The 72,089-nt window shown below is 40.6% G+C and overlaps 1 protein-coding gene and 2 pseudogenes across 3 annotated transcripts; 1 reads left to right on the top strand and 2 right to left on the bottom strand.

The window, feature by feature from the left end:
- Nucleotides 1-39,802: 39,802 nt before the first annotated feature.
- LOC308415108 (mRNA decay activator protein ZFP36L1-like) lies at nucleotides 39,803-40,819 on the top strand (the record flags this gene model as incomplete). Its single annotated transcript, XM_080910179.1, has 1 exon — nucleotides 39,803-40,819. One exon carries the CDS (start codon nucleotides 39,803-39,805, stop codon nucleotides 40,817-40,819), a length of 1,017 nt encoding a protein of 338 aa, XP_080766305.1.
- An 11,370-nt stretch (nucleotides 40,820-52,189) lies between these two features.
- Nucleotides 52,190-53,472, bottom strand: LOC308415997 (eukaryotic translation initiation factor 5-like; annotated as a pseudogene). The gene has a single exon. The product of its transcript is annotated as a eukaryotic translation initiation factor 5-like (transcript).
- Nucleotides 53,473-64,672: 11,200 nt separating this feature from the next.
- On the bottom strand, nucleotides 64,673-65,419 carry LOC308415990 (thioredoxin-dependent peroxide reductase, mitochondrial-like; annotated as a pseudogene). The gene has a single exon. The product of its transcript is annotated as a thioredoxin-dependent peroxide reductase, mitochondrial-like (transcript).
- Between the last annotated feature and the right edge of the window lie 6,670 nt (nucleotides 65,420-72,089).

The following is a 72,089-nucleotide window of genomic DNA, read 5'->3' as shown; positions in this document are numbered from 1 at the left end:
GAGGTGTCTTCCAGCAACTGATAGAAACAGATCCACAGACAAACATTAGGTAGAGCTTGGTTAATGCTGCAGAAAGAGGGGATGAAGGATTAAAAGAACCAGAGAGATCAAAGACACCACAAGAAAACCTACAGAACCAACTAACCTGAGACCATAGGGGCCCATAGACTGAACCACCAACCAGACAGCATGCATGGTACGTCTATGCCTGTACACATATGTTATACAGTTGTACAGATGGGTTTTCATGTATAACAGTAGGAGCAGGTACTGGCTCTGACTCTGTTGTTCTTTGCCTTTGGATCCCTTTCCCTTAACTGAGCTGCCTTGTCTACCCTCAATTGAAGAAGGTGTGCCTAGTCTTTTTGCAACTTGAAATGGGAAGACATGTTGATATCCATGCAAAGCCTCTCCTTTTCTGAAAAGCAAGGGAAAACGAGTGGATGGGGCTGCGTGAGAAGGGAAATAATAGGAGAGGAGGGTGGAAAGACTGTGGTCAGGGTATGGATTAAATTAAGTAATTTTAAAAATTCTAGGAGTCTATCCTGATCTCCTTAGGGTAAACAAAAGTTTATAAAACAGGTAATAAAATATTTGAATTAAAGCAAAGTGTTTATTTGATATCTGTCAGAAATATATTAATCATAGCTGCACATGCATATTCGCATATCTTAGTTTCTTATCTATGGTTTACTTCCAGCCCAAAATAAAAATAGAAAGCTTTCTCTCAGATCTGGAATGATTTTACCATTACATATTAATTATATATCACATGGTACCTTTTATTTAAATTAATACTTTACATACAAGTTATTGATTTAGCAATACACAGGGTTGGAAGTATAGTTCAATAGTAAAGCACTCGCCTTGTGTGCTCGTGACCTTGCTTTGATTTTTAGCACCTTAAAAATATAGTCAAACATATAATCATACATTGGCTAAGTTATCTCTTGGTCATTTATATTTGTTACACAAATTAAATATATAGCATTGAAAAATAAAAGACCCACCTTGTAGACATTTATGCAAATTTGGACTATCATACAAATGTAAAAGAAGTAATTTTCACATTCAGAAGGTGTACTGTTTCTTTCTAAAAGTAACAAGAGAATGCAAAGAAATGTGGAGAAAATTATTAAGCCCACAATGTCAGCCATTGTAGAACAGAGACTGAAGACAAAACCAACTCTGTTACCTACTGTGTTAAAATGTTTTCTTTCCTCAGAAAATTTCTATTCCTCATTCAATTCTGAAAGATACAAAAGTGTCTTTTTCAAAAAAAATGTTTAAGCTATAACTTTCACATAAGGGTAAAAGGATCACATATTAAAAATTTGATTGAATCCATCGTTTTCTTTGTAAACCAGAGAAGGTTGTTCAAAACACAGAGCAAAAAGTTCAAGGAAGAATCAAGTCACAGCCATAGATTATAGAACATTGGGCTGAGTCAAATGGTTTTCATCACGGGATAGAAGAGGCAATCAAATCTTTTTTTTTTTTCCTTCTTATGTTTATTTTGTTTATGTGTATGAGTTTTTTACCTGCTTGTATGTTGGTACAACACATACATGTAGTACCCATGGATGCCAAAAGAGGTTAAGATTAGAATTCTGAAACTGGGGCAGGGGGAAGCTTTAAGAGGGCCCTTTCCCCCTATCCACTATGACAAGAAGGTACCATCTTCAACGAAGAGAGAATACCCACCAGGTACAAAATCAACTGGCACACTAAATTTAGATGTTCCAATCTCAAAATGTAAGCAATTTCTGTTACTTACAAATTATCCTGCAAATGTACTTTGTCATAGTATCCAGAATGGAAAAATAAACTTCAATCTTGTCGCCAAAGCAGTATCTTGCTTTATCAAATGTTACCACTAGAGGACAGCATGTGCCTTGATTATTGCAGATGCTTTAAAAATCTGTCTTACGGTTTTTAGAGCCTTGACTTCTGTAAAAACTAAAATAAATATTTATATTACAACAAAATCTTTTCTTTGACCCTCATTCTTTCTACATAGAGCAGTAATTTCCATGTTAATGTATAGAAAATCAGTGTAGACTTGAAGACAGAAATGAAAGGTTTTCTAACTACCCAGAGCAAAAGAAAGAAACTAAGTTCTCAATGGAAAGCACTCACTTTCCCTATAGATTTTTAAAGCCTCAAATCAAGAGTGACATCAACAAAATGACTGAAGGATAAATTACCAGTTGGTGTTAAGAACAAAGAGCCATGGTGGGCAGGTGGGCACAGTGCTTGCTTTTAATCCTAGTACTCAGGAGGCAGGTGGATTCATGTGAGTCCAAGGCCAGCCTGGTCTACAAAGCAAGCTCCAGGACAGCAAGGACCATAAAGTAAAGCCTTTTCTCAAACAAGAAGACAAACAAACAAAAAAAAGTCAAAGAAATTAATCCAAATACATTTGCTTCCCAGGCAAAAGAACCTTCCAAACTCTCAAAGCATGAATCATTATTTGGTACTAAGTTATTTCAAAAGGACAGACTCTGTTAGGGTTTTGTAAGGATGAAATACAGTGCCTATTTAGTAGACAAATGCATCACAACTTGAGGGGGGAAAGCCAAATTTTTATCCAGTGAACAGTTTCATCGGGGATGAACCCAGGTTTTGAACCCCTCACATATAAACCCATAGCTACAACTCACTGTGCATGCTTTGTTTTGCTTTCTTTTCCTTTGTTTTGTTTTGTTTTATATGAGACAAGATTTCTCTGGCTGTCCTGGAACTCTCTCTGTAGATCAGGCTGACCTCCCAAACTTGGAGATCTGCCTACCTCTACCTCCTAAGTGCTGGGATTAAAGGCGTGCACCACCACCAGCATCCTGCTGTATATACTTTTAAACACAGTCCTATTAAACAGGTGAAGGGCACTTCCTACAACATGTAAGTCATGGGTATCTCAATATATATCATGCTGGTCCTTCTCTACCCTATATTTTCTTGTGGGTGCACAACAAATACGGGTGTAGACTATCAGCATTCTTTATAAGTCTGTCTTCACGTTTCATTGTGCTAAAAAACTATCTGAACCTACAGTCTACCAAATGATGCTTTACTATGATTCACATTACAAACCACCTGAAAGAAATGGTGGAAACCCATGTCTGAACCCATACCCCGAAACTAAAATTTCCCATGCATTAAAAGTTGGCAGTGCCAACAAGAAAGATGACCCATCTGTTGAAAGTACTTCTCTTGGAAATGTCTCAGATTCCACATCCAGCATAGTGAGTCAAAACCATCAATAACTCCAGTTCCAGGGGCTCCAGCACCCTATTCAAACCTCCACAGACACTACTTGCACATGTAGTATATATACATACCAGTAAGATACTCAAATAAAGTAAATAAATAATTATATTTATTAAATATATTGATATTAAATAAATACATATATAAATAAATAAATAAGTCTAAAATAATTTTTGAGTTGGCAGGTAAATGGCTAGTCTTTGAATTCTAGATAAATCTTTACATAGAAAATTTTACAACTTCTTTTTTAAAAAGTGTAAGTTGTGTGTTGCAGTGGACAGGGTACTGTGTAAATGTACCTAGGTACACTTTCACATGTGAGTTCTGTTGAGAGTAGGGGATTTAGATAGGAGATACAATTTTCCTAGCTTCCCAACATTTATAAAATAGCAGCATAACTCAAACATGACCTATTGAAAGTGCATGTATGCCTCTCTTCTATGTGGAAGCTTGAAAAGTGGCATCATCCAAATCCAAAGAATACAGTGAAGATAGGTATTGAGGATGGTGTTCCAGACACATTAGGAGGAATACTTTCTAGTGTCATACTGTGCAACAGGGTAACTATTGTTAGCAATATATTACATATTACAAAGTAGCTAGAGCAGAGTTTTTGACAGTCTACACACACACACACACACACACACACACACAGTAGGTGTGATGAGAACTGGAAAGTTGGCTTAGCAGGAAGAAACACTTATGAACAGTCCTGACAACCCAAGTTTCAGCCCTCGGCCCACAAGGTGGCAGAAAGAAACAGACTCCCAAGAGTTATCCTCTGATCTCCAAATGCACATGGTGGCAGGGCGCATGTGCACAGATGCATACTAAATAAAGAAATAAATATTTGTGGGGGTGAATATGATGACTACCTTGATTTGACTTTGCTACTGTGTATGCATGTCTTTTATTTATTTATTCTATTTATATGAGTGCACTGCAGCTGTCTTTAGATAAACCAGAAGAGGGAGCCAAATCTCATTATAGATGGTTGTGAGCCACCATGTGGTTGCTGGGAATTAAACCCAGGACCTCTGGAAGAGCAGTCAGTGCCCTTAACTGCTGAGCCATTTCTCCAGCCCATGTATACAAGTCTTAAGCATCATGCTGTACCTCATAAATCTATGTATTATCACATGTTAATTGAAAAAGCTGACCAGAGTGTGGTGCTGCGTGCCTTTAATCTAAGCATTTGGGAGGCAAAGGCAAACAGATCTCTGAGATCAAAGCCAGCCTGGTCTATAGAGTAAGTTCTGGGACAGCCAGGACTACACAGTGAGACCCTGTTTTAAGAAACAAAAGGAAGGAGAACGGAAGGAAGGAAGAAAGGGAGGGGGAGGCAGGAAGGAAGGAAGGAAAGAAAGTATAGGAGGGAGGGAGGAAAACAAACTATAGAGTTTGGGATTCTTCAATAATAAATACTGAGTAAAATACTGAGTTAAGTGTAATACACAAGATTACCTCTAAGAAGCATTTGAACATCCTCTAGCAGGTCAATTCCCAGTTCCCAACGTACAACTGTTAACTCCAGTTCCAGGAGATCCAGCACCCTCATTCAGACATGCATGCAGGCAAAACACCAATATAAAATAAAATAAAATAAAACATAAAATAAAAATAAATAATATTAAACATAAAATAATAAAAATGAAAGCTCTGTTGGGAACAACTTAGGATTTTAAAGGTTGGAAGCCACTAGTTGAAACCTCAATTGTATCAGCTAGCATAAGTACTTGGATAATAGGAAACAAAAGAAAATGGTTGGAAACAAGGGAGTTAGTTCAGTGGTGGAATACTTGACTAGCATGTGTGAGACCATGAGTTCCCCCACCCAATACTGGGGGAAAGAAGGATGGAAATGATTGGTCTTCTAACTACAGCAATTAACATAGCCCAAACAACAAAATAAAAGTCCACGCTTTCTGGTACTATGTTTTAACCAATAGCAATAGCACGAAATAGTCACCATACTGCATTATTATTGGAAATATATAGGTTCTCTTTCTGAAACATTGGATTCCCATGAGAGGAAACAGTAGCTTTGGTTTTTTTCTACAAGCTTTGACAGGGGAGAAAAAGTATATCTTCCCATAGGGGAAATAAAGGGCTTACAGGATGACAACTACTGACAATTGCTTGATTTAAAAAATGGTTCTAACTGAGCTATGGAAAAGAACATGATCTTCCAGGTATGAGTCTTACTGTACACTGTATTAATTTTTTAATTTTGTTTAAGTATTTTTTAAACATAGGAATATTCTGTCTGTATATACACCTTCATGGCAGAAGAGAGCATCAGATCCCATTACAGATGGTTGTGAGCCACCATGTGGTTGCTGGGAATTGAACTCAGGACCTCTGGAAGAGCAGTCAGTGCTCTTAACCCCTGAGCCATATCACCAACCCTATTTTGTGTTTAAAAAAACAGTACAGTACCTGTGGCTGGTCTGAAACTTGCACTGTAGACCAGGTTGGTTCATAGAGATCTTCATGTCCCTGGTACCCAAGTACTGGGATTAAAACAATTTGCTCTCATGTTGAGCCTTCTTTTTCGAATTGTTTTGTTTTCTTTTAGCCAGTGTCTCACTATTGATCACAGACTACCTATTGCAGAACTTTGTGTTTATCTTAGGCTTTGTTTGAGCTCTTTATGGAGTCCAAGCTGGCCCTTAACTCATCATATTAACCTTGGCTTCTCAAGTGCTGGAACTACAGAACTGTGCCCCCACAGCTGTCTAAAGAGATCCTTTTTTAACTTACAGGGTAGGTGTGCACAGCAAAGATGAGTTCTAATATCTGAAGGGGCCCTAAATTGCTGGAGATTTTCAGCATCCTGATAAACAGTAAGTATAAAGAAAAACCACTATTCCCTGAGAGTAATAAATCTCTTAGGGAAATACGTGTTTCTAAATACAAGGAGATGAAAAATGTCAGTGTTATGAATTGGGAAAAGAATGATAGGGAGGAGAGAGTGTTTGTATTAACACTGATGTCTGCAGGGTTATTCAGAAAGCTTTGGGTTTCAAATAGGGCTCTTAGACAGGGGGAGGGGACAGAGCAGGGCAGCAGTACTGTAATAGAGTGCCAATGCCTTTGCACTGAGAAATCCCTCCACACAGACTCATAAAGGAAAAACTAATAGTAGTAGCTTACGTCTGGCTAACACTCAAAGAGGAGCCAACGATGAATTTTACTAACTTAAATTCACCTTAGGCCTCTGCACTCTACATATGCTGGTGTCCTTAAATCTCTTTTCCATCTGGGTCTCAAATCATGAACAATTTAAATGGAGACAGAAAACTCAACTGGGCCTACTTAAGCAGATAAGAGACTTACAGAGCAAAGATAATCAGAATCATCTCTCTCTCTCTCTCTCTCTCTCTCTCTCTCTCTCTCTCTCTCTCTCTCTCTCTCTCTCTCTCTCTCTCTCTCTCTCTCTCTCTCTCTCTCTCTCTCTCTCTCTCTCTCTCCCTACCTCCCCCCCAGTCTGTCTCCCCTTGTGTGTGTTTTCTTTTTATTTATTTTTTTTTCATACAATGCACCCTGACTGCAGCCTCTCCTTCCTCCACTCCTCCCAGCTCCCCACCACCTCCCCTCCCCCCCCCATCCACTCCTCCTCTGTTTCCCTTCAGAAAAGAGCAGGCCTCCAAGGAATAACCAGAGCATAACAAGAAACAGCAAGCACAGCAGTGCTGTTCTTTCCCTATTCTAGTTACTCAGCTTCGGCTTGCTCGCCTGACAGAATTGTGCTTTTCCTGATCAGAGTGCTGGGAACTTAGTGGCAGATAAGGGCTTGATGAAAGTTGTGACGTTGCCCTGCCCCTTTTCCTCTGACTGTCTGAAAGTAGATCCGAATCCTCTCCTTTTGTTACGGGGGATGGAGTGTGATTGGATGGATTAGAGGGCAATCTTGACTCACTCACAGAAAACTTCCTCAGCAAACCTAAGCTTCTGTTGTAGCAGAGCTTTTTCTTACAGCTTTTAACAAGCCTGGTTAGTACCCAAGTTATCATCCAGCCTATGGAGGCGAGGCACCTTCAGCTAAATTCTGTTATGGGTAAGTTAATGATTCCTAAGCAAGTTTCCTAGTAAATCTGTTTTACTGTCAGCTTTACTGTGTCCAGTTTCTCCTGAATATAGCCCCCTGAAAGAAAACATGACGGGGCTGAAAGCACTAACACTAGGCACACCCATCTGTTTGCAGCTAGAGGACATACTGGCCCTGCATGTTCTGGAGTGTTCCTTCTTGTGCAATCAGAGCATCCGGGTTTCTTGAATGTGACAACAGGAACTCCCTGAAACCCTCAGAAACTAATGTGGCTACATCTCCCTTTTGTGTGATGGACCGATTGTCAGATTTCTACAGACCCCAGACTGTTGTCATTGGTTTGGAAAGTCCTGCTGCACCCCCTATAAAAATTCTGTAACTAAATCAAGTTGTCCTCCAAGGGATAACCAAGGCAAGCACAACTTACAAAATGGATAAATGTGGTGCACAGAAATAGGCATGGTGGCAAATTGAGGTTCCAGGTCTGCGTGGCAGGCTAAGTCAGGAAGGAGGTTTGCTTGAGCCTAGGCAAGAGGTGAGGGACAGCCTGACTGACACAGCGAGATCCTATCTCTTTTTTAAAAGAAACAGAAAGAAGAAAAGCAAACAAAACAGACGTGCAAAGAAGATAGAATAGGGAACATCATTTTCAAGCCACACATGGTAGCATATGCCTGTGATATCAATACTAGGAAGACTGAAGTAAGATGAACAAGGTAGGAGGGCAATCCTCAGTTACAGTAGAGCAAAATTCTTCCTTGAGGAGACATGGGGAGGGAGGAGGGAAGGAAAAAGAAATGTAGTGCTAATTACAAGGAGACCCCTCTCTCATCACCTTTGCTTGTTAGCATTCATATGGCCTAGCATGTAGCCTACTAGAGTCTGTCTGTTCCACGGAGTCTTGAATGGAACAGCCTGTCCAGATAGGGTCCTTCTGTAGACACAAACTGACTATCAGCATGTTGGTCCTTCTATCTGGTGAACAGCTACAGCAGTAGAATCAGAAGCAGTCTAGATAGCAAGCATCTCAAGACTTCATGAAATGTTAGATGTGCTGGTGGTACTCACTTCAGAAATTCCATTTGGATGCAAGCTTAAGGATAGCATCCTCTAGTTTGACAGTTTATTTTTGTTGGTAGTGTTATGTGCTCAGTGTGGTGTCTGTGTGCATGTGGACACATATATGTAAGGGTGCATGTGCCTATGGGTGCCCATGTGGAGGCCAGAGGTTGGTATCAGGATTCTTTACGACTTTCCACCTTATGTTTTGCTACAGAGTCTCACATTGAACTTGGAGGAAACAGGGTGGCTAAACTGACTGGCCAGTGAACTCTGGGAATCTTTCTGGCTCTGCTCCTCAGCTGTGGAGCTACAGATGAATACCACCACACAATGAGTGATGGGAATCAAAGCCAGTTCCTAACACTTGCATGACAATCATCTTTACCCCGTGAACCATGTCCTCAGCACAAGATCCACCTTTTATGACATGAAGTTAAACAGTTTCAGTAGGTCCATAATCTTTATGAACATCACAGGTCTAATCTTTGGTAGTTTCCCCTTCCTAAATATTGTCTTCATTGACTTTTAATCCAGGTAAGCGGGAGCAACATCATGATCAAGTCTCTGAGTTAGAGACACTGGGCTCATTTGGTTTTTGGAAGAAGTTATTCTTACAATGGTAGCAACAGCCTTCACACAGTAAATATAGGTCTTGTTCTTAAAAGAGAGTTCTCAAGTCCAACAGTTCCGATGTTAACCTTTAATCCCAGCACATGGGAGGCAGAAGCAGGTGGCTCTCTGTGATTTCAAGGCTAGCCTGGTCTAAAGAGTGAGTATGGCACAAGAAAGAAATCCTGTCTTGAAAAACAAGACACACAGAGCAGCCCTGGCTTGAAAAACAAAACAAAAAGGAGGAGAGAAAGACGGTCCTTTACCTAAGATAGGACTAAAGATGTTGAGAACAGTGATTCCTATAGTGAGGGGAAGGAGGAAGGTTAAGATTTCTCATCACTGGAGAGAATTCTCAGTGGTGAAGAGCACTTGCAGAGAACCTAGATTCAGTTCCCTGAATCCACATCCGGTGGCTCCCAACTGCCTGTAACTTTCATTCCAGAACATGGAATATCCCCTGGCCGCTGGGCACTTAAAAAGCTCGTGCAAGGTTGTAAGGAATCTGGCATGACGAACTGTAAATGCTCCTCTGTTAAGCTACATTCCTTGTTTGAGGAGGATGCCCATCTTTGAAAAAAGTGTACGTGTACACACATACAAACACACACACACACACACACACACACAAAACCTGGCTCCTGAGCAAAGAGGGGCTAGGTTCCAGATGCACTGCATGCTCACAGTGAAAATTCAAAGAATTCAAAATACATGCTGGTTGGTGAGATGGCTCAGTGGGTCTAACTCCTCCAGAAATAGGATCTAAAGACTCAACTATAGAATAGACTATTCCTCTCAACTTCCCTCTAGAGACCTCCCACAAAGGTTCCCAAACAGTCAAAGATATGCAAAATGTCTAAGTTGAAGTAAATGGCTCTGAAATAAGCAGCCAGCTACTCATTAGCATATTAAAGCCCCAGTACAGTGCTCAGTTAGCAGGTAGGCAGAAGATTGTCTTCTTTGAACTAGTAGGGACTGATGCACATATAAAAAATGTCAACTGAGAAACTCTACAAAAAGAAGAGTGTGTACTGACTGGCAGAGTCAAAGACAAATAGAAGCTGTCACACACACACGCGCACACACACACACACACACACACACACACACACACACACACAAGATGGGGACTCACCAGGAAGATAAGGTACACAGCCAAAGAAAGAAATATAAGACAGTCAGTTTATAGGTTCATCATAAATAAAATTGCACTCCACATTGAGCACTTACAATCTCAGCTACCAGGAAATTGAAGTAAGGGGGGCACTGGAGTCCACTATAGGCATCAAAGCTGACAATCCTGAAAGGGAGGGTTTGGAAAAGGTTAAAGGTGCCCCTTTTCCTTTGTATCAACCTGAGACAGAATGTAGGGTTCAGACACCTAAAAGTTCACAACAAAGATTGTTGCTGTAAGTCACTGCAAATCCAGAGCAGGGAACAAGGAGGTATTTAAGTACCTCAACATATGTGACTTAGAACACAGTTGTAAGAAACCTAAAGCTTTTCCTGTATGCTGAAGACCAAGTCAGGGAAGCATCCTCCGAAATTCCCTTCAGTATACTACTGAAAGCCCTAGCCATAGAGACTGAGAAATTTTGCCATTTCCATTAGCCTTGGGGAACATTATGCCAAGTGAATTACACCAGGACATAGCAACAAGTACCACGTGTTTTCACTCTTTTTTTCGTTAATTTTGAGGTACTGACCCAAAGACAAGTCAGTATGAGCAGACTGTATTAGGGTGACTGGTATGTGTTCAGTGTGATTTCTGTGTGTATGTGGACACATATATGTAAGGGTGAATGTGTCTATGGGTGCCCATGTGGAGGGCAGAGGTTGGTATCAGGATTCTTTACCACTTTCCACCTTATGTTTTGTGACAGAGTCTCACAGAGCAGCCTCAAAAACCTTTTACAAGGAGCTTTTAAAGGCACAGGGAACAGAAAAACTACATTTTGGTTGGAAGTTGCAAAGGGAAGGAAAACAAGCAAGCAGTATAGCAAAAGCCCAAAACATGGCAGTTAGCTGGGGCATTTCGACCTCAGGTTTCTAGAAAAGGTTTCGATTTCAGGTTAAACCAAAAATAGCTCCAACTGAAACAAGATGGAGAAATGTTTGCCCTGTCACAGTTTATAGACTGTAACACAGCTAAAATAGTCATTGAAGCACGTATTTTTATGTGCATTGGGAAGTATGTACATGAAGTTATGTAGGGGGAGCAGTGAACAGGTTTTGGGAGTCAGTTCTCTCCTTCAACCCTGAGAGTACCAGAAATGAAACTCCCAGTCACTGGGCATGGCAGCGGCGAGCACCTTTACCTGCTGAGTCAACTCACCCACCAAAAAAGTAAATTCTAGATGTCTGCATCACCAAAGTTAGAAGAAATTGATATGATAGATATGCTAATTACCTTAATTTTGTCATCCCACATTTATACATATATGTAACATTACTTTGTGCCCCCCCCAAAGATAATATAATTACAATTTGTTGATTTATAACTTAAAATTTCTAGCTATGGGGAAAAATTACTAAATCCTAAATACATTATATATGTTTGTAATATTGAATATAAAATTTTAATATTTATATATGCAAGTGTATAATCAAAACTAAATTAGGACAAAGTTCTATAATTTCATTCAATCAGAATTCCAAAGATTATATACTAAATTCATGAAAAATTTATGTTCAAAATAGGTAGTAAGGGTACTAGTGACATTTGTGATCTACAACACAGTTTGGAAGTCAGAGGTCAATGGCAGGTTATTTCCTTGATCACTTGATTATTGAGGGAGGGTCTCTCACTTGAACCCAGAGGTTACCCATTCAGTTGGCTAGGCTAGATAGGCAGCTTCCTCTAGGGGACTCCTATTTCTGCTTCCAGGGTGTTGGGGTTATAGGCAGGCTGCTATATAATCAATCACTTGCCCAGTAATTATGGGGGACTCTAGAGGTCTGAACCCCCACCTTTATGCTTGTCCACCAAGCACTGTATATAGTGAACCATTTCCCCAGCTCAATATACAATTCTTAACACACATACTAAAATATCTAAATGCCATGTATATTATCTTTCTTAGACAACTGTTCTAGTTGACTTTGCATCTTCAAACTTGGAGATAAGATTCCTACAAGGATACAGCAAGTTCTATTGTCTTCAAATGTTACTACATCACTACTTAAGTCTGCCAAATTATGCTTTATGTCATATATACTAATAAACAAATTCGGATCTTTCACAACATATTAATAGAATTATTAGAGAAACTGAACTGTCATGAACAAGGATGTGAGAGAACACACAGCTGTGACTGAGTACCAGTCAAAAACACGATTCTATGGTAAAAGTATGGGAACAAAAATACTTTTAAATCGGTGGTCCAGAGAGGTAGCTCAGGGGTTAAAAGTGTTTCTTCACTCGTAGGATCTGGGTTTGGTTCCCAATCTCCATACAGTAGCTCAAAAACATCTGGAACTCCCATTGTAGGGAATATTAAGCATTTTTTAAAATCTCCATTGGCACAAAGTATGCACATAGTGCACAGAAATACATTGGTAAAACATATATATATATATATATATATATATATTCAAAAAAATTAAAAAATTATGGCATTTTTAAATGCACAATTGTCACTACAAATCGTCATTTAACGTGCTTTGTATTGTAAGTTGTAAAACAATCCCCCCACCTATGGAATGTTAACTTTACACTCAAGAGAGTCAAGGCCTCCTATAGCTCATTATTATCCCACCATTATGTAGTTGTGCATAATTAAGTGTCAAATCACCCATTTTTACCCATCCATGTATGCAGGCACATCCATGTATGCAGGTATGTAAGTGTGTGCAGCTGGAAGACAACCTTGGATGTCATTTACAGGAACCCTGAATACTCTGTTCTCTCACTGAACATGGATTGCACTGATTTGGACAGAATTCTCCTGTCTCAGTCTGGCCCCATGCTAGGATAACACCGCTGTATCCAGCTTTTCCATGGGTACTGAAAACAAATTTTAGTCTTTATGCATGTGAGGCAGGCATGTTCCTGACAGAGCTGTTTCCCTAGTCCCACGATTTCGCGTCAGGAATCTTTCTGGAGTAAGCACCCAATACCACTGAGAGGAAAAGAAAGGAAATGTATTCATTAGTGGATCCAAGCCAGGACAGGTCCTGAAAGGCCTCCACCTCAGACCCAGTTTGCACTCTTGTTTTTATAATCTAGACCTACCAGGTGAATTGGCTAGGCAAGAAATTTTATGGAAGTGGGCATGGCAATAAGAAGGTCGTTTTAAACATGTCCACTTGGCAGGCATCAGTTTGTGTGGTTAGGTAATAAAAGGGCAATGACTCATTGTTTCTGCTGTTCCTCCTTGTCATTGTGTTTCAAGTAGCAAATGATGTCATGCTTAAAAATGGGAAATTACTAGCAGTGTTTTAAGGAAGGGAACAACTAATCAGTCCACCAGTCAATCAGTCAGTATCTGTCTTCAATATCGAGATGGCTCAGGCATTTAGAGCACTGTGCTCTAATGCTAACACTTAGGAAAACATCAGTTCCGTTCCTAGCACCCAAGTAGGGAAACTCATAACCTCCTGTAGCTCCATCTCCAGATGGTGATCTTCTGTAGCCTTCTGGCTTCTGTGGGCATCTGCACATGCATAGAGTCTACTCACAAATACATAAATAAAAAGAAATCTTAAAAACTCATTTGCACTTTAAAAATAATGGAATAGGTGGGTGGAATCCTTTCATTGTAAATTAATAACTATTACACTCTGGGAAGCAAGTAAAGTAGTTTTGGGATGGAGACTGTCAAGGGCCAAAGTTTCAGCACCATGGGAGTGGCAAAGCTTTCCTCGGACAAGGTTCTGAGGGATGGCAAAACCTTCCTTGAATCTAAATGCAAATATTGCTAACATACAGAGAATTTCACAGTAGCTTACTTACCTCACATTTGCAGACTGAATACTGTGCCTGTACACAGCCTGCTCCTACCAAGATTGATTAACCCTGCTTCCTTATTCAGCTGTATGAAATAACCCTGCCTGCTTTTTCTTCTGTAGGGAATAACCTTGCCTCCTTATTCAGCTGAATGCAATAACCACACCTACTTGTTAACTGTATATAACAAATACACTGCGCTTCTGGGGTGCTATGAGTTCTCCATCAGAATCCAGACTATGTGATCCGAGATTTACTGTGTCCATGTATTTGTCAATTCCTGAGGTCATACGAGGATGTAGCATTCATTTATGTTTTATACCTGTTCTCAGCCTGTGTCAGTGAAGTTTCTTTTTGTAAGTTAATGCAAAATCTCATAGCAGGACAATGTACTGATGTGGAATTCAAATCCACTGTGAAAGATCAATGATTTTTTTTTTTACCCAATTCAAACTTAGATTCGATGATTTTATTTTTACTGTTAGCAGAGGGCAGCAACCTTAGAGCCAAGAAAGTACATTTTGCAGAAGAGGAGGCTTACATTGCTTACAACCATCCATGGAATCCGTAGCTGGGCAGGAAAATTGTTTTACTTCTCTCAGGTGTTTCTTACTTTCCTCCTGTATAGTAATGAAAAGACCATTTTATCCGTTTCCCATAGCGACAAGCAAGTTTTACAGAAGCAAAGGCAGCTGTTGATACCTCACAGTCTATTGTCCTACTCTTACCTCACCTACAGTGTCCTAGGTCCTTCCAGGCAATACAGAGCAAAGAATCAGTAGCCCTAATGGGATGCCCGGCTCCCTACTAAGTTCCTTTAGTCATCATAGGGAACATGTGTGAATTATCCCTCAGATCTGAGCACTCTAAGGTCTGGGATAGAGCAGTTCACTTCTGAGCGGGGTGGGCGGGGGGAGGGGAGCCATCAGTTTACGGATGGATGTCATATCCGTACACTGAGAATGATTGTTGATGCTCTGCTCTAAATGAGGTATCTATATCATCCCATTCGAGGCCCAGGGAACATCATGGGATAGAGGACGGGGAACTTCCTAAGAGCCAGAGGATGGGGATAAACACTGTGAAATGCTGGCTTGTGGATATGGTCTGGCTATGCAGTCACAAAAACACAGAAATTGGAGCTACTGGGTGAGACTTAACATACATATTCATACACACATGCACATACACAAGACATGGGTTCACCAGTGACTAGACAGGAAATAGCAAGGCTGAGTTAGAGACTTGAGTAAGGATCACAATACATATATGTATGAATTATCAAAAATAATTAAGAATAAAAAATTAACTTTAGAGTGACTAAAACTCTCCATTATAAAACAGCTGACAAACTATTCTGAGTTGTAGAAGGGAGATGGTGTAAAGACCCTTTAGGGTTTGGGTGGTAGATGGTATCATCCTCCTGGTACTAAACACTAATAAGGAGCTGCTGGTTTCCTCCTTTTAAACAGGTAGACCTTACAATGTCGATATCAACTCATAAGTATGTACAACTCCAGCAGAGCCAGTGCCCTCTTCAGGCCTGTTCACTGGCTTGTTTGCCATGGCAAGCTCATCCTGCTTTCTTACAGAACACACCCCCACCAGCCCAGGAATAGCATCACCTAGACAGGGTTGGACTCACTCACATCAATCACTAATTGAGAAAATGCCTAACTGCTGCATCTCATAGAAACATTTCCTCAACTGGGGCTCTTTCCTGTCTGACTCCAGCTTGTGTCAAGTAGACATGGACCCAGCTAGAACGGCGCCTCAGTTAATAACACCGGGCATGCCAAGCTTAAACTATGTGAATTACTCTTTGCAAAAGGATGAGGACATGGGCTCCCCTTTCTTTTCTTTCCTATAGTTGAACCTACAGATTCTTTTGCTCACTTTTGCTTTGCTAATACATTCCCATTTTGAGCAGAAAGGAAATTGTACAGAACCAAAATGGGGCTCTTGTGCAACTAGCAAGGCTAAGCACCTGGTTATCCCGAGCAGGAAATCCTTCCTTTACCTAGCATCAATAAAATAGACCTCTAGGTCTGTCCACCCGATCACCAGGGCGGAGAACTGATCTCTGCAGAAGAGACTTGCATAAACCTCCATCATCCACAGGTTTCATCTTGCAATGCTCCCCAACCTCAGAAAACTGGAACAGGAACTGGACAAGGAAGTAATGCCAATTTCCACTGGGGTCTTGGAGGCTCACCACTAGGGGCAGAGTGGGTTGTAGTCCCCCATGTTACAGCCCCGCCCACGTAGCCTTTCTCTTGAGAGCTCGCAGCAGCCATAATATTCAGCAATCAAGGTCTTCAAGGTAAGGTTCTCCAGGTATATTCTTCCTACAGAGTTGGCAAACACGGGGGCTGTGAGTCCAGTCCCTGGGCATTTTCAGTCCGCGAGACTACCTGCCGGCTGCGACTGAGGTGTACCACAAGGAAGCTGCACTCAGAAAAGGGGTAGATCCAGCAGCATGGCAGGCGCTACAGACTCGCTATGCTCTTGGAGAGCTGCCCAAAACGGGACCTGAGGGTGAGCCTGATGAGGACATTAAGGTTTACATTGGATAAAAGGGGTAGGGATTCAGGGAGAGTAGCGTTCACTTGAGGTTATTCAAAGAGTTGCCCCAGGACAGAGGACCTGGTTTTGGGGGAGGGGATGTGGCAAGTTTGCAGTGTTGCAGGGTCTCAAAATGTCGAGTCCTGGAGAGTCAACCCTGCAGATATTTGTGCTCAGTGCGCGCTGAATCGGCTGTGCAGTAAATCTGTCCACAGTTCGGGCTCCCGGAACACTGACGATTAATTTGGACCTAAAACGGCATATTTAGGAAGTTGTTAGATAGGAAGCTACTAGGTGAAAACTCAGCCCTGAAGCCCTGTTCTGCTTGCCGGAGGAATTATCCCCAGAGAGGCTCAGTGACAAAGGCAAGCAGCTATCACAGGACATCCATGCTGATCAACTAGAAAACGTGTTTGCTGCCCAAGCCTTCCAAAAGCCAAACAGGTAGTTTTGTGCAACCTGCAGTGATGTGGTCCACTTGGACATCCAAAGTTTAAACTCTGAACCTTGTTAGGAAGGAAGGAAACCAACATCTCCCAGAGTTCCCTGATTGGGAACACACCAGTAATTGGATTCCCATCTTGAGTTCCTCCTTCTCACCCAGGTAAGATTCTCAATCAATTACCTCCTTAGTGCATTCAGAGCTTGATGAGGTTCTTTTAATTGCGGGGCATCTTCATGTCCCTCAGATCACCGCTAATTGTGTAGCACTTTCGGGGCAGTCATATCTTTGCCACGAAAGAGATACAAAGTGGCAGTGTGGCTTCCTGCCACGGCAAATAAGATTCTGATTCCCTGTGCTCTTGGGACCTTCTCTTCTAAAGGGGACTTCCTGGGTGCACGACGGTCTTCATCTGCTGGCACCGAGGTTTATGACAGGAATATGGGGCAGTTTGGCTACTGGGGCAGCACAGATTCTGACTAGGTGTGCTCTTGGCGATCTTCCCTTCTAAAGGGGACTTCCGGGTCCCACAGAGGCTTCATCTGCAGGCGCAAAGGTTTGAACTTTATGATCTAGACCAAAAGATTAGAAAATCTAGAGACTGGATTTTCACTTGGGACCACTAGCAGATTTGCTGGTGGCCACGGAAGAGTGCGGGGGACAACTGGATTTCAGGAATGTGGAAGGTTTGGCGATTTGGGGAGTGTCACAGCAGGCTGCAGCACTCTCTACTCCTGCAGATTTCTCACAGTCACTTGTTGGTGTTGCACTCCTGCTAAACCTATGGGAGGTGATTGTGTCCAGTGTTCAGAATGCTGGTACTGAGTATCTTGGTAACTCAGACCTAAATTGCCATTTTTTAATTAATAAGATATGAACTTTTCAAGTTAAAATCGCTGGGACTTATTGAAGTTAAAATCACCATGGCAGCAGCTGTGGAAAGTGCCAGCCTGGATCTGTATTTCCTGCTTCCTCTGTGAGTCTTCAGTAGGAATCAGACCAAGAGGAGCTGAGTGACCAAGAACACTGAGATACTTACACCAGAAAACCTGATTATTGCCCAGGAACTGCTGCTTCAGTGTGTAGTTTTGTATTTCTTAAATAAGTACCTTTCTAATCGGTTTCTATCTAGTTCAGGCAAAACCAAGAACAAAAGAAGGAGAAAATGATTTTGCCTCTTCAAAAAGTGAACTAAAATTTAGCAAAGATGACTGAGGGTTGCCACATTTGTATGTATTTATATTTATATAGAGATAGAGAGATATAGATTCTAGCTCAAGGAAACAAAATTATTTACAAAACAATTTTAGGAAAAATGTTCATTGGATTTTCAACTGGAAGCGTTTTTTTGAGGGGGTTCCCAAAGGCCAACATTAGCATTGGTGATGTGAAATGCTTTTTTTTAGAATTATTTATTTTAATGGGAAAAGAGCCCTATTGCATACTGTTGGCATTTATCTTTGTCTCAAAAAAAAATTGTTGACATCTGCAAAGGACTATATGGGGTTTTGGGAGGGATTGGGGTATGGCATAGTACAGGTGTGCAGGTCATAGGAAAAGTTGTGGAGGACCTCTTTTTCATTAGATACTGAAATAGAAGACAAGTGCCAGGCTTTGTCCTTCCAGTCCTTGATATCTTTTCTGCACTGATACAACAGTCCCCTGATGGATGCTGTTTTACAGGAAGTCTTACATCCACCTGTAATAAATTCTTTTTTTTTTTTTTTACCGCTTTATTTTTTTTAAGTGGGATACATTTACAGATTTTTAAAGGCATTTTGGCATGACATTATATGAATATTTTTGTCAGTACTTAATTCTTTCAGAGGTGTGAGAGCATACATAGAAATCCCACTAGTTACCATAAGCATAAAGTACATGTAGGACAGAATGTAACATAAAAAGAGTTTCTTGTTGATTATAGATAGATTAAGCATAATGATCTGTGAATACCAAAAATTGCCACAGGCTATATTCTTAGCACTTGGATTATTAATGATTTGAAGTCCAGGTGTACCACACTCTGAGAGGGTGCTATACACTTATTTTTTTTTTTCTAAGCAGGAATGAGGCTTTTTTTTTTTTTTTTTTTTTTTTTTTTTTTTTTTTTTTTTGCCTTTGGTTTTTTTGAGCTTCATATAGTCTGTGAGTTGTTTATGGGATATTCAGAGCTTTCTGGGGTTAGTATCCACATATCAGGGACTACATATTATATATGTTCTTTTGTGGCTGGGTTACCTCACTCAGGATGATATTCTCTAGATGTATCCCTTTTCCTAGGAATTTCATAAAGTCATTGTTTCTAGTAGCTGAGTAATACTCCATTTTGAAAATGTACCACAATTTTTGTATCCATTCATTTACTGATATACATGTTGGTTTTTTGAAGCTTCTGGATATTATAAATAGGTCTGCTATAAACAATATGCCCTAATTGTATGTTGGAACAACTTTGGGGTATATGCCCAGAAGTAGAATAACTGGCACTTCAGGTAGGACAATATCCAATTTTGGAGGGAACCTCAAAACTGATTTCCAGAGTGATTGTATTAGTTTACAACCCCACCAACAATGGAGAAGTATTTCTCTTTCTCTGCATCCTCACCAGCATCTGCTGTCATCTGAGTTTTTGATCTTAGCCATTCTGACTGGTGTGAGGTGGAATCTCAGGGTTGCTTTGATTTGCATTTCCTTGATGACTAGGGATGTGGAGCACTTAGATGATTTTTAGCCTTTCCATATGCGTCAAGTGAGAATTTTCTTTAGCTCTGTACCCCATTTTTTATAGGATTGATTGATTCTCTGGCACTTATCTTCTTGAGTTTTTTGTATACATTAGATATTAGACCTTTATCACATGTGGGGTTGGTAGATATCTTTTCCCAATCTGATGGCTGCCATTTGTTCTGTTTTGTTTTGTTTTGTGTTTTTGACAGTGTCCTTGACCTTACAGAAACTTTGCGATCTCATTAGGTCCCATTTCTCTAATTTGACCTTAGAGCACAATCCATTGGTCTTCTGTTCAGGATATTTTCCTCTGTGCCAATGTGTTCTAAGGTTTTCCCTATTTACTCTTCTAAAAATTTCAGTTTACCTGGTTTAATGTGGAGATCTTTGATTCACTTGCACTTGAGCTTTGTACAAGGAGATAAGAAAGGGTCTATTTTCATTCTTCAGCATGCTGAAGAAGCATTGAACCAACACCATTTATTGAAGAGGCTGTCCAATTTCCATTGAATATTTATAGCTTCTTTGTCAAAAATGAAGGGACCATATTGTGAGGGTTCAATTTTGGATCTTCTATTCTGTTCCATTGATGCACATGCCTAACTTTGTACCAGTACCATGCAGTTTTTAACACAATTGTCTTGTGATATAGCTTGAGGTCAGGGATGGTGATTCCTACAGATGTTTTTTTTTTTTTGTTTTTGAGGATATTCGGGATTTTGTTATTCCAGATGAATTTACACATTGCTCTTATCAACTCTATGAAGAATTGTGTTGGTATTTTGATGGAGATTGCATTGAATCTGTAGATTGCTTTTGGTAAGATGGCCATTTTTACAATGTTGATCCTTCCAATCCATGATATGGGAGATCTTTCCAGCTTCTGAGACTGGATTTCCACTGGGGACCTCTAGCAGATTTTCTGGTGGCCACAGCAGGGAAAGCCCCTTGAGGTCAGGAGTGGGAAGGTTGGTGACTTGGGGAGTGTCTCAGCAGGCTGCAGCAGTCTCTACTCCTGCAGATTTCTCATGGGCACTTGGTGGTGCTTCATTCCTGCTAATAGTATTAGACATGATGGTGCACAAGGATCTGACTCCTGATACTTTTACTAAAAACTCATGCAGAAGAAGACATATTTTTAAATTATAAGATATGAAGTTATGGAAGTTAAAATCGTTCTGTGGCAGCAGTTGTGAAAAGTGCTAGCCCAGGCACTCCTGCTTCTATGTGCAGTTTTTCATTCTGTAAATACCTGCTTTACTACTTGGTTTCTAGTTCAGGAAAAAGGAAGAAAAATATTTTTTTCTCTTCATAAACTAAACTAAAATTTAGCAAAGATGAGGGAAGGCTGCCAAATGTGTGTATGCATATGTATGTATAGAGAGAAGTAGAGAAATAAATTTTTTTCTTACAACTTTATTTTAAAAAGAGAGATAGATACATGTATAGATTTTTAAAAAGCATTTTGACATAAAACTATAATAATATATTTTTGTCAGTTCTTAATTCTTTTAGAGGTTTGATAATAAAGTATGCCCTGAAATCTTACTAGTTACAATGAGCATAAAGTACATGTAGAACATAACGTAACATGGAAATACTCAAAGTTTTCTTGGTGTCTAAACATTAAATATAATATTTTTGAAATACCAAAAATTGCCACAAGATTATATTTTTAGCTCTTGAATAATTTACGATTAAAGGTCTACCTGTGCCCCACCCTGAGAGGGTACTGTAATTTTTTTTTCCCTGAGATGAACTGAGGCTTCCACTTTTTGCACTTTTTTCTTTTTTTCAGCTTCATATGGTCTGTGAGTTGTTTCTTTGCTATTCAGAGCTTTCAGAGACTAGTATCCACTTATTACTAAAGGCAAATTATGTCTGGTCTTTGTTGACTGGGTACCTCACACAGCCCAATGTGGAATTCGGGAGGTTTTTTTTTTTTTTTTTTTTCTTTTCCCAATCTGTACATTGCTTATTTGATCTCTGACAGTCCTAAATTATGAATTGGATAGGAAACCTGAAACTTCATGGAAAGGTGCTTTCACTTGGGGTTCTTCAACGAATTGCCCCACAGACAGAGAATCTGGTTTTAGGGTAGGGGATGTGGCAATGTTGTAGTGTTTCAAGTTCTCAAAATGTGAGGTCCTGGAGAGTCAACCCTGCAGATATTTGTGCTCAGTGCCCGCTGAATTGGCTGTGCAGCAAATCTGTCCACAGTTCGGGCTCCCAGAACACTAACGATTAATTTTACCTAAAATGGCATATTTAGGAAGTTGTTAGATAGGAAGCTATTAAGTGAAAACTCAGCCCTGAATCCTTGTCCTGCATTCTGGAGAAATGAGAGGCTCAGTGACAAAGGCAAGAAGCTATCACAGGACATCCATGCTGATCAACTAGAAAACGTGATTGCTGCCCAAGCCTACCAGAAGACAAACAGGTAGTTTTGTGCAACCGGCAGTGATGTTGTCCACTTGGACATCCAAAGTTTAAACTCTGAACCTTGTTAGGAAGGAAGGAAACCACCATCTCCCAGTGTTACCTGATTGGGAACACACCAGTAAATGGATTCCCATCTTGAGATTCTCCTTCTCGCCAGGGTAAGATTCTCAGTCATTTTCTTCTTCATGTATTCAGAACTTGATGAGATGCTTTTAATTGCGGGGCATCTTTAATGTCCCTCAGATCGCCTCTAATTGTGTAGCACATTCAGGGCAGTCAGATCATTGCAGTGAAAGAGATACAAAGTGGCAATGTGGCTTCCTGCTGAGCCAAGGTAGATTCTGATTCCTTGTGCTCTTGGGAACTTCTCTTCTAAAGGGGATTTCCTGGGTGTATGAGGGTCTTCATCTGCTAGCACCAAGGTTTATGACAGGAATATGGGGCAGTTCGGCTACTGAGGCAGAGCAGATTCTGACTAGGTGTGCTCTTGGCAAAATTGCCTTCTAAAGGGGACTTTCAGGTCCCACTGAGGCTTTATTTTTATGTGCCAAGGTTTGAAGTTTATGATCTAGACCAAAAGACTAGAAACTCTAGAGACTGGATTTCCACTTGGGACCACTATCAGATTTTCTGGTGGACATGGCAGAGTGGGGCGGGGCCTCTTGATACAGGAATCTGGAAAGTTTGGTGATTTGGGGAGTGTCACAGCAGGCTGCAGCACTCTCTGCACCTAAAGATTTCTCACAGTCACTTGTTGGTGTTGCACTCCTGCTAAACCTATGGAAGGTGATTGTGTCCAGTGTTCAGAATGCTGCTCTGAGTATCTTGGTAACTCAGACCTAAAATGCCATTTTTTTTAATTCATAAGATATGAACTTTTCAAGTTAAAATCGCTGGGACTTATTGAAGTTAAAATCGCCATGGCAGCAGCTGTGGAAAGTGCCAGCCTGGATCTGTATTTCCTGCTTCCTCTGTGAGTCTTCAGTAGGAATCAGACCAAGAGGAGCTGAGTGACCAAGAACACTGAGATACTTACACCAGAAAACCTGATTATTGCCCAGGAACTGCTGCTTCTGTGTGTAGTTTTGTATTTCTTAAATAAGTACCTTTCTAATCGGTTTCTATCTAGTTCAGGCAAAACCAAGAACAAAAGAAGGAGAAAATGATTTTGCCTCTTCAAAAAGTGAACTAAAATTTAGCAAAGATGAGTGAGGGTTGCCACATTTGTGTGTATGTATATTTATATAGAGATAGAGAGATATAGATTCTAGCTCAAGGAAAGAAATTTATTTACAAAACAATTTTAGAGGAAATATCCATTGATTTTAAACTGGAAGGGTTTTTTTGAGCGTGTTCACAAAGGCCAACAGAAGCATTGCTGATGTGAAATGCATTTGTATGGGGTTAGTTTATTTTCACGTCCTAAAGATGATATAACATCCATTTTCCTGCAGTTTTTGTTGCTTTTAGCCAACAGAAAGGTAAAACAATGAAGTTGGCTCCCACATGGTTGGGCTGGAAGGTGTGATGATAGATGAGGAAGAACCATCTGCAAAATGAACTGGACCCCAGCCCTTCTGTGTGATCTAGTCAACAGTGTGAGTTTGCAAGGAAAAACATGGGGGGCAGGATAGGAGAGAATGGGGGAATGTTCCTGATAATAGTTTGTGAGAAAGACTAAATACAAGTGACAGAAGAGCACTGTGACAGAGACAATAAAGTAGATGATTTTTCTAGTCTTAAGTCTTTCTGTCATGGATTTTTCTTTTTCTTTTTCTTTTTTTTTTTTTCTGTAAGAATTGTTTAAGAAAAATATTCAGCTGGGAAAATTTGGAATTCAAAATGACATTCCGCAGCTTCCGGGTGACCAGCCTAACGAAGAGTTTTATATGTTTGTGAAGGTTAAATTATTGGAGTGTTGTTTAATTTATTTTAGTTTTTTAATCATAAATGATTTTAAAAAACGGAAGTAAGTTCATCAAGGCATGCACCATGAATGAAAATTTAAAGAGAACAAGGCTAAACTAATCCTGGTATTTGATATAAATAATTCTTTCCACTTGGATTCAGAGACAGGAAATGTGTTCTTCAGCTCAGCCAGGGCCTCATAGTGTAAACTGATCCAATAGAAGTCGCACACAAGCCCTAAGACAAACTCCATGGCCCGTAATCATGGTCTAACACAAAACACACTGCATGGGCATTTTGTTTGTTTGCTGGCTTGCTTTTTGCTAGCTTGCTTTGCTTTGCTTTTCCACTTAATAAGTTCTCATATTTTTCATTTTTTGGTAAGAGAGGGGAACAGTCTAACGGTGAGAAGATAGAGAAGATAAAATGTGGGAGGTATTTGGCAAAGGAAAATATGAGTGAAAATGTTTTAAGATGAAGTTCAAAGCATAGTTTCCCCTTAAAAGGCAGGAGACCACTCCCTGTACCAGGTGCCTTCAAGTTGATCTCTCTCAGAACATAACCTTCAGTTCCTAATCCTCACGGTCCCACCTCACATTGACTGGGACTACAACCATGCACAAACATTTCCAGTGACAAAAATCCTTTTGTTATCTATGCTCTAGTAGCCAAATAGTGAAATAAACATGGACAGGTGGTAAGCATCTTAAAGATGCTCTTTGTACCTAGATACCTCCCTGCACAAGTCCTCAAGAGAAATGGATTGGGACCAAGGAGTAGAGAACTGTGCTCATCTCAGAGGTGGGTCCACTGGTTATTTTCCTATTCTTGTATAAGATGTCGGTGACCCCATTCACCTGTTGATGGATTCCTTGTTAGAAGAGTTGTACTCTGTTTCACAAAAAAATGGAGCATTACGTTGTAGCCTGGGTATATGCAAGGAGAACTTTGGGGTCCCTGGATCTGTCTAAAATCTCTCAAATCCCCAGGTCACCTAGTGGATATGGGGTGGCCTGGGAAAGTGCACTGTGTTCCTTAGAGTCACAGAACTTGAAGTTCAGCTAAATCTGATGAGCGACCAATCTTTTCATTGCCCAGGCCACTGAAATCTAAAGGAAAATTGGGGCCAAAAATTAAATACTATTTCTTCTGACCAGCATTTATGTTTTGCCTGCACATGTGTCTGTGTGGAGGGGGTGTCAGATCCCCTGGGACTAGAAATGCAGATAGGTTTGAACTGTCATGTGTGTGTTGGTAACAGAGCACAGGACTTTTGGAAAAGCAGCCACTGTTCTGCACTACTGAACCGCTTTTAAGGGCTGTTAAAAGTGCTACCCTGGCTTCTGCATGTTCTTCTTTACCTGTTGTGCCTTCAGTAGGAATTTTCCTAGAGATGCCAGGTGCCTAGAAGGCATACCTGAAAGCACAGTGAGAAAGCTCTGCCTTGCTTTCTGCCCAAGCCCACATGAGAGCCAAAGTGGTTCTCTTAAGGAGCAGGGTAGGATGGGCTTTGTGTATCTATTCATCCCAAGCTTAAATTCCATGCCTATTCTAAGAGCGAGGTTAGTCCTGGACTATCCAAACCCTCTCCTTTCAGAGAAGGGACAGATATTCAATGCCACCATGTCCCACAAGCTCTCCGCTTTTAAAGTTCCTCATACTGTGGAAACTGGGGACATGAAGTTGTTGTGGGGAGATGACTCATAGTGGTTTACACTCTGGGCTTGCAGGCTCACTACTAGGATCAGAGTGGGTGACATCAGAAGTGTGAAACTCTGTTCTGGGCATCCATCCCCTTGAGAGCTCAAAGCAGCAATAACTCTCAGCCTTCAAAATCTTCTTGGTGAGGTTCTCTGGGTCTCCTTTTCTTTTGTTTCTTTTATTTCCTTTTTTAAAATTCATCATTCTATTTGTTTTTTTTTAAACATGGAAACAGTCAGTTTTATTGATGTGCATAGAATAAACATTATGATTTTTGAATAGCAAAAATTACCACAAGGCTATATTCTTAGCTCTTGGATTATTAATGATTAAAATTCCAGGTGTACCACACTCTGAGAAGGTGCTAAACACTTTTTATTCCTAAGAAGGACTGAGGCTTTCACTCCCCCCCCCCCCTTTTTGAGCTTCATATGGCCTGTGAGAAGTTTCTGGGGGTGTTCAGAGCTATCTGGGGCTAGTATCCAATTATCAGTGACTGCATATTATGCCTGTGCTTTTGTGACTGGGTTACCTCACTCAGGATGATATTCTCTAGATGCAACCATTTTCCTAGGAATTTCATGAAGTCATTGTTTCTAATAGCTGAGTGGTATTCTATTGTGTAAATATGCTAAGTGACAAAGGTAAGCAGTTATCACAGAATATCCACGCTGATCAACTAGAAAATGTGATTGCTGCCCAAGCCTTCCAAAAGCCAAACAGGTAGTTTTGTACAACCTGCAGTGATGTGGTCCACTTGGACATCCAAAGTTTAAACTCTGAACCTTGTTAGGAAGGAAGGAAACCAACATATCCCAGAGTTCCCTGATTGGGAACACACCAATAAATGGATTCCCATCTTGAGATTCTCCTTCTCACCCAGGTAAGATTCTCAGTCATTTTCCTCTTTACAGTATTCAGAACTTGATGAGATTCTTTTAATTGCGGGGCATCTTCATGTCCCTCAGATCGCCGCTAATTGTGTAGCACATTCAGGGCAGTCATATCCTTGCCGCGAAAGAGATACAAAGTGGCAGTGTGGCTTTCTGCCGCGGCACGGAAGATTCTGATTCAATTTGCTCTTGGAGAACTTCTCTTCTGAAGGGGACTTGCTGGGTGCACGAGGGTCTTCATCTGCTGGCACCAAGGTTTATGACAGGAATATGGGGCAGTTTGGCTACTGGGGCAGCACAGATTCTGACTAGATGTGCTCTTGGCGATCTTCCCTTCTAAAGGGGACTTCTGGGTCCCACAGAGGCTTCATCTGCAGGCGCCAAGGTTTGAAGTTTATGATATAGACCGCAAGACTAGAAAATCTAGAGACTGAATTTTCAGTTAGGACCACTAGCAGATTTGCTGGTGGCCACGGAAGAGTGCGGGAAACAACTGGATTTCAGGAATGTGGAAGGTTTGGCGATTTGGGGAGTGTCACAGCAGGCTGCAGCACTCTCTGCTCCTACACATTTCTCACAATCACCTGTTGGTGTTGCACTCCCACCAGACCTCTTGGAGATGATTGTGTCCAGTGTTCAAAATGCTGCTCTGAGTATCTTGGAAATTCAGACCTAAAATGCCATTTTTTTCATTAATAAGATATGAACTTTTCAAGTTAAAATCGCTGGGACTTATTGACGTTTAAATCACCATGGCAGCAGCTGTGGAAAGTGCCAGCCTGGATCTGTATTTCCTGCTTCCTCTGTGAGTCTTCAGTAGGAATCAGACCAAGAGGAGCTGAGTGACCAAGAACACTGAGATACTTACACCAGAAAACCTGATTATTGCCCAGGAACTGCTGCTTCAGTGTGTAGTTTTGTATTTCTTAAATAAGTACCTTTCTAATCGGTTTCTATCTAGTTCAGGCAAAACCAAGAAAAAAAGAAAGAGAAAATGATTTTGCCTCTTCAAAAAGTGAACTAAAATTTAGCAAAGATGAGTGAGGGTTGCCTCATTTGTGTGTATGTATATTTATATAGAGATAGAGAGATATAGATTCTAGCTCAAGGAAACAAAATTATTTACAAAACAATTTTAGGAAAAATGTTCATTGGATTTTCAACTGGAAGCGTTTTTTGAGGGGGTTCCCAAAGGCCAACATTAGCATTGGTGATGTGAAATGCTTTTTTTTAGAATTATTTATTTTAATGGGAAAAGAGCCCTATTGCATACTGTTGGAATTTCTCTTTGTCTCAAAAAAAAAAAAATCATTGACATCTGCAAAGGACTACATGGGGTTTTGGGAGGGATTGGGGTATGGCATAGTACAGGTGTGCAGGTCATAGGAAAAGTTGTGGAGGACCTCTTTTTCATTAGATACTGAAATAGAAGACAAGTGCCAGGCTTTGTCCTTCCAGTCCTTGGTATCTTTTATGCACTGATACAACAGTCCCCTGATGGATGCTGTTTTACAGGAAGTCTTACATCCACCTGTAATAAATTCTTTTTTTTTTACCGCTTTATTTTTTTTAAAGTGGGATGCATTTACAGATTTTTAAAGGCATTTTGGCATGACATTATATGAATATTTTTATCAGTACTTAATTTTTTCAGAGGTGTGCGAGCATACATAGAAATCCCACTAGTTACCATAAGCAAAAAGTACATGTAGGACAGAATATAACATGGAATGAGTTTCTTGTTGGATATAGATAGATTAAGCATAATGATCTGTGAATACCAAAAAATGCCACAGGCTATATTCTTAGCACTTGGATTATTAATGATTTGAAGTCCAGGTGTACCACACTCTGAGAGGGTGCTATACACTTTTTTTTTTCTAAGCAGGAATGAGGCTTTTTTTTTTTTTTGCCTTTGGTTTTTTTGAGCTTTATATAGTCTGTGAGTTGTTTATGGGATATTCAGAGCTTTCTGGGGTTAGTATCCACATATCAGGGACTACATATTATATATGTTCTTTTGTGGCTGGGTTACCTCACTCAGGATGATATTCTCTAGATGTATCCCTTTTCCTAGGAATTTCATAAAGTCATTGTTTCTAGTAGCTGAGTAATACTCCATTTTGAAAATGTACCACAATTTTTGTATCCATTCATTTACTGATATACATGTTGGTTTTTTGAAGCTTCTGGATATTATAAATAGGTCTGCTATAAACAATATGCCCTAATTGTATGTTGGAGCAACTTTGGGGTATATGCCCAGAAGTAGAATAACTGGCACTTCAGGTAGGACAAAAATCCAATTTTGGAGGGAACCTCAAAACTGATTTCCAGAGTGATTGTATTAGTTTACAACCCCACCAACAATGGAGAAGTATTTCTCTTTCTCTGCATCCTCACCAGCATCTGCTGTCATCTGAGTTTTTGATCTTAGCCATTCTGACTGGTGTGAGGTGGAATCTCAGGGTTGCTTTGATTTGCATTTCCTTGATGACTAGGGATGTGGAGCACTTAGATGATTTTTAGCCTTTCCATATGCGTCAAGAGAGAATTTTCTTTAGCTCTGTACCCCTTTTTTATAGGATTGATTGATTCTCTGGCACTTATCTTCTTGAGTTTTTTGTATACATTAGATATTAGACCTTTATCACATGTGGGGTTGGTAGATATCTTTCCCAATCTGATGGCTGCCATTCTTTTTGGTTTTTTTTTTTTGTTGTTTTGTTTTTTTTTTTTGTGTGTGTGTGTGTGTGTGTGTGTGTGTTTGACAGTGTCCTTGACCTTACAGAAACTTTGCGATCTCATTAGGTCCCATTTCTCTAATTTGACCTTAGAGCACAATCCATTGGTCTTCTGTTCAGGATATTTTCCTCTGTGCCAATGTGTTCTAAGGTTTTCCCTATTTACTCTTCTAAAAATTTCAGTTTACCTGGTTTAATGTGGAGATCTTTGATTCACTTGCACTTGAGCTTTGTACAAGGAGATAAGAAAGGGTCTATTTTCATTCTTCAGCATGCTGAAGAAGCATTGAACCAACACCATTTATTGAAGAGGCTGTCCAATTTCCATTGAATATTTATAGCTTCTTTGTCAAAAATGAAGGGACCATATTGTGAGGGTTCAATTTTGGATCTTCTATTCTGTTCCATTGATGCACATGCCTAACTTTGTACCAGTACCATGCAGTTTTTAACACAATTGTCTTGTGATATAGCTTGAGGTCAGGGATGGTGATTCCTACAGATGTTTTTTTTTTTTTGTTTTTGAGGATATTCGGGATTTTGTTATTCCAGATGAATTTACACATTGCTCTTATCAACTCTATGAAGAATTGTGTTGGTATTTTGATGGAGATTGCATTGAATCTGTAGATTGCTTTTGGTAAGATGGCCATTTTTACAATGTTGATCCTTCCAATCCATGATATGGGAGATCTTTCCAGCTTCTGAGACTGGATTTCCACTGGGGACCTCTAGCAGATTTTCTGGTGGCCACAGCAGGGAAAGCCCCTTGAGGTCAGGAGTGGGAAGGTTGGTGACTTGGGGAGTGTCTCAGCAGGCTGCAGCAGTCTCTACTCCTGCAGATTTCTCATGGGCACTTGGTGGTGCTTCATTCCTGCTAATAGTATTAGACATGATGGTGCACAAGGATCTGACTCCTGATACTTTTACTAAAAACTCATGCAGAAGAAGACATATTTTTAAATTATAAGATATGAAGTTATGGAAGTTAAAATCGTTCTGTGGCAGCAGTTGTGAAAAGTGCTAGCCCAGGCACTCCTGCTTCTATGTGCAGTTTTTCATTCTGTAAATACCTGCTTTACTACTTGGTTTCTAGTTCAGGAAAAAGGAAGAAAAATATTTTTTTCTCTTCATAAACTAAACTAAAATTTAGCAAAGATGAGGGAAGGCTGCCAAATGTGTGTATGCATATGTATGTATAGAGAGAAGTAGAGAAATAAATTTTTTTCTTACAACTTTATTTTAAAAAGAGAGATAGATACATGTATAGATTTTTAAAAAGCATTTTGACATAAAACTATAATAATATATTTTTGTCAGTTCTTAATTCTTTTAGAGGTTTGATAATAAAGTATGCCCTGAAATCTTACTAGTTACAATGAGCATAAAGTACATGTAGAACATAACGTAACATGGAAATACTCAAAGTTTTCTTGGTGTCTAAACATTAAATATAATATTTTTGAAATACCAAAAATTGCCACAAGATTATATTTTTAGCTCTTGAATAATTTACGATTAAAGGTCTACCTGTGCCCCACCCTGAGAGGGTACTGTAATTTTTTTTTCCCTGAGATGAACTGAGGCTTCCACTTTTTGCACTTTTTTCTTTTTTTCAGCTTCATATGGTCTGTGAGTTGTTTCTTTGCTATTCAGAGCTTTCAGAGACTAGTATCCACTTATTACTAAAGGCAAATTATGTCTGGTCTTTGTTGACTGGGTACCTCACACAGCCCAATGTGGAATTCGGGAGTTTTTTTTTTTTTTTTTTTTTTTTTTTTTTTTCCCAATCTTTACATTGCTTATTTGATCTCTGACAGTCCTAAATTAAGAATTGGATAGGAAACCTGAAACTTCATGGAAAGGTGCTTTCACTTGGGGTTCTTCAACGAATTGCCCCACAGACAGAGAATCTGGTTTTAGGGTAGGGGATGTGGCAATGTTGTAGTGTTGCAAGGTCTCAAAATGTGAGGTCCTGGAGAGTCAACCCTGCAGATATTTGTGCTCAGTGCCGGCTTAATCGGCTGTGCAGCAAATCTGTCCACAGTTCGGGCTCCCAGAACACTAACGATTAATTTTACCTAAAATGGCATATTTAGGAAGTTGTTAGATAGGAAGCTATTAAGTGAAAACTCAGCCCTGAATCCTTGTCCTGCATTCTGGAGGAATGAGAGGCTCAGTGACAAAGGCAAGAAGCTATCACAGGACATTCATGCTGATCAACTAGAAAATGTGATTTCTGCCCAAGCCTTCCAAATGCCAAACAGGTAGTTTTGTGCAACCTGCAATTATGTGGTCCACATGGACTCTCCAAGGTTAAACTCTTGAGGCTTGTTAGGAAGGAAACCAACATCTCCCAGAGTTCCCTGATGTTGGAACACACCAGTAAATAGATTCCCCACTTGAAAATCTCCTTCTCCCCGGTTAAGATTCTTAGTCATTTTCCTCTTTACTGTATTCAGAACTTGATGAGATGCTTTTAATTGCGGGGCATCTTCATGTCCCTCAGATCGCCGCTAATTGTGTAGCACTTTCGGGGCAGTCATATCTTTGCCGCGAAAGAGATACAAAGTGGCATTTTGGATTCCTGCCGCGGCAAGGAAGATTCTGATTCCGTGTGCTCTCAGGAACTTCTCTTCTAAAGGGGACTTCCTGGGTGCATGAGGGTCTTCGTCTGCTGGCACCAAGGTTTGGCTACTGGGGCAGCACAGATTCTGACTAGGTGTGCTCTTGGCGATCTTCCCTTCTAATGGGGACTTCCCGGTCCCACAGAGGCTTCATCTGCTGGCGCCAAGGTTTGAAATTTATGATCTAGACCGCAAGAGTAGAAAATCTAGAGACTGGATTTTCAGTTGGGACCACTAGCAGATTTGCTGGTGGCCACGGAAGAGTGCGGGGACAACTGGATTTCAGGAATGTGGAAGGTTTGGCGATTTGGGGAGTGTCACAGCAGGCTGCAGCACTCTCTGCTCCTACAGATTTCTCACAGTCACTTGTTGGTGTTGCACTCCTGCTAAACCTATGGGAGGTGATTGTGTCCAGTGTTCAAAATGCTGCTCTGAGTATCTTGGAAATTTAGACCTAAAAGGCCATTTTTTTCATTAATAAGATATGAACTTTTCAAGTTTAAATCGCTGGGACTTATTGAAGTTAAAATCGCCATGGCAGCAGCTGTGGAAAGTGCCAGCCTGGATCTGTATTTCCTGCTTCCTCTGTGAGTCTTCAGTAGATATCAGACCAAGAGGAACTCAGTGACCAAGAACACTGAGATACTTACACCAGAAAACCTGATTATTGCAAGGGAACTGCTGCTTCTGTGTGTAGTTTTGTATTTCTTAAATAAGTACCTTTCTAATCAGTTTCTATCTAGTTCAGGCAAAACTAAGAACAAAAGAAGGAGAAAATGATTTTGCCTCTTCAAAAAGTGAACTAAAATTTAGCAAAGATGAGTGAGGGTTGCCTCATTTGTGTGTATGTATATTTATATAGAGATAGAGAGATATAGATTCTAGCTCAAGGAAACAAAATTATTTACAAAACAATTTTAGGAAAAATGTTCATTGGATTTTCAACTGGAAGCATTTTTTTTGTGGGGGGGGGTTCCCAAAGGCCAACATTAGCATTGGTGATGTGAAATGCTTTTTTTTAGAATTATTTATTTTAATGGGAAAAGAGCCCTATTGCATACTGTTGGCATTTTTCTTTGTCTCAAAAAAAAAAAATCGTTGACATCTTCAAAGGACTACATGGGGTTTTGGGAGGGACTGGGGTATGGCATAGTACAGGTGTGCAGGTCATAGGAAAAGTTGTGGAGGACTTCTTTTTCATTAGATACTGAAATAGAAGACAATGCCTGGCTTTGTTCTTCCAGTCCTTGATATCTTTTATGCACTGATACAACAGTCCTCTGATGGATGCTGTTTTACAGGAAGTCTTACATCCACCTGTAATAAATTCTTTTTTTTTACTGCTTTATTCTTTTTAAGTGGGATACATTTACAGATTTTTAAAGGCATTTTGGCATGACATTATATGAATATTTTTGTCAGTACTTAATTCTTTCAGAGGATTGATAGCATGCATAGAAATCCTACCATTTACCATAAGCATAAAGTGCATGTAGTACAGAACATAACATGGAAATTCATTTCTTGTTGGGTATAGATTAAGCATAATGATCTGTGAACACCAAAAATTGCCACAGGCTATATTCTTAGCTCTTGGATTAGTATTGATTTGAGGTCTAGGTGTACCACACTCTGAGTGTGTGCTATACATTTATTTTTTCCCTAAGAAGAACTGAGGCTTTCTCTCTCTCTTTTTTTTTTTTTTTGGCCTTTGTCCTTCTTGAGCTTCATTAGTATGTGATTTGTTTATGGGGTATTCAGAGCTTTCTGGGGTTAGTATCCAATTATCAGGTACTACATATTATATCTGTTCATTTGTGACTGGGTTACCTCACTCTGGATGATATTCTCTAGATGCATCCATTTTCCTAGAAGTTTCATAAAGTCATTGTTTCTAATAGAAGAGAATTACTCCATTGTCTAATTATGCAATTTTTGTATTCATTCATCTACTGAAGGGCATCTGGGTTCTTTCCATTTTCTGGCTATTATAAATAGAGCTGCAATGAACATTGTGGTTTTATGTGTCCCTGTGGTGTATGCCCAGAATTGGAATAACTGTGTCTTCAGGTAGTACTATGTTTAAATTTCTGAGGAACTGCCAGAATGATTTCCAGAGTGGTTGTATTAGTTTATAACCTTACCAACAGTGAAGAATGTTCCTCTTTCTCCACATCGTTGCCAGCATCTGCTGTCATCTGAGTTTTGGATCTTGGCCAATCTGACTGGTGTGAGGTGGAATCTCAGGGTTGTTTTGATTTACATTTCCCTGATGACTAAGAATGTAGAGCACTTCCATAGATGCTTCTCAGCCATTTTATATTCCTCAAGTTTGAAATTTTGTTTAGCTTTGTATGGCATTTTTTAATAGGGTTATTTGATTCTCTGTTGTCTAATGTCTTGAGTTCTTTGTATACCTTGGATATTAGGCCTCTATCAGATGTGGGGTTGGTAAAGATCTTTTCCCACTCTGTTGTCACCCATTTTTTTTTCTTGACAGTGTCCTTAGCCTTACAGAAACTTTGCAATCTCATTAAGTCCCATTTGTCGATCTTTGACCTTAGTGAAATGCATTTGTATTGGGAAAGTTTATTTTCCTGTCCTAAAGATAATATAACATCTTTTTTCCTGCACCTTTTGTTGCTTTTAGGTCGCAGAAAGCTAAAACGATGAAGTTGGCTCCCACATGGATGGGCTGGAAGGTGTGATGATAGCTGAGAAGGAACCATCTGCAAAAGAGTACTGGACCCCAGCCATTCTGTGTGAGATCTAGACAATACTGTAAATTTTCAATCAAACAAATGTGGGGTGGGGGTAGCATAGACAAGAATGGAGGGTTCTTGATCCAAGTGGGAGAGAAAGTCTAAATGCCGGATTCACAGGCATTGTGACAGAGGTCAAGTTTCATCTAAGACAGTTTAGTGTCTAGTGTCTAAGTTGATCTTTTTCAGTTTTTTTTTTTTTTTCCTAAGCGAAGGGCGGAGGGAGTGAACCTGCTAGAGGAGTGTCTGGTATTCTTGATACTATACTGCCATCCTGTGGATTTGCTTTGCTGTTCTTGCCAACACCCCCATGTGTTTGTTCTGAGCAGATTGGGAGTTGCTGAGGAGTACTTGGGGGTTCTGGTTCAAATACCGAATCAGTGAACAACCAGTCAAGAGTGAAGGTAGCTCCAGACAACAGACCGGTTCTGGGGTTAGCCAGGCTTTGGTTTCTGAGTAATAAAATGGACTTGCGATCTCATAGGCAGCCATGTTTTGCACAAGGATGAGGAATACTGGGGAGTATTCATCAACTGGGGTGCACATATGTGGGTAACATGTTTATCAGTGATGCCTGAAGCTAGACTCCATGATGTACTGACTACAATGGGCAAAACCAGGCATTGCAGAAAGGACATACTTAGAAAGCAATTATTGACAATGAATGTGCCCAGAAATAGGTGGGGTTGATTAGTGATGCTTCCTCTATCAGGTAAAAATCTATTCTGCTTCTTGTCCCCTTGTGAGTAGATGACTAAGCTTCCCTTCTGGCAGATGCCCACTTTGTTCTCAGTTCTATGACTTTCTGTCAAGGGAGTACTGAGTGAGTGGGAGGAGAAGAGGTCAGCTGACCTTGAACCTGAAGCTTAGTGTCTCACAGTCATGGGGTATCTGCACAAGCATGGAAGACCTGGTCATTGCATTGCCCCCAGAGTCATGATGGTAGTTGAGGCTTCATTGCACATGTGCCACCTAGTATGTTTGCCTGAGCTATGGGGGAGGGGAGTGAGTTCACTGTGAGTCCAGTGTCTCCCTTAACTTTTTTCTCTGTGGCTTCTAACAACTCGTGAATCCAGTGGTGGATTTTTCAATTTAGTTTTTATAAATGGTGTTCATACCTTTGTGGTAAAAAGTGGCCCCTATGGTGGAATGACTGAAGATAGTTTGTCTGGGTACATGGGGTACATACACACACACACACACACACACACACACACACACAATTTTTAAAAAGTAGGATCCCTTCAGAAAGATTGCTGTGCCCACACTTGGTCAGAAAATATCCAGAACTGAACTCAGCTTCATCATAGTCTATTGGCAAATTGTTGGCCTTTCCTCCTTCCCCCAATGATGAGTGGAGGAGAGATGCTGGAATTAGGGTACCTTGGCATTCATGGAGCAATACTGCCATCAAGCGGAATTGTTTTCCTGTTTCTGGGAACACCTAAGTGTGCTGTTTCAGAAGGTTTGGGGAAGAGGAATATAGGCAAGGCGGATCTCTGGTCCGACCACTGAACTGAAGGAGGTTCAACCGTGGTCTTTCAGGGTCTAGATTACCTGTTGGGATACTCTTGCCATTGCCTGACACCTGCCATGTCTCAGGGCAAAAACAGCAGCTACATAGGAAATGCAAGCTTAGAGTTCCTGTGTCAGCCATGTTTCCCAGAGTACAGAAGAGTTCTCTGACAAGGAGTCAGCTGCCTTGAATGACTTGTGGAAAACCTACTTTTGTCTCCTTCACATTCTCCTACCACCATCTAGAAGCAGAGACAGCTCAATTAGCTATGAGCACAACAAGGTCCCTGACTTCATGGTTAACTTTTTAACCCTCATCTATACCTAGCCCCCATTTCCTGGAACAGACACTGCCTTTGGTATTTGGAGCTCTCTTCAGGGGTTCGGAGATGCTCAGAAATTTGAGAAAGGGTTTATATATTCCTGCATTTCTTCTTTCCCCTTTTCCTCTGTTATCTCCTTCTTCCTCCATGTCCTCCTTCTGAGGTGTTGGGATTTTTCACTTCTTCCCTCCACCCCACGCTCCTATCCCCATCCTGTGCTTACAGTTTCTCCTCTGCCAGGTAAGATTCTCAATCACTCTTCTCTTTGCTGTATTCTGTCCTAGCTTTATTAGATGCTTTTAATTGTGAGGCATCTTTATGTCCCTCGGATCGCGGCTAATTATCCAGCAAATCTAGGGCAGTCGGATCTTTGCCGCAAAAGAGATACAAAGTGGCAGTGTGGCTTCCTGCCGCGCCAATGAAAATTCTGGTTCCGTGTGCTCTTGGGACCTACTCTTCTAAAGGGGACTTCCTGGGTGCACGACGGTCTTCATCTGCTGGCACCAAGGTTTATGACAGGAATATGGGGCAGTTTGGCTACTGGGGCAGTGCAGATTCTTACTAGGTGTGCTCTTGGCGATCTTCCCTTCTAAAGGGGACTTCTGGGTCCCACAGAGGCTTCATCTGCAGGCGCCAAGGTTTGAAGTTTATGATCTAGACCAAAAGACTAGAAACTTTAGAGACTTGATTTTCACTTGGGACCACTAGCAGATTTGCTGGTGGCCACGGAAGAGTGCGGGGGAAAACTGGATTTCAGGAATGTGGAAGGTTTGGCGATTTGGGGAGTCTCTCAGCGGGCTGCAACACTCTCTGCTCCTGCAGATTTCTCACAGGCACTTGTTGGTGTTGCACTCCCACCAGACCTCTTGGAGATGATTGTGTCCAGTGTTCAGAATGCTAGAACTGAGTATCTGATAACTCAGACCTAAAATGATATATTTTTAAATTAACAAGATATGACCTTAAAAATCACCATGGCAGCAGCTGTGGAAATGCCAGCCTGGATCTATATTTCCTGCTTCCTCTGTGAGTCTTCAGTAGGAATCAGCCCAAGAGGAGCTCAGTGACCAAGAACACTGAGATACTTACACCAGAAAACCTGATTATTGCCCAGGAACTGCTGCTTCTGTGTGTGTAGTTTTTCATTCCTTAAATAACTTCTTTTCAAAGTGGTTTCTAGTTCAGGAAAAACAAATTAAAATCAAGCAAAAAAAAAAAAAAAAAAAAAAAAAAAAAAAAAAGAGAGAGAGATTTTACCTATTTAAAAAATGCATTGCATTTTAGCATACATGAAGACACATTTTCATATTTATGTATATATGTATTTATATGTGTATATGTATATCTCTATCTATGTAGATAGATAGATAGATTCCTGGAACAAACAACAAAATTTATTTACAAACCAATTTTATACAGAAATGTCTGGTGTATTTTTCCTAGACCGTTTATTTTTAATGGTTCCCAAATGGGAGCATCTGCATTGTTTAAATGCAAATGCATTTGTATTTGAAAAGTTTATTTTTTTGCCTTAAATGTGATAATTCACCATCCATTTTCCTGCAATTTTCTTATTGTTTTTAGCCCGCTGAAACGTAAAATGATGAAGCTGGCTTCTATGTGGATGGGCTGGAACAAGCTGAACTGTGCCCCAACCCTTCTATGTGTGATCTAGTCAATAGTGTAAAATTACAGGAAAACAGAGGCATGCGTTGTGGGGTTGTTCGGAGAGAACATTGAGGGTTCCTGATACTTGTGGGATGAGAAAGACTAAATGCAGTGATTTACAGGCATTTTGACAGAGGTCAAGTTTCATCTATGACAATTTGTAGTCTAGTATCTAAGTTGATCTTTTTCAGTTTTTTTTTTTTTTTTTTTAGTTTTTTTCCTAAGCGAAGGGCGGAGGGAGTGAACCTGCTAGAAGAGTGTCTGGTATTCTTGATACTATACTGCCATCCAGTGGATTTGCTTTGCTGTTCCTGCCAACACCCCCATGTGTTCTGAGCAGATTGGGAGTCGGTCAGAGCACTTGGGGGTTCTGGTTCAAATACCGAATCAGTGAACAACCAGTCAAGAGGTGAAGGTAGCTCCAGACAACAGACCAGTTCTGGGGTTATCCCAGGGTTCGGTTTCTGAGTAATATAATCGGCTATTCAGGAATAATGAGCTTTTTCATCTCGTGGCAGCCATGTTTTGCACGGGGATGAGGAATACCATCCTGGATTCATCAACTGGTCTGCAGATATGTGGTTAATGTGTTTATCAAGGTTAGGAATCTCCCCAATTGCCTCACCTGCTTTTAGGCACCTACCCGCATATATACCTCATTTTTTGAAATCAGCCATTGCCTATGGGGTTCAGGACTCTGTTCATGAGCATCAGAGACTTCAAAAATGCCACCTAGAGGTCAAAAATATATCAGGTTTCATCATACTGTCTACTCTCCCTTCCTCCCCCCTCCTTCCTTTCTTCCTTCCCTCCCTTCCTTCCCCCTCCTTCCTTTCTTCCTTCCATTGTTTTCATTCCCTCTCTGCCTTCCATGCTTAGATCTCTGTCTGTTGTCTGTGCTTGATTTTCTCCCCTGTGCCTTCTACATTTCCCATCTTTTTTTTATTCCCTTTATTCTTCTGCTGTCCACTAGGAGTTCTGATGGCAGTTGACATGAGGGATAAAAGACACCCAAACTTGTTTGAGGACTTAGAATCAAATCATGCCTGGAGCTAGACTCCATGATGCCCAGGGGATAATGGGCACACCAGACATGCCATAAAGGATATACTGGGAAAACGATGATTGACAATGAATATGGAGGGGGTAGCTGGTGGGATTTTTACTGCCTTCCTTCTTTGTCCTTTGAACTTTTTCTGTCTAGACCCTGGTATGTATGGAGGTGCGCCGGGGCAGGGTTTCAGGTGTGTCTGGTAGCCTTGAACTAGAAGCTTGTTGGTGGGATGGCTTATAAAATGTCTGCCTATCCATGACAGAACTAGACACTCTGGGTTACCATGACACTTGTTGTCATGGTTCCATTTGAGTGTCAGAGAATTCCTAGCAGGGTTAAGAGTGGGTTGTACGGGGAGAGTCAGAAAGGCGAGGGGCAACGGGAGCAGGTGTGCGGAACTCCTGACCCGAGAGCTGGAGGCTGGGCCTTCCCCACTCCGGGACCTTCGTGACACAACAGATACTAGTCCTAGCCCCGTGCGAAAGCCCATGATGACCACCACCCTCGCGTCTTCCACCATTTTCGACTTGAGTGAAGATTTATGCAAGGGTAACAAGATGCTTAACTACAGCACTCCCAGTGCTGGGGGCTGCCTGCTGGACAGGAAGGCAGTGGGCACCCCTGCTGGTGGGGGCTTCCCTCAGAGGCACTCAGTCACTCTGCCCAGCTCCCAATCCCATCAGAACCAGCTACACAGCCACCTTAAGGGTGAGCCGACCTCGACCCTGAGCTCACAGGACAGCCGACTTCCAGACCGCTCTTTCTTTGAAGGGGGCGAGAGGATGCTGCCCACTCAGAAGCAGCCTGGGAGCGTCCAGGTCAACTCCAGCCGCTACAAGACGGAGCTGTGCCGCCACTTCGAAGAAAATGGTGCTTGTTTGTATGGAGACAAGTGTCAGTTCGCGCATGGGATCCACGAGCTCCGCAGCCTGACGCGCCACCCCAAGTACAAGACGGAGCTGTGCCGCACCTTTCACACCATCGGCTTTTGCCCATATGGGCCTCGCTGCCACTTCATTCACAACGCGGAGGAGCGACGGGTCCTGCCGGGTGGCCCGGACCTCTCCACTGACCGTCCCCGCCTCCAGCAGAGCTTTAGCTTTGCTGGGTTTCCCAGTGCCGCTGCCACCACTGCTGCCAGGGGGCTGCTGGACAGTCCCACGTCCATCACCCCACCCCCCATCCTGAGCACCAATGACCTCTTGGGCTCACCCACCCCGCCCAATGGCACCAATAACCCCTTGGCCTTTTCCAGCCAGGAGCTGGCGAGCCTCTTTGCTCCTAGCATGGGGCTCCCTTGGGGAGGCTCCCCCACCACCTCCCTCTTCCAGCCCATGCCCAAATCCCCTCAGGTGTTTGACTGTCCCCGAAGCCCTCAGGATTCACTCTCGGACCAGGAGGGCTACCTGAGCAGCTCCAGCAGCAGCCACAGTGGCTCAGACTCCCCTACATGGAACAACTCAAGACGCCTGCCCATTTTCAGCAGACTCTCCATCTCAGATCACTAAGCCAGGGTAGGGAGGGACCCCCTGCCTCCTTCACCTCTCCCCTCTGCACCCCATCCCATACCTTCACCTCCCCACCTCCTAACTTTCCTTCAAACCCTACATTGATAAATTTAAGCTCAACCCATTTCCCAGAACCTTCGTATGTTACCCCTCCCACATAAGGACAAGTCAATTTGTGGTAGCTTTTGGCTTGAAAACCCCCTCCCTCCATTTCATAGCCCACTTAACCACGCATAACAGAGTCCCATCTTTGTCAGTAGATGTCTTTTTTTTTTTTTTTTTTTTTTTTTTTTTTTTGGCTTAAGCCTTAAGTGCCAAATCACAAAAGAAAAAAGGAGTAACTGTTTACAGAAGCAACTTAGTGCCTTGTAATCTAACTTTGTCACTGTGACTATATTACCTCTTCAAGGCCAGGGGGCACCCGTGAGCACCTCTTCAAGGCCTCCCAGAGCCTCTGCCTGTAGGGTTGGGGGGAAGGGCGGTGACCCGCAACCAGCAGCTCCCCCAGCTGGCCACACAAGGGCACCTTCCTTTCAGTCTCCTGCACACTCTTCCTGTAGACACTAGCCTCCTTCAGAGAATTGTTGCAGGATTTGGGGGGGGGGAGTTGGGGGGGAACTATTTTGACATTCAAAATTTTTTTCTTCCCAGCCTGAACCCCTGTTGACTAATCTTGCCTGGGTTTGTGTAGGTCTACGGGGACAATGATTGAACAAGTTGGACGAAGATTTTAACATAAATGGGACCATGTGATTTAATTTCTTTTTCTTTTTTTCAAGTGGGGAGGAAGAAGAAACTAGATGGACTATAAGAGTCTTGATTTTGGTGCTAAAGTTCCCCAATTCATATGTGACATCTTAAAAATGACAACAAATGAGAGAAAACCTTAAAAAATAAAAATCTTTTAAGGGGTGAGCAGTTAATGGTATTCATTCCACATACAATATCTGTGTAAAACGATTTTCTGTAGAAGTTGCTTTAATGGATTTTGCTCTAGAATACCTTAGGTCTACCTTAGAGCCCTCACACCATGCTTTTTTCCCTGGGTTTAAACTTCATCTAACTTTCAGAAATTGGAGAGCATAAATGTTGCTTATCACTGCACATCAATATAAAAAAGCTTATTTAACTTATCAAAACGTATTTAATACCAAACTATGCTTTTTTGGTTAATTTTGTTTATATTTGGGATGACAAATCCATAGAATATTTTCTTTTATGTTAAATTACGATCTTCATATTAATCTTAAAATTTTGTGACATGTCTTTCCTTTTTTTCCCCACAGTTTTAATATATTATTCTTCAACAACATTTTTGTATCTTTATACTTTTTGGTTATTTTCTTTTTAAAAAATGAAAAAATAATTTAAAAATGCATAAAACTGTTGGATTATTTATTTTAGAAATTCTCCCCTTTGTGTTGGACTGCAAATTGAGTTTCTTTGTCCTTAGGCCTTTTACAGGTAGAACTGAGAATGTATGTGTAAGTCCTATGACAGTACAGAAGGAACAGCATTTATATATAGCTTCTAAAAGGGAAAACAAAAAGGAGAAAAACCCTTTGAATTCCATGTGCCCATCTCAAGACATTTCCGCTCGAAGATTTGAGGTTCTGGATTCCAGGTTGGAGTTTTCCAATGTTAACATAAACAACCAGCACACACACACACACACACACACACACACACACACACACACACACACATAAAGATTAATGTAATTATTCTTCTTCTTGCTGGTCACTACCACCGCTTTCTATTTCTCTTTCTTTGTGTGAATTTATATAAAAGAAAAAAAGAACTTTTTGTAACAACTATTTGCAGTTTAAAAATGAATAAACCCCGTTTTTCAAAAAAAAGAAAAAGTGAGCTGTACTCATCTGATGATCTACTTTCTACGCAAAGTTTTCTTTCTATTGTTTCTTCTGATATTTGATTCTCCTTTTGATGTTTTTGGTTTGGTTTCCCTATTATGTCCTTCAGCCTTTTGAGAATATCATGTTCTTGTGATGAGGTGGGTTTGAGGAGTTGGTGGGTTCTGTGACCTCCAAGATATCCATACTGAAAGACTCTCAGGGTTTTCTGGACAGAAACAGCCAAAATTGAATTCAGCCATTTTGGCGTCTGGTGTGAAATTGTACTTTATTTTTATTTTTTTAAACAACTTTATTTTACAAAACAAAGATAAATGTACAGATTTTAAACATTTTTTGCTTAAAATTATACATTTTTGTCAGTACTTTTTTTCAGATTTTAAAATAATTTTTACATAAAAATATATGAATATATTTTTTAGTCAGTACTTGATTTTTTTAAAGGTTTGATAGTATGCATTGAAAACTTAATAGTTACAATGAGCGTAAAGTACATGTAAAACAAAATGTAACATGGAAATAGTCAAATTTTTCTTGTTTTGTAAATATTTTTTGTTTTGTTTTGTTTTCTTTATTTCTTGGACTTCATACAGTCTGTGAGTTGTTTCTGGGGGAGTGGAAGCCTCTGGGGTTAGCATCCCACTATCAGTGACTGCATATTATGTCTGTTCTTTTGTGACTGGGTTATCTCACTCAGGATGATATTCTCTAGATGCAGCCATTTTCTTAAGAATTTGGTTAAGTCATTGTTTCTGGTGGCTGAGTAGTATTCCATTGTGTAAATGTACCACAATTTTTGTATCCATTCATCTTCTGAAGGACATCTGGGTTCTTTCCAGCTTCTGGCTATTATAAATAGAGCTGCTATGAACATTGTGGTGCATATATCTTCGTTGTGTATTAAAGTGTCTCTGGGGTATATGCCCAGAAGTGGAATAGCTGGGTCTTCAGGTAGTACTATATCCAATTTTCTGAGGTATCGCCAGACTGATTTCCAGAGTGGTTGTATTAGTTTGCAACCCCACCAACAGTGGAGAAGTGTTCCTCTTTCTCCCCAGCCTCACCAGCATCTGCTGTCATCTGAGTTTTGGATCTTGGCCAATCTGACTGGTGTGAGGTGGAATCTCAGGGTTGTTTTGATTTGCATTTCCCTGGTGGCTAAGGATGTTGAGCACTTCCTCAGATGTTTATCAGCCATTCGGTGTTCCTCAACTGAGAACGTTTTGTTTAACTCTGTACCCCATTTTTAATAGGGTTATTTGATTCTCTGGTGTCTAGCTTTTTGAGTTCTTTGTATACCTTGGATATTAGGCCTCTATCTGATGTGGTGTTGGTAAAGATCTTTTCCCATTCTGTTGGTTGTCGTTTTGTTTTTTTGACAATGTCCTTAGTCTTACAGAAACTTTGCAATCTCATTAAGTCCCATTTGTTAATCTTTGACCTTAGAGCTTGAGCCATTGGTGTTTTGTTCAGGAAATTTTCTCCTGTGCCTATGAGATCTAAGGTTTTCCCTACTTTCTCATCTAATAGTTTCAGTGTATCTGGTTTAATGTGGAGATCTTTGATCCACTTACACTTGAGCGTTGTACAAGGAGATAAGAAAGGGTCTATTTTCATTCTTTTGCATGCTGAGTGCCAGTTGGTCCAGCACCATTTGTTGAATAGGCTGTCCTTTTTCCATTGAATGTTTACTGCTTCTTTGTCAAAAATCAGGTGACCATATACATGAGGGCTCATTTCTGGATCTTCTATTCTATTCCATTGATCCACATGCCTATTTCTGTACCAGTACCATGCAGTTTTCAGCACAATTGCCTTGTAATATAGCTTGAGATCAGGGATAGTGATTCCCGCCGATGTTTTTTTGTTGTTGAGGATGGATTTAGCTATTCTAGGTCTTTTGTTATTCCATATGAAATTGCACATTGATCTTTCCAATTCCATGAAGAACTGTGTTCGAATTTTGATGGGGATTCCATTGAAACTGTAGATTGCTTTTGGTAGGATGGCCATTTTTAAGATGTTGATCTTTCCAATCCATGAGCCTGGGAGATCTTTCCATTTTCTGAGATCCTCCTCAATTTCCTTCTTTAGAGGTTTGAAGTTCTTGTCGTACAGGTCCTTCAAAGCTTAGTTGCAGTCACACTAAGGTATTTCATAGTTTTTGTGACGATTGTGAAGGGTACCTTTTCCCTAATTTCTTTCTTTACCTGTTTTTCCTTTGAGTATAGGAAGGCTACTGATTTGTTTGAGTTAATTTTTTATCCAGCCACTTTGCTGAACTTGTTTATCAGCTGTAGGAGTTCTCTGGTGGAATTTTTGGGGTCACTCAAGTACACTATCATGTCATCGGCAAAGAGTGATGTTTTTAATCTCTTCCTTTCCGATTTGTATCCCCTTGATCTCCTTTTGCTGTCTAATTGCTCCAGCCAGGACTTCCAGTACTATATTGAATAGGTAGGGGGATAGTAAGCAGCCTTGTCGAGTCCCTGATTTTAGTGGGATAGCTTCAAGTTTCCCGCCATTAAGTTTGATGATGGCTGTTGGTTTGCTGTATATTGCTTTTATTATGTTTAAGTATGGACATTGGATTCCTTTTCTTTCCAGGACTTTTAACATGAAGGTGTGTTGGATTTTTTCAAATGCTTTCTCAGCATCTAGTGATATGACCATGTGATTTTGATCTTTGAGTTTGTTTATATGGTGGATTACATCGATGGATTTCCTTATATGAATCCATCCCTGCATCCCAGAGATGAAGCCTACTTGGTCATGATGAATGATCGATTTGATGTGTTCTTGGATTCGGTTTGCAAGGATTTTGTTGAGTATTTTTGCATCAATGTTCATAAGTGAGATTGGTCTGAAGTTCTCTTTCCTTGTAGGGTCTTGTGTGGTTTAGGTACTAGGGTTATTTTAGCCTCAAAAAATGAGTTCGGTAGTATTCCATCTGATTCTATCTTTTGGAATAGTTTGGAGAGTATTGGTGTTATATCCCCAATAGATGTCTAATAAAATTCTGCACTGAACCCGTCTGGACCTGGGCTTTTTTTGGTTGGGAGGCTTTTGATGACTTCTTCTATTTCTTTAGGTATTATAGAGTTATTTAGATGGTTTACTTGGTCCTGGTTTAACTTTAGGATCTTGTATCTGTCTAGGAATTCGTCCATTTCCTCCAGATTTTCCAATTTTGTGGAGTATAAGTTTTTGTAGTAGGATCTGATGATTTCTTGAATTTCCTCAGTTTGCATTGTTATGTCTCCACTTTCCTTTCTGATTTTGTTAATTTGTATACTCTCTTTTTGCCCTCTAGTTAGTCTGGCTAGGGGTTTATCAATCTTGTTGATTTTCTCAAAGTACCAACTCTTGGTTTTGTTGATTTTTTCAATGGTTTTTTTTTTTTTTTATTCTATTTGGTCTATTTCTGCCCTAATTTTGATTATTTCTTAATGTCTACACTTTTTGGGTATATCTGCTTCCTTTTGTTCTAGGGCTTTTAGCTGTGCTGTCAGGTTGCTGATATAAGCTCTCTCCAGTTTCTTTTTGGAAGCACTTAGAGCTATGAGTTTTCCTCTCAGTACTTCTTTCATTGCATCCCATAGGTTTGGGTATGTTGTGTTTTCGTTTTCGTTGAATTCTAGAAAATCCTTAATTTCTTTCTTTATTTCTTCTTTGACCCTGCTATCCTTTAACAGAGCATTGTTTAGTTTCCATGTGTATGTGGGCTTTTTGTTGTCTTTGTTGTTGTTAAAGACCAGCCATAGACTATGGTGATCTGAGAGGATGCATGGGAGTATTTCAATCTTCTTATATCGATTGAGGCTTGCTCTGTGTCCAATTATGTGGTCAATTTTCGAGAAGGTGCCATGGGGTGATGAGAAGGTGTATTCTTTTACTTTAGGATAATATGTTCTGTATATATCTATTAATTCTAGTTGGTTCAAAGTCTCTGCTAGTTTTGCAGTGTCCTTGTTCAGTTTCTGTTTCCATGATCTGTCCATTGGTGAGAGTGGGGTATTAAAGTCTCCCACTATTATTGTGTGGGGTGAAATGTATTTTTTGAGCTTTAGTAGGGTTTCTTTTATGAATGTGGGTGCTTTTTTATTTGGAGCATATATGTTAAGGATTGAGAGTTCCTCCTGACAGATTTCCCCGGTAATGAGTAAAAAGTGTCCTTCCTTATCTTTTTTGATAACTTTTGGTTGGAAATTTACTTTATTTGATATTAGAATAGCCACTCCAGCTTGCTTCTTGGAGCTGTTTGCTTGGAAGTTTTTTTTCCCACCCTTTTACTCTGAGATAGTGTCTGTCTTTGTCTCTAAGATGTGTTTTCTGTATGCAGCAAAAGGCTGGATTTTGTTTATGCATCCAGTCTGATAGCCTATGTCTCTTTATTGGGGAGTTGAGTCCATTTATGTTAATAGATATCAAGGAATAGTTGTTTTTGTTTCCTGCCATTATTGCTTTTGTGGGTTGAGTTGTGTCTGTGTCTTTTTCTTCTTTTAGTTTTCTTGTTTAGGAGTTTTCTTGTTTTTACCAGGCTGCATTTTCCCTCATTGTATTGGGTTTTCCACCTATAATTCATTGTAGTGCTGGGTTTGTGGTCAGATATTGTGTAAATTTTGATTTGTCTTGAAATATCTTCATCTCTCCATCTATGGTGATTGATAGTTTTGCTGGGTATAGCAGCTTGTGCTGGCACTTGTGCTCTCTTAGAGTGTGCATGATATCTGTCCAGGCTCTTCTAGCTTTCATAGTCTCTGTTGAAAAATCGCGTGTCAGTCTGATTGGCCTACCTTTATATGTTACCTGATCTTTTTCTCTTACTGCTTTTAGTATTCTTTCTTTGCTTTGGGCGCTTGATGTTTTTACTATTATGTGTCGGGAGGTATTTCTTTTCTGGTCCAACCTATTTGGAGTTCTGAAGGCTTCTTTTATGCTCGTGGTCATCTCATTCTTGAGGGTAGGGAAGTTTTCTTCTACGATTTTGTTGAAGATATTTAATGTGCCTCTTAGTTGATACTCTTCTCCCTCTTCTATTCCTATTATCTTTAGGTTCGGTCTTCTCATTGTGTCCTGGATTTCCTGGACATTTTGGGTTAGAAGCTTTTTTTTTTTTGCATCTTCTCTGGCTGTTTTGTCTATGTTTACAATGTTGTCTTCTGCCCCCGAGATTCTCTCTTCCATCTCTTGTAATCTATTGGAAATGCTTGCTTCTGTGACTCCTGATTTCTTTTTTAGGTGTTCTACCTCTAGGGTTATCTCTTTTAGTGTTTTCTTTATTGTGTCAATTTCCGTTTTAAATTCTCTCTTCCATTCCTTCATCTCTTTGGTTGTGTTTTCCTGTAGTTCTTTGAGGTTTTTTATTTCCTCTTTAAAAGCTTCTGAATCTTTTTGCTTTTCTTCCCGTTCTTGTGTAATTATCCCTATCAGCATCTTGAGGTATGATTTTAGGTCTGTGTCTTCCTTTTCTGGAGTGTTTGGAATTCTGATGTTTGCTGTTATGGGAGAGCTGGTTTCTGGTGTTGCTAGATTGTCTTGGTTTCCTTAGGATATACTCTTTCACTTTCCTCTTGCCATTTTGTTGTCAGTGATATGTTCTTGCCTTTCCCTTGTATCTGGTCTGTGTCCCTGGATCTCCACTGGTCCAGGAGGCAGATGGGCCGAGCCCTGTTCTATGCCTCAGAGTCATCGGGTGGGAACAGAAATTCCAAAGTTCTGTTCCTGGTCGCTAGATCAGGCAGGGCAGGGCAGGGCAAGGCTGGGGGTGCACTTTCCGTGTGCACTCCGCAGAGATCTCTCTGCTCCCTAGCTGCCCAGGTCTCCCACCCACCAGTTGCTCTGCCTCTCATACTTTGTTTATTTTGTTTTGTTTTGTTTTACTGCAGAGAAAGGTGGTGGAAGAGACCCTAGTTTGGAGCAATATTTCCATCGAGCAGAATTGCTTTACTGTTTCTTCTGACACCTCGGTGTGCTGATTCTCAGCAGGACTGCTGGCGATAAAAGGGATACATGCATAGGGACACTGAGTACAACCAGATGATGGATGAGAGTCTGACCAGTGTCAGCATCAGAGGCTCACCCTGCCTCATGGCAATAACCAGCACTCCATAGAAAGTATAGACTTGGCTTTTCTGTGGCACCCATGCTTATCAGGGTGTGCAAGAGCTCTCTGGCAGCAGTTCAACCACAGCCTAGGAACAGATGTGTAGCAACATACTTCTGAGTCCTTTATATCCTCCTACTGTTTAGAAACAAGAGATAGCCGGATTGCCTGTAGGCATATCAAGGTCCTTGGCTTCATGATTATGTTACTGAACCCTCACTTGTACCTACCCATCCTTCCTGAATTAGACATTTCCTTAGGCTTCTTTCTGTCCTTTGTTCACGGGATTGGAAGTCCTCAAAAATTTTACCAATAATACATATGTACACCAGTCGTTCCTTCTTTTCTTCATCCTCTTTGTGGCTATCCCCACGCCCTTCCTTTCTTTTGTGGTTACATCCTCAGTCAGCTGTCTGTGCTTCCTTAATCTCTGTCTTTTTAGTTTGAATTTCTGGGTTTTCCTTCCTTTTGTACTTTTTCTGTCTTTCCAGGCGTGTAGGTAGCATTCAGTGTCCTGTGTCCAAATGGTGTCTGTGCTGGAAAGTTTTATGTGAACTTGACATAAGCTAAAGTCATTTGAGAGGAGAGATCCTAAGTTAAGAAAATGTTATCACTTGATGCTACAGGGTAGGAGGAAACCCCACCCTTGCAGAGGATAAGGGAGGAAATGGGGGAGGGACTCTGTGAGGTGAGACCAGGAGGGGCAGCAAACAGGATACAAAATGGATGGATGGATGGGTGGGTGGGTGGGTGGATGGATAGATAGATAGATGGATGGATACATAGCTACATAGATTGGTACATAGATAGACAGGAAAAACACAAAACAACAAAAGAAAGGAAGTAAGGAAGGGAGGGAGGAAGAAAGGGAGGAAGGAAGGAAAAGAAAGAGAAAATGTCTCCATAAGATTGGTCTGTGGGCAAACATATAGGGCATTTTCTTAATTAGTGATAGATGTCAGAAAGTCCAGCCCTTTGTGGGTCAGACTGTTGATTCTGGGTTCTATAAGGAAGCAGGCTGAGCAAGCCATGAGGAACAATCCAATAAGCAGCATCTCGCCATGGCCTCTGCATCAGCTCCTGCCACCAGGCTCGTTTGTGTACTATTTGAGTTCCTTCCATGGCTCCCTCCAGTGTTGATTAGTGGGGGAAAGTGTAAGCTACAATGAACCCTTTCCTCACTAGTTTTCTTTGTCTGTTGTGTTTTATCATAGCATTAATAATCTTAACTTATGTAACCTGGGGCACAGGCCTGGTGAGATTGTACCATGAGTACCCAGAGCGCAGAGAGTGCTTAGCAGTGCTCACAAAAAAGGTTCCTGTTTAGCCCACAGTAAGGGCCTGGCCTCTGTCAGAGGGATTTGGGATCTGCCCAGAAAGGCTGTGCTTGCAGACTAGACACACAGGCTCTTTTCCACATGGAGCAGCAGAGATCCTGGGACTAAGGCCTAGTGAGATTGTTCCTTGAGTACCCAAAGCAGAGAGTACTTGGTGGTTCTGGTGGAAAAGTTTCCTTTCCAGCCAACGTTAAGGCCCAGGCCTTGGTCAGAGGGAACCGGGATCTGCCCAGAAAGGCAATGCTTGAAGATCAGCTCCACAGGCCCTCTTACACCTGAACCAGAGGTGAGCCTGACGCATAGGCCCAGGGAGAGCAGACCGGGAGTTCTCAGAGAGCAGAGAGTGCTGTGCTCTCTGAAAAAGGGTCCATTTTGGCCTAGAGAAAGAATAAAGTCCCCACCAGTAGTACTCAGGACCTGTGGGAAGAGGGCTGAGCTCCCGGAACAGCTTCATAAGAGCTCCCACACCTGAGCCCACAAAGATAAAGCTGAGTCACTGCTACCAGAACTCACTGCTTGCCCACAAAAAGCCTAACATTCAGGAGCCATTTTCTTTTTTTCTTTCTTTTTATTTTTGATTTTTTTACATGTTTATTAAAGTCATATATTCTGCGAAATGGATGACACAAGAAAATAATATCCAAATAATGTATGAGCTAGCATACCACAATCACATGGGTTAACTCCTAGAATGCACTTTTGTGGAAAGAAATATGTGCTATGTTTTTAATATAGAAGACAAGTGTTCAAATGTAGTCAGGACCCCAGATAGAGCTCACACCAGCAAGTGGTTCAGAGACTGACTTTTGTGTCTGAAGTCCAAGGCTCTGAATGAGCAGCTCAGGCCTTAGCTGCACCCACCCAGTGGCCCTCACCAGACTTCTCAGGTATCCAGCTATTGCCAATGTAAAGTAAAAAATATTCCAAGTCTTAACCAAAATACAGGCTCTGACTCAGAAGTATGAGTTTAACTTTCTCTTTAAATAAGACAATCAAGGAAGGGGAACAAGCTTGAAAAACAGTAACACGTATTTTGTCAAGATAGCAACCAAAATCTACAGTATAAGCTATTATATTCAAATTAAAAGGCATTAAAGAATAAACCATAATATCGGGGAGGGGGGAACACATCAAACACAAGATACAGTATTCTAAACATTTTGAAATTATAATTTAAGGGTAAGAGTTGAAAAACTATGCTGTTTTAGCTAGAGATTAAGTGCACCTTTTTTTCCTGTTTCTCCCAAATAGAATCAGAGTTTACAATTTAATCACACCTCAAAGCTTTTTCTCAATACAAAACAACCACTAAATACACACAAAATACTATTTCTTAATTTCCGTGGCTTATCCAATGTGCAATGCACATGACTCAAAAGACTACAATTTGGGGTAAGTGTACACAAACTGAAAAACCACAATTCCATGTTTCAAATTTTTCTCTTAAACCACAGGACACATGGGTCATTTTTACTTCTCATGAGGATGTCATACTGTCGTTCAATAATCAAATTTCCTTAGAATGAAAAGAATTGTCAGTTGACAATCTGAATGGGACTGGAGATACAACTTTCAAAGTACTGCATTTTTTAATGGCCGAGTCAGGTCATTATAATTGTTTGCATTCTTCAAGTTTCCAGTACCTAACAATCTACCAAATTCAAGACGCCTATGTTAAATGGTGTAACATCCTAGAAGTAGCCAATTACTTCAGTATAAGCCTTTCATAGCCCAAAGTCTGAAGAATGACCAAAATCAAATCTTTATATTTTCTTTTGTAACTGTATAAATGTGATCCAAATGTGTCCACCACTAGTTTTTCTCAAAGAAACATGCTATAACTAAGCAAACTACAGCTGCTCACTGATATGTATGAACTTCCCAGATGTCTCATTGGGCTTAACTATAGACCACTCACAGTAATAGCTTTGTAGTATCAAGTGTAGCATGAGGTCAAGCCATGTTAGCTCTTGCACATACATGATGCACTTCTGGCTGATAATGGAGAAAAGTTTGCTGCATTACACTGTTAAGTGAAGTTGCATCCATTCTTTTAAATGGTGCCAATATCAACGTCACCATCCTTGTTGTCAGACTTCACAGTTTCAACTTTTGGTACACTGGCAGTCTTTGAATATACCACCCCAGTATTTTCATCTTCGTCATCTTCTTCACCACCAGAAGATTCCTCCTCTGTTTCCTTTAGCCATTTAATAAATGGCTCGGCTTTGACACGGATCTCTTTGGCAAGTTCTTTTTAGAAATATTTCTTAGAGACCTTTTCTGACCAGCTGATAATGACCTCTTCTTCTAAACGGTCTGCATCATACATCTCCTTCAAGATATGTGGAATCTTAGAGATCAGCTGAGCTTGATGCATTGCTACCACACATTCCAAACCATGAAGAAGGTACCGCTGGGCCTTTTTGTTATGACAAAATCTTAGAAAATGGTGCCTGTATTTCTTGATTTGCTCTCTTTTCTTCTCATCAAAGAGAACTGTCAAAACAAGAGGACCCGTGGCTTTTACATACAGTCTTCTTGCCTCAGCCACAATTTCTTCATCAGATGAATCAATAATGCCCTCTTCTTTCTTTTTCTCAACAAAATCAAACAGGATGTTAACACGCTCTTCTACAGTTTTTTCCAAATCATCACTAAGTGTCAGACCCTTTGCATGGTCAATGATTTCCTCCATTCTGCGACTTTGAGCTTCCTCGGTTGTATCCTCCCCACAATCATCATCTTCCTCTTCTTCCACAGCATGTGGAGGACTAATTTCATTTGGTGGTGGAGGTGGTAGTGTCTCACTGGTGGATACAGGGCCATTTTCCTTGTCCTTGCCGTTTCTATTTTTATTTTCCTTTTCTTTCTTTCCTGTGCCAGTGTCACTATTCTCAGGTGGGATTTTGAGAAAGAATATCCAGAGTTTATGATGTGCATCAAGCATGCCTCGGTACCCACAGGCTTTACAAGAATTACCTATTGTTTGCTTCTTTGGATTGACATGCAGATCTGTTTCAGGATTCTCACACTCAGGACAGAGAACAAATTTCTTAATGAATCCATCCAACATGTCTTGCAGCTTATTCGCCTCATGAGATCCATTGACAATATAACGCTCATTCTTACATCAAACTGGGTCTGTGCTCCCAGCTCACAACCAGAGTATTTGGTGGGATACGTTGGAGGCCGATTAAGCACCTTTGCAACGTCAACCATGTTGACTATAACTGTCTTGATTCCATTCCCTTTGCCCTCAACCTTAGCAATCAAACGGGGCATCTTGTAGCGATAGAACTGATCTGACACGCTGCAGTTGACATTGACAGACATTTTGGCTTATTGACTTTATCAATAAGATGAACAGATCTTTGATTGCAACCTTTCGGTTTCTTCTGTCTGGAGAAGGGATGGCATAAACGATTGCAAGAGTTCTCGGTCTCTGAAATGAAAGAATTTTCGCCACTGAGGCTGTAAGCTTCTTGCTTGTATGCTATGTTTCTGCAGTACAGGTACCAAAGCTGTGCAACATCTCGTTTTGGTCAAATACATAAACCCAACTCGGCTGGCCCAGGACTGGGAAGACGAGGCGCTAGAAACTGGGTCCGGAGCCGTGGGGCCGGCAGAGAGAATAGGGGCGGCTGGGCAGGTGCTGCCGCTGAGCAGCAGGAAGGACTATCCCAGCATCGTCCTCGTCCACTCCAGGAGCACCACACCTGGCAACCTGTGAGGGACACAGCTGTGAGCCGCTGCCCCAGCCCCAGGAGCCATTTTCTTCCTGAGCCCACGGGCCCTCATATCCACAGGAGAGACAGGCATCAATCACTTACAAAAAGAAAACATATAATCACAGATAACAAGACGGCAAGAGGAAAATGAAAGAACTTATGCAATGGAAACCAAGACAACCTGGCAACATCAGAACCCAGCTCTCCCACCACAGCAAGCAGTGGAATACCAAACACTCCAGAAAAAGAAGACTCATACCTGAAATCTTACTTTGAGATAATGATGGAGATCTTTGAGAAGAGCATGAATAACTCCCTTAAACAAGTATGGGAGGAAAACAATGAACAAATAGAAGCTTTTAAAGAGGAAACATGAAAAACATTCAAAGATATCAAAGAACTACAGAAAAACAGAACCAATGAGATGAAGGAATTGAAAATGGAAATAGAAACAATAAAGGAAACACAAAGAGAGACATTCCTGGATAAGGAAAACCTAAAAATTAAATCAGGAGTAACAAATGCAAGCATCTCCAACAGACTACAAGGAATGGAAGAAAGAATCTCAGGGACCGAAGACAACATTGAAAACATAGACAAAACATTTAGAGAAGAGGCAAAAACAAAAAGCTCTAAACCCAAAATGTTTAGAAGATCCAGCACATAATGAGAAGACCAAACCTAAGGATAATAGGAATAAAAGAGGGCAAAGAATATCAACTAAAAGACAAAGGAAATAGCTTTAACAAAATCTTAGAAGAAAACTTGCCTACCCAAAAAATGAGATAACCATGAGCATAGAAGAAGCCTAAAGAACTCCAAATACAGTGGACCAGAAAAGAAATTCTTAATGACACATAATAGTCAAAATGTCAAGTGTTCAAAACAAAGAATACTAAAAGCAGTAAGGGGAAAAGGTCATGTAACATATAAAGCCAGAACAATCAGAATTACACCTGACTTCTCAACAGAGACTATGAAAGCTAGAAGATCCTGGACAGACATCATACAGACCCTAAGAGAATTCAAATGTCAGCCCAGGCTGCTATACCCAGCAAAATTCTCAATCACCATAGATGGAGTGACCAATATATTCCAGAACAAAACTAAATTTACACAATATCTGAAAACAAATCCAGCCCTACAAAGAATAATAGATAGAAAACCCAACATAAGGAGGGAAACTACATCCTAGAAAAAACAAGAAAGTAACTAAGCAAAAAAAATGAAAAGAAGAAAGATACACAGACATAATTCTTACTCTAAAAGCAAAAATAGCAAGAAAGAACAAAAACTATTCCTTAATATCTGTTAACATAAATGAACTCAGTTCCCCAATAAAGAGACATAGGCTATCATACTGGATACATAAACAGAATCCACCATTTTGCTGCATACAGGAAACTCACCTCACAGACAAAGACAGACACTATCTCAGAGTAAAAAGTTGGGAAAAAAAAAAAAAAAAAAAAAAAAAAAAAAACCTTCCAAGCAAATGGCCCCAAGAAAGAAGCTGGAGTAGCCATGCTAATGTTCAATAAAGTAGATTTTTCAACCAAAAGTTATCTAAAAAGATAAGAAAGAATAGAAAGAATACTTTTTACTCATTACATGGAAAATTTATCAGGAGGAACTCTCAATCCTCAACATATATGCTCCAAATACAAGAGCACCCATATTCATAAAAGAACCCCTACTAAAGCTCAAAAAATACATTGCACCCTACACAATAATAGTGGGAGACTTCAACACCACACTCTAATCAATGGACAGATCATGGAAGCAGAAACTGAACAAGGACGCAGTGAAACTAGCAGAGGTTATGAAACAATTGGAATGAATAGACATCTACAGAACATTTCACCCTAAAATAAAAAATACAACTTCTTCTCAACACCTCAGGGTAACTTCTCCAAAATTGACCACATAGTCGGTCTCGAAACAAGCCTCAATGGATATAAAAAGATTGAAATACTCCCATATATCCTATCAGATCATCATGGACTATGGCTGGTCTTTAATAACAAAAAAGGCAACAAAAATCCCATATACACATGAAAGCTGAACAATGTTCTGCTCAACGATAGCATGGTAAAAAAAGAAATGAAGAAAGTAATAAAGACATTTTCTAGAATTTGATGAAAATGTAAACACAATATACCCAAACCTGTGGGATGCAATGAAAGCCGTACAAAGAGGAAAACTCATAGCTCTGAGTGCTTCCAAAAAGAAAATGGAAAGAGCTTACTTTAGCAACTTGACAGCACAGTTGAAAGCTCTAGAACAAAAGGAAGCAGATACACAAAAGAGGAGTAGACAGCAAGAAATAATCAAATTCAGAGCAGAAATTGACCAAATAGAAACAAAAAGAACCATTCAAAGAATCAAAAAACCAAGAGCTTGTTCTTGAGAAAATTAACAAGATTGATAAACCCTATGCCAGACTAACTAGAGGGCAAAGAGAGAGTATACAAATTAACAAAATCAGAAAGGAAAGTGGAGACATAACAACTGAAACTGAGGAAATTCAAGAAATCATCAGATCCTACTACAAAAGCCTATACTCAACAAGGCTGGAAAAACTGGAGGAAATGAATGAATTCCTAGACAGATCCCAGATACTAAAGTTAAACCAGGACCAGGTAAAACATCTAAATAATTCCATAACACCTAAAGAAATAGAAGAAGTCATCAAAAACCTCCCACCCAAAAAAAGTCCAGGACCAGACGGGTTCAGTGCAGAAAGCTATCAGACATTTGTTGAAGAGCTAATACCAATACTCTTCAAACTATTCCACAAAATAGTCAGATGAAACTCTACCCAACTCATTTTTTGAGGCTACAATAACACTCGTACCTAAACCACACAAACACCCTACAAGGAAAGAGAACTGCAGAACAATCTCACTTATGAACACTGATGCAAAAACACTCAAAAAAAAATCCTTGCAAACCAAATACAAGAACACATTAAACAATCATTCACCATGATCAAGTAGGCTTCATCCCTGGGATGCAGGGATGGTTTAATATAAGGAGATCCATCAATGTAATCCACCATATAAACAAACTCAAAGAAAAAAATCACATGGTCATCTCACTAAATGCTGAAAAAGCATATGACAAAATTCAACACCTCTTCATGTTAAAAGTCTTGGAAAGAACAGGAATCCAAGGCCCATACCTAAACATAATAAAAGCAATATACAACAAACCAACAGCCAACATCAAACTTAACATTGAGAAATTTGAATCAATCCCACTAAAATCAGGGACTAGACAAGGCTGCTGCCCACTTTTCCCCTAGTTATTCAACATAGTACTGGAAGTCCTGGCCGGAGCAATTAGACAGCAAAAGGAAATCAACGGGATACAAATCAGTAAAGAAGAAGTAAAAATATCACTATTTGCAGATGACATGATAGTATATGTAAGTGACCCCAAAAATTCCACCAGAGAACTTTTACAGCTGATAAACAACTTCAGCAAAGTGGCTGGATATAAAATTAACTCAAACAGATTAGTAGCCTTCCTCTATTCAAAGGACAAATATGCAGAGAAAGAAATTAGGGAAGAGATAGATACTCTTCACAATAGTCACAAACAATATGAAATACCTTGTTGTAACTCTAAAAAAGTGAATGACCTGTATGCAAGAGCTTCAAATTTCTGAGGAAGGAAATTGTGTAAATCTCAGAAGATGGAAAGATCCCACGAGCTCATGGATTGGAAGAATCAACATTGTAAAAATGGCCATCTTACCAAAAGCAATCTACAGATTCAATGCAATCTCCATCAAAATTCCAATTCAATTCTTCATAGAATTGGAAAGAGAAAATTCCAAATTCATCTGGAATAACAAAAAAAACCTAGAATATTGAAATCCATCCTCAACAACAAGAAAACATCTGCAGGAATCACCATCCCTGTCCTTAAGCTATATTACAAGGCAATTGTGTTAAAAAACTGCATGGTACTGGTACAGAAATAGTCATGTGGATCAATGGAACAGAATAGAAGATCCAGAAATGAACCCTCACACATATGGTCACTTGAATTTTTATAAAGGAGCTGTATACATTCAATGGAAAAAAGATAGACTCTTCAATAAATGGTGTTGGTTCAACTGGCACTCAGCATGCAGAAGAATGAAAATAGACCCTTATCTCTTTGTATGTGGATCAAAAGATCTCCCCATTAAAGCAGGTACACTGAAACTATTAGAAGAGAAAGTAGGGAAAACCTTAGAACATGTAGGCACAGGGAAAAGTTTCCTGAACAGAACACAAATGGCTTGTACTCTAAGGTCAAAGATCGAGAAATAGGACTTAATGATATTTCAAAGTTTCTGTAAGGCTAAGGACACTGTCAAGAAAACAAAACGGCAGCCAGCAGATTGGGAAAAGATCTTTACCAAACCTCACATCTGACAGAGGTCTAATGTTCAATATATACAAAGAACTCACAAAGTTAGATGCCAGAGAATCAAATAATCCTATTAAAAATGGGGTGCAGAGCTAAAGAAAGAATTCTCAATTGAGGAATATCAAATGTCTGAGAAGTATCTAAGGAAGTGTGGACTTCCCTAGTCATCAGGGAAATGCAAATCAAAACAACCCTGAGATTCAACCTCACATCAGTTAGAATGGCTAAGATCAAAAATTTAGATGACAGCAGATGCTGGCAAGAATGCAGAGAAAGGAACACTTCTCCACTGTTGGTGGGGTTGTAAACTGGTACAACCACTCTGGAAATCAGTCTAGCGGTTCCTCAGAAATTTGGACATAATACTACCTGAAGACCCAGCTATTCCACTTCTGGGCATATACCCCAAAGTTGCTCCAACATACAATAAGGGAACATGCACCCGACTGTTCATAGCAGCCCTATTTATAATAGCCAGAAGCTGGAAAGAACCCAGATACATTTCAGTAGACAAATGGATACAAAAATTGTGGTATATTTATACAATGGAGTACAACTCAGCTATTAGAAACAATGACTTTATGAAATTCCTAAGAAAATGGATGCATCTAGACTATATCATCCTGAGTGAAGTAACCCAGTCACAAAAGAACAGACATAATATGCAGTCACTGATAATTGGATACTAGCCCCTGAAAGATCTGACTACCCAAGGAACAACTCATAGACCATATGAAGATCAAAAAAAAAAAAAAAAAAAAAGAGGCCAAAAAAGTGGAAGAAAAAAAAACAGTAAGTGAATAGCACCCTCTCAGAGTATGGTACACCTAGACCTTAAATCATTAATAACTCAAGAACTAAGAATATAGCCTTGTAGCAATTTTTTTATTAACAATCATTATGTTTAATCTGTACACACCATGAAAATTTTGACTATTTCCATGTTTCGGTATGTTTTACATGTACTTTATGCTTATGGTAACTAGTAAGATTTCAATGCATACTATCAAACCTTTAAAAAATCAAATTCTGACAAAAATATATTCATATATTTTTATTCTAAAATGCCTTTTAAAATCCATACATGTATCTCTTATTTAAAATAAAGTTGTAAGAAAAAAAGAAAGAAAAAATAGTCTTAACACACACACACACACACACACACACACACACACACACACACACATATATATATATATATATATATATATATTCTTTCTTATGGTCAATGTGAGTCATGGCAACCACAATTGTGCAAGGAAAGTAGATGTGACATCGGAAAGCTACCATGTGGACTTGTTTCATTACCAGTGCCACACTGGCAAAGGTCGCTAGCTGAAACCTGAACTTATATACAGGTTACCATTTTCACTGAATTATTCCTCCTAGAACTCCTTTCTGTAGGGGCCCAGAGAACACCCAGGGTCAAGGTCAAAATGGCTCCCCAACCATGTGTTGATTGTTGTAAGTAGGAAGATGATCTACTCAACCAGAGGAATAATGGGTGAATAAGTCCGAACTTTGACAGGTGGCAGAAATGGAGCTATATTCTTTTAGACTTGAGAATAAGCTAGTAGTGTGATTGTATGTTGATATATCTCAGGATCTCCTCTGCAGAGGAAGCAGAGCCATAGAGGATACAGAAACCATGGCAAAGTCTCCTGCCTCCAATAGGCTGGAAGACATTACCAAACTCAAACACAGGAAGATAATTGGTCTGCAGTATAAGCCTTTTAGAGTTTCATCCTCAGCAGAGCACAGTGCTTTCACCTGATATGCAGTGCTTCGATCACAGAGCAGTGACATTCTGTTCTGTTAGGAGGTATAAGTCTTTGTTTTTGATACTGTGTCCAAGGTCCTTCACTTGAAACTGCATGAAAGATACCAGGTTTGAGTACATAGATGTCAGTTGCTTTGGGCCAGTGAGAACTTGTAGCAAGCCAGTCACAAGGGAGCTTAAAAGGCCTCCCTCAGCTAGGCAGTACCACTGATGGAGTGCCTAAAAGTACTTATAGGACTGTCTCTAGGAGAAAAAGAATTCAGTCTTTCTTCCTTCAGGATATACAGAACTTGTCAATAGTAAGAGGGTGTCTGCTGTGAGTCTAGTCCTTAAGGACAAGATGTCTACCACCCTAGGGAAAGTCTTAATTTCCCAGGAATCCAGAGAAGTCTGTACTTCAAGTACACTGTGTGATGTAAAGATATATATATATCTTTACATCACACACACACACACACACACACACACACACATATATATATATATATATATATATATATATATATATATATCTGTATGGAAGGTGTGTGTGTGTGTGTGTGTGTGTGTGTATGTGTGTGTGTGTGTAAAATCACATTCCTTATCATGTTGCCTACATGAATTTTGTCTTTTTCCACGTATTCAGATACATAGGATAAAACAAGATAAAGTTGTAGAGTTCCTTTGAGTTTGGCCCAAAGGTAACACAGAGGGACTGCCTCAGCAAGTGTGCTTGTGTTCTGCAGTGGTGTTGAAATCCTGGCAGGAGCCAAGAAGACTTGGTTCTCTGGAATGTATCTAGGTGCCCTTTGCTCTATATAAATGTGATCAGGGAGTCTGTTTGTTGCCTATTTAGAGTTACAGACATCTGGCTATATGCACATTAAAAAAGAAAAAAGAAAAAAAAAAAAAAAAAAAAAAAAAAAAAAAAAAAAAAACCAAGTTCCACATACAAGAGGGACACAGTCTTGAGAAAAGGAAACACTAGCAAATATTTTTTTCTGGCAGTGGCTGAGTAGGATAGAGGAAACTATTCTTTATAGACAATGAGATCATAATGTTTTCCAGGAATGGCCAAAGAAATGGATTAGGGCCACAGCTGAGGAGTTAATAGGCTGTTAGCAGCTGGGATGGGATAACAGTTCTTCTTTGATATTGTCTAGTTCCCAGATTAGGTTCACTGGGATCCTAATGTTTTATCAGAGTCTGAAATTGCCTCAACACAAAAGCTCATGTGAGCAGCCAGTAATGGTATATACCTTTAATCTCAGCACCTAGGAGACAGAGATAGGTAGATCTCTGTGAGTTCAAGGCTAACTTGGTCCACAAAGCAAGTTTCAGGAAAACCTGAGCTGTTACAGAGAGAAATTCTATCTCAAAAAAAAAAAAAAAAAAAAAGCTGGGGGCCTAAACAACTCATGTGAGCTTTGGAAGATGACTGACAGACACAACTGAATGTACAAACAGGGTCCTAGAATTCTTAGGCTGCGGTCTCAGGGAAAGAGGGCCAATGGATTCTGATGACATTTGTCCTTTCTCCTCTTTCTCCTCTGACTCTCTTCCATGGTCTGAGGGAACGGGGCTGTCAAAATAGAAACAATCGCTATGCATCCTGTCCTATGTACCAGCTGGAGTCTCCCTGTCCTTGGCCTTGTGTGGGTGGGTGTGCTTTTCTTTCCTGTGCAAGCTGCCCCCTTCTCTGTCCAGTCTGCTCTCCCTGTCAGAAACCTGCTATGTGAGTATGGAGAGGGGTGAGTCAAGTTGTTAATTAGAAGCTTGATGGCTATACAATGTTTATATACCCAAGGAAGGACTAGTGTCAAGATGACAGCTGACATTCAGGCACATATTTGCCAGTTAGAGTATTCCTGGTACCATCTAAGGGAGTTGTGCTCAGCACAAGGTACAATTTTTGCCCAAGAATGTATGTGTATAGCTTCTTCTGGTGCTTGCTTCTAGTTTTGGACTTCCCAATTTAGTATTCTTATAGGGTCACTAGGCCTCGGGAGAATGCCATGTTCTAATATTGGAGTGGGATTGAAGAAGCTGTATGACCTGTGAGTTCACAGACAGTATGCACACAGGAAGGTACCAAGGTGAAGTCAGCCATCTTGGAATCTGACAGAAGTCATACTTTTTTTTTTTCATCAAAGAAGGGCGGAGGGAGATATTCTAGAAGAAGGGCATCTTGGCGTTGTTAGTGCAACACTGCCACCAACCGGTATTTCTTTGCTTTTTGTGCCAACAACTCGGTATGCTTTCCGAAAGTCTGGGGGTGAAGGAATGTGAACTATATGTGGGGGCTCATACAAAAACTGAAGTGATGGAGGCATGTTCAGGTGACAGCTGGGGGTGAGTGCAGGTCACAGGTGGGGACCTCACCATTGCCAGTCTCAGGAGCTTGCTGTATAGCTGAGTAATAATGCTTGCTGTATAGCAGAGCTCCGTGGGAAGTACAGGCTCAACTATCCCGTGGCAGCCATATTTGTCAGGCAGGATAGGAGCTTTCTTCCCAAGAGTCAGCAGCCTCAGTAGATACGTTGGCAGCATACCTTCTACTTCTTCATATCTTCTTAGGGTCAAGAATCAGAGACAGATCAAATGCTTGTCATTACAACACATCTTCATGATTTTTTTTTTTTGTTGTTGTTGAAATGTTACCTCTATCCACCCCTCAATTCCTAGAGTCAGACACTATCCTTGGGATCCTGGCCTCTGTACATGGGACTTGAGGATCTCCAAAAATATCCTCAAGATTTTACCTATTTCTCAGTCGGTGCTCTTTTCCTTGTTTTCCTGCATTTATTCCTTCCTCCTCAGTCCATCAAAGAAGGGCAGAGGGGGAGGGAGAGACCCTGGAAGAAGGGTAACTTGGTATTTTTGGTACAACATCGCCATCAAGCGGTATTTCTTTACTGTTTGTGCCCACAACTCTCAGAAAGTCTCAGGGAGAAAGAATGTGAACTATATGGGTGGGGGGGGAGCTCATACAGAAACAGAAGTAATGGAGGCAAGTTCAGGTGCCCGCAGAGGGGGTTAGTCCAGATCACACGTGGGGACGTTACCATTGCCATTGAATCCCATGCTGATATCCTTAGTCTGTTCTCTCCACTTTGTGTTCTGTTGGCAAGTAAGAGTTGATGAATCCAAGTCAGTACTCCTCATCCCTGTACAAAACATGGCCGCCGTGAGATCACAAAGCCCATTCCTGTGTAGCTGATGGAAACCAAACCTGGCTAACCCCAGAACCGGTCTGTTGTCTGGTGCTACCTTCACTTCTTGACTGGTTCTGATTCAGTATTTGAACCAAAATCCCCAAGTATTCCTCACCGACTCCCAATCTGTTAAGAATAAGCACATCGGGGTGTTGGCAGGAACAGCAAAGCAAATCCGCTGGATGGCAGTATAGTATCAAGAATGCCAGACACTCCTCTAGCAGGTTCGCTCCCTCCGCCCTTCGCTTAGGAAAAAAGCTAAAAAAAAAAAAAAAAAAACTGAAAAAGATCAACTTAGACACTAGACTCCAAACTGTTTTAGATGAAATATGACCTCTGTCACAAAGCCTGTGAATCACTGCATTTAGTCTTTCTCATCCACTAGTATCAGGAACTCTCCCCTGTTCTGACCTATCCCCCCCCCACACACACACCCATACCTCTGTACCCCAGTGCATTGCAAACTCACACTGTTGACTAGATCACACAGAATGGCTGGGGTCTAGTTCTCTTTTGCAGATGGTTCTTTCTCAACTATCATCACACCTTCCAGCCCATCCATGTGGGAGTCAACTTCATCGTTTTACCTTTCTGCAGGCGAAATACAGTCAGAAAATGGATGTTCTATTATTACCTTTAGGGCAAGAAAACAAACTTTCCAAAGACAAATGCATTTCCCCATCACAAATGCCAATGCTGGCATTTGAGAACCATTAAAAATAAATGGGTCCAGAGAAAATTCACTGGACATTTTTTTCTTTTCTTTTTTCTTCCTTCCTTCCTTCCTTCCTTCCTTCCTTCCTTCCTCCCTCCCTCCCTCCCTCCCTTCCTTTCTTTCTTTTTTGATATCAAAATCACAAATATCTTAATGGTTATGGTGTTTTAGAAAGAAAACCACTGGATTAGACATAGTCCTTCATGATTACACTTCATCATTATCTCAGAACACACAAGGACACTATGGGTTAATGACTATAAGAAAAATAATAGGAAATTCAGCATAATTCACAAAAATTCAAGAGGAAATTTCAGGACCTTGACCAGATGCTTTCACTAAGTACTGGTGCTATGTGCTACTTCACTGTACACTAAGGTTCGGGGCAGGCTAAGGGGAAGAATGCTTACCCTCTGAAGATTTGGTCTAAGAAATGGGAACCAAGCGCTTGTGGAGAATCAGTTAGCCATCAACTAGTACCTAGTAAGGACAGCTATGGAAGCAGCTAGCCACCTTTAGAGAGCCTGAACTCATCTTAAAATTACAAAGCCTGTGGAACAGTACTTATAATTACTTATAAGCATGATGAGGTTTTGCCATTCTATAAATAATCTTAAGGGCATTGAAGGGATTCAAGCGGGGGCTCTTTTTTGGCACGAGAAGCTTTAGGTAAACAGCAGACATAGGGTGCCTACTGATGGACCTTCATAAAGTCCGCTTTTGAAGCTGTTGGATTTGGCTTGATTGTAGGGGATTCTGGTGTCAAGTTGGCTGGGTAGACTTCTCCATGGTTCTCCACAAACTGGAACACCTTTACCAAATGGAGTGGATTTTCCACACTGTGGCCCACTGGAAGGTCATTGACACTCAGGTGCTTGATGACACCATTAGGGTCAATAAGGAAAACACCTCTGAGTGCAATGCCAACACTTTCTAACAGTACTCCATAGTCTCCAGATATCTGCTTCGTTAAATCTGACCACAGCTTGATGTTCATGTGACCCAAACCACTATTCTTTCTTGGTGTGTCAGTCCAGGCAAGATGACTGAAGTGGGAATCCACTGAAACTGCACCGTCATGAAATCTGTTGGCTTTGTCACTGAAAGCAACAATTTCTGTAGGAGACGCACAAATGGGAAATCCAAAAGGTAGAAGAACAACACCAAGTATTTCCCCTCAAAGTCATGGAGACTCAACTCTTTGAACTCTCCCGTTGACAACAGCAGTACCTTTAAAATAGGGCCCATGCTGGGTGACAGCAAGGGTGTGGAATGAGGAATTGGTGCAAAAGGCAAACTTGGCTTGGACAGAGGCAGACCACAGCATGTCTATCAAACAGGTTCTTCTGGAAGCAACAGGCCTAAGAATGGTTGAGGCAGAAATACTCCAGAAAATAGCAACCTAGGACCAGAGCAACCTTCCCACAGCTGCCACCATCTTTAGAGCACACAAGAGGCACATTAAGCAGAGATACCCAACAATAGCAAGACCGGACATTTTTTTCTAAATTGTTTGTAAATGAATTTTGTTCCTTGCTCTAGGATCTAAATCTATATGTATCATATATATATATATATATATATATATATATATATATATATATATATATATATATATATATATATGTGTGTGTGTGTGTGTGTGTGTGTGTGTGTGTGTGTGTGTGTGTGAATATATAAAAATGCTATATATATATAAATGCTATCTATCTATCTATCTATCTATATATATATATATATATAACAATGCTCCCTCATCTTTGCTAAATTACAACTAATTATTTTGAAGAGGTGAAATCATTTTTTGCTTGCTTTTTCTTTGTTTTTCCTGAGCTAAAAACTGATTAGAAAAAACACTTATCTAAAGAATGAAAACCTACACAGAGAAGCAGCAGTTCCTGGGCAATAATCAGGTTTTCTGGTGTAAGTATCTCAGTGTTCTGGGTCACTCAGCTCCTCTTGGGCTGATTCCTACTGAAGACTCATAGAGGAAGCAGGAAATACAGATCCAGGCTGGCATTTCCACAGCTGCTGCCATGGCGATTTTAACTTCAATAAGTCCCAGCGATTTTAACTTGAAAAGTTCATATCTTATTAATGAAAAAAATGGCATTTTATGCCCGAGTTTTTCCTAAAAGTGCCAGGAGACTGGGCACTGGACACAATCACCTCCAATAAGTATGGAGGGAGTGCAACACCAACAGTGCCAGTGAGAAATCTGCAGGAGCAGAGAGTGCTGCAGCCTGCTGAGAGACTCCCCAAGTCACCAAACCTTCCACATTCCTGAAATCAAGAGGCCCGCCCCCCCCTGCTAGTGCTTAGTGGTCCCAAGTGGAAATCCAGTCTCTAGGAGGCTCTACCCTTGCTGTCTACATTATAAACTTCAGTGCCTGCACATGAAGACACTTCCGAAAGGAAATCCCTTTTAGAAGGGAAGTTCCCCAGGAGCTCACAGAAGCACAGAATCTGAATCTTCCTTTCATCACTAGCCATGCTGCCTAGTATTCTGATGGTAGTGCATGCAATGAAGACACTGGCGGACCCAGGAAGTGCCCTGTAGAAGGAAGTTCGCCAAGAGCACATCAAACTACTACTGCTTTGCCCATCAGGGTTTCAGCAAAGATCTGACTGCTGGGAAAGTGATGCAGCAACTAGTTGCATCCAAGGGGCACGAAGATGCCCTGCAATTCAAAACATTGCATCGAGCTCCAAAATTCGGCAAGAAGGAAAATGACTTGAGAATCTTCCCTGGCAGAGAACATAAAACTAAAAAAAAAAAAAAAAAAAAAAAAAAAAAAAAAAAAATCCATTTGTGGGGATCTTCCCAATCACAGAACCCTGGGGGAAGCTGGAATTCTTTCTGCCTGCTTAAAAAGGCACAGAGTTTAAGCTTGGGGTATCAATGTGTACAACATTGCTGGTTGCACAAAACTACCCTGTTTGACTTTCTGAAGGCTAAAAAACAGGTCAGAGGCAACTGGGGAGATTCCTAACCTTGATAAACATATTACCGACATATCTGCGCCCCAGTTGATTAATCAATCCAGGGCAGTGTTCATCATCCCTGTGCAAAACATGGCCGCCGCGAGATCACAAAGCCCATATTCCTGAGTAGCTGATGGAAACCAAACCTGGCTAACCCCAAATCCGGTCTGTTGTCTGGAGCTACCTTCACTTCTTGACTGGTTGTTCACTGATTCAGTATTTGAACCAGAACCCCCAAGTACTCCTCAAAGACTCCCAATCTGCTGAGAATAAACACATCGGGATGTTGGCAAGAACAGCAAAGCAAATCCACTGGATGGCAGTATAGTATCAAGAATACCAGACACTCTTCTAGCAGGTTCACTCCCTCTGCCCTTCGCTTAGGGAAAAAAAACTAAAAAGAGTCAACACTAGACTCCAATATATCTTAGATATGACTTAGCCCCTTATGTCTACCTTACCTTATGTCATAAATCTATCCTGGGTGGTCTCTAGAAGTCATAGGAAATCTCTATCTCAGTGTATTAAGACACTTCCCAACAAGGACAGGGTCCACCCTCAATTGATAAGAGCCAAACAGGAAAACTCCATTGGAATTCTCTCCCCTAGTTGCAAGAGCAGAAGCCACAGAAACAAACTTCTAGACAGAAACTTGTCCTGGGGCAAAATGTAGCACCATTAGTTCATCCTGAAGCACTCTAGTTGGCACATAGTCACAGTATCCTCGACACTGTGACCCACAGAGTGTTGGAGATTGAACACTCAGAGACCTATCACCTCATCCTTGAGACTGACTATGATGCAAAGAGAAAAAGAACTCTTTCCTTTTCTCCTGAAGACATCCCTGCCAGTACATTTACACTCCATCTCTACAAAACTCTGGAGGAAGGAGGAGTGAGATGTTATGTGTATATTTGTATGTTAGTCAGCAGACTCTGCTCCTTGATATTAAGTGGCCATGAAGGAATCAAAAGTAGGTGACTAACACCTCTGTTCCACTCATGCTGACTCAAGGGCAGAAAGCTTCTCCTCATACTGACAAACATGGCTGCCACAGGATATCAAAGCCTGTATTTCCTGTGTTGCTGTGGTGATTGCTCTGTGGCATGGTGATTCTCAGGGGCAGACAATAATCTCACCAGTCACCTGAACTGAGCTCAGTGGAGCTCCCTTTCCTTCTCTTTTTTGGATCAGAGACCCCAGGCATTCCTCAATCCTACACCCTCAGTCCTGCTCAGAAACAGCACACTTGGTTGTCAGCAGGAACAGGAAAGTAATTCCACTTGATGGCAGTATTGTTCCAAGAATGCCTGGGGACCCTTCCATTAGGAACCCTAACCCTAACCCTCTACTTTTCACTAGAGAGAGAGAGAGAGAGAGAGAGAGAGAGAGAGAGAGAGAGAGAACGAAAAGGAAAGAAAAAATAGTAGATTCCTTTGGCTTAGACAACTCTGACCAGAGATAGAACTTGGAGCCTTATCTTATGGACACTGTCTGTTATAGACCCCACATATTCCTCCACACCACTCTAACACAAGGATATAACCCAGTCTAATGGCCTAAGGACCACACAGAAAAGCTAAATTGGGAACTGCAAAACTAGAAACAAAAGTCAAAGATGCAATACACATAAATTCTTCAGAAGAAACTGGACCTTGGGTTTAGTACAACCACCTCCTATGCTACCAAGATATGATTAATAAGTATAATCTTGATATTTCTGGTAATCCGTAGGTAATGTACAAAGGACAGTATCTCGCTAGCAGTGTTTGATTTCAGAAAAGAGGGATATATAGAAGCAAGGGTCCAAAACTAAACATGAATCCAGGGACCTTGCCCTATTAGTCAGGGTTCTCTAGAGTCAAAGAGCATAGGGAATGTCTTTCTATATTGAAGGAATTAATTATGATGACTTATAGTCTGTAACACAAGTCCCAACAATGGTCAGCTATGAATTGGAAGTTCAAGAATCTAGTAGTTGCTCAGTCCCACAAGGCTACTTGTTCCAGCTCGCCTTCTGTAGAAGTAGATTCCAACAGGTGTGCTGGCAAGTAAGTGCAAACAGGCAAAGAAGATTGAGTCTTCCTTCTTCACATGACCTTATGTAGGTCTCCAGCAGATTTGGCCCATATTAAAGGTGTATACCGCAACACCTGAATCTGGGCCTTGTTTTGCCCCAGGCTGACCTTGAACTCAGAGATCTTCTAGTCTTAGTCTCCTGGGATTAAAGGTGTACTACCTTGCCTGGACCTAAGCTTTTCATAGCCACCATGACTCAAGATCTCCAAACCAAGATCTAGATCAGAAACTTACATCTTCTAGCCTCAAGATCTGGATCACAGGTGAGCCTGCCAATTCTAGATTGTAGGTCATTCCTGATATAGTCAAGTTGACCACCAGGAATAGCCATTGTACTTGCTTTGCCCACAGGTACTTGGACTGTTTCTTTCTTGACAGAAGATTATGAAAGAGTCAAGAACATGTTGTTCTCCTCACTGCTCTGAGGCTGTTGACCTCAGAGGAAGAGAGCTCCTCCATACCCTAACATGGCTGCCACAAGATATTCAAACCTGCACTTCCTGTGTAGCTCTGCTTATTGCAAGCTTCTGAGTCTGGCAGTGATGAGGCTGTTACCCCTTACCTAACCTGGGCTAAATGCTGTTCCCTTCTTGTTGGACTCAGGGCAACAGTCCCTGGTGTATTCTTCAGTCTTTACCCCCAGACCTTCTAGAGACAACACACTGAACTGAGTTGTTGGTGGGAACAGTAAAAGCAGACCCCTTACTGACAGTATTGAACAAACAATAACAAGGTTCTCTCCCTCTGCCCTTCATTGATCAAAGAAACCAAACAAAAGCAAACAAAAACCACATTTTGCCAATAGATCCCAACTTGGTTGACCTCAATCTTGGCCTCTACTGGCCAGAGATGGGCCATGGAGCTTTGTTGTATATATATTGTCAGGGAGGTCACAGGCCCCTTAGGTTCCTCATTCACACTCCAGCACAAGAACATGGCGTGCCCTCAGGACCATACAGGAAAACTAAAAGCAATGATCAAAAGAAGCTCTACAAAGCCATTCTTGAGCAGAAACTTTACCTTGGGCAACATATAACTCACATCTTTCCAGAAATACTTTAACTGGCCCATATGTGCAGGATTATAACTGGAATCTTGTCTGTGAGTTCCTGGATAACCCGTAGAGTGTTCAGTCCTCCCATGGGGAAGAAGAGATTGTATAGCCATTCCACAACCAAGCATCTATTTCAAGGACACCTGGTTCTCCCCACACATACACACCAGGCTCCTGACAGGACAAGTTCACAGGACAAAGAAGAAGGAAGACTGTTGGAACAACAGAGGTAATCACCTATTCACACAGGCCACAAGGCCAGTGATGTATTCATACCTGGCAGAAGAAGATGCCAGAGTGTATAGAGGACATAAAACACATGAATTCTTTCCATGTTGAATGCTCTAATGCTTTAACCATGGAACAGAGTTAGAATAAAACCAACAACTGTCACCCAAACTATTTGGTCTTCTTGTCCAGAAAACCAACCTGTGCATTCCAGGACCTTGTCTGTACATCCAATTGTGCCTGTCTACCATATTGTAAAGCTCACATGAGTTTTTATCTTAAGTCACTTTGGCCTCTGATGAAGCATTGGGCTCCTAGAACTGTCATCTGAGGACTATGTCAAAGGACTGTTAGCTCCAGTGACAATAACAGACACTGCCTCAGAGTAAAAGGCTAGAAAAAAGGTCTTCCAAGCAAATGGTCACAAGAAACAAGCTGGAGTTGCCATCCTAATATCCAATAAAATAGACTTTCAACCAAAAGTTATCAAGTGAGATGAGGAAGGACACTCCACATTCATCAAAGGGAAAATCCATCAAGAGAAAGTCTCAATTCTAAACATCCAGGCCCCAAATTTAAGGACACCAACATTCATAAAACAAACTTTACTAAAGCTTGAAACACATATTGAACACCACACAATACTGGGAAGACATCAACAGCCCACTCTCAACAATGGACAGGTCTTTGAAACAGAAACTAAACAGAGACACATTGAAACTAATAGAGGTTACGAAGTGAATGGATTTAACAAATATATACAAAACATTTCACCCTAAAACAAAAGAATACACATTATTCTCAGCCATTCATGGTACCTTCTCCAAAACTGACCATATGATTGGTCACAAAATAACCCTCAACAGATACAAGAAGATTGAAATAATCCCATGCATCCTATCAGATCATCATGGTCTAAGGCTGGTCTTCAAAAACAAAACAGAAAACCCATATACCTATGGAAACTGAACAATTCTCTACTTCTTGTTCAGGGAAGAAATAAAGAAAAAAAGACTTCCTGGAATTCAATGAAAATGAAGACAACATGTACCCGAACTTATGGGACACAATGAAAGCAGTGCTAAGAAGAAGCCACATAGCACTAAGTGCTCTGGTAAAGAAACTGGAGAGATCTTACACTAGCACCTTAATAGCACAACTAAGAGCTCTAGAAAAAAAGAAGCAAACATACCCAAGAGTAGAAGGCAGGGAATAATCAAACTCAGGGCAGAAATAAACCAAATAAAAACAAAAAGAACAAAACAAAGAATCAATGAAACCAAAAGCTGGTTCTTTGAGAGAATCAGCAAGATGGATAAACCCTTAGTCAAACTGACTAAAGGGCCCAGAGGAAGTATCTAAATTAACAAAATCAGAAGTAAAAAGGGAGAGATGTGAACAGAAATGGAGGGAAAAAAATCATCAGATCCTACTACAAAAGCCTCTACTCAAGAAAACTAAAAAATCTGGATGAAGTGGATGATTTTCTAGACAGATACCATATTTCAGAGTTAAATCAAGAGCAAGTAAGCTATCTAACCAGACCCATGTCCCCTAAGGAAATAGAAGTAATAAAAAACCTCACAAACAAACAAACAAAAACCCCAGAATTCTACCAGACCTTCAAAGAAGGCCTAATACCATTATCCCTCAAACTATCCCATAAAATAGAAACAAAAGAAACACTACCTAATTCATTCTGTGAAGCCACAATTACTCTGATACCTAAACCACATTAGGACACAACAAAAACAAACAAAAA

Source organism: Micromys minutus, assembly GCF_963924665.1.
Source record: "Micromys minutus genome assembly, chromosome: X".
NCBI lineage: Eukaryota > Metazoa > Chordata > Mammalia > Rodentia > Muridae > Micromys > Micromys minutus.
Note: the sequence above shows the minus strand (reverse complement) of the source record. Positions and strands in the feature narration are given on the sequence as shown.